Source organism: Triturus cristatus, chromosome 2_1 (assembly GCF_964204655.1).
Source record: "Triturus cristatus chromosome 2_1, aTriCri1.1, whole genome shotgun sequence".
Classification (NCBI taxonomy): Eukaryota; Metazoa; Chordata; class Amphibia; order Caudata; family Salamandridae; genus Triturus; species Triturus cristatus.
Genome location: NC_140581.1, coordinates 110828037 through 110900125, shown reverse-complemented (window position 1 = coordinate 110900125; position 72089 = coordinate 110828037).

Here is a 72089-nt window from a genome sequence, read left to right as displayed (position 1 = left end):
GAACCTGTTGGCCAGCACTCCTGCCACCCCCACCCATAGGGCTTATGTTGCCCATCACTACTGCCACCCCCACTCATAGGGACTAAGTTGCCCATCACTCCTGTCACCCCCACCCATAAGGGACCTGTTGCCCATCACTCCTGCCACCCCCACCCATAGGGCTTATGTTGCCCATCACTACTGCCACCCCCACTCATAGGGCTTATGTTGTCCATCACCCCTGCGACCCCCACCCATAGGATGGGTGATGTGCCACACATCCATCATACACCAACATTAGGTATGTCAGCAAAATACATCCCCCCTACCATCATGACAACAGTGTGTAGTCTGTGACAAATGCCCACAACAGTGATTATGACTTCGAACATACAATGTAACTACCATCACATGTGTGACCAAAAACTGAGTGTGGCCTACACAAGGCAAGCATCACTATAGCACTGTATCAATGTAAAACGAACACCCCCTCACTGTGTAGAACAAAAGTTAAGTGTGGGGTTCCAAACTTCAGCAAATGTTGAGCACTGTGGTGATGGGGTCCAAAACCCCACTCATCACAGTGACCAAAAGGTAAGTGTCATCATGGTCAAAGCTGCAAATGCCAAACAGCATGTGTGATTCCTGGTCCCAACACATGAATCACTTTTGGGGCAAAGTAGTGGTTGTGTCCCATACCCACAGAGATGTGGTGAGGCTAACAGTGCTGTGAAACCCTAACATACTCTCTGCCATGTGCAGACAAGCACCACCCATGGGGGCTGACAATGCATACAGTGTACAACGACACAAAAGCAGAAGTGACCATCACAAAGCATACACACATCTCGAAAATAGAGACACAAATCAAAACAACCTGTGTAGACTGTAGGTGTCAGGTCACAAACTCCCATTCCATGCCAGCAATGGGACCTAACAACCAGGATGAATGTGCAGAATGATTTGATATGACTCACAGGGACAGCAGGGTAAATCACAAAAACAACATCCAGACAATGGCCCACAACAGCAATACCAATGCACTGGTGCAGATGCACAAACACAAACAGGCAACCTAACACTGCACATCTGACACAACATGTGTGTGTCTCAGTATCCCCAGGCAACTACACAACACATGAGGGTGGTTGAACCACAGTGAGACAGATGTGGACACAGTGCCATACAAAAGTAACCATCAATGGGCCCCCCTTAGTGGGCAATCAGGCGTTGTGAGATGAGAGGGAGCACAACAGACACATGTGACACAAGCTGGAATGAACAGCAACTAACACAGCAAGAGACTGACACACAACAGCACTACCCCCAGGGACCAGACATTGGGGTGACACAAGCATGCATGATATGTCCACTGTGCTGACAAAGGTAGATGTCGTACAAACTGTCAAACCCAGACATGTGTCCTGTGCCACAAACGTACATCACACCTACACAAACACGAATCACTCAGCAAGGCCTGTCATCCATGGACAAATGGGAGCTAAGGGCCCATACATGCAAACATTTACATCAGTCCACCCTCAACACCACACACCCTGAACTGCACCAATGTGCATCTGTGAAGCCCACATGGACAGGTGACATTGCACATGCACCCATGACAAACACAGTAATGTTTGGAGGAACTAAGGTGCACAGACACATCACACAAGGACAGTTTACAACCCTGGTGAATGACAGACATACTGCACAGTATGCGGTACATGGCCATGACGTTAAAGCTCCCGTAACCTTCGGAATACCTGCCACAGTCCCAGGACAATGCAGAAGCCAAGGAGAACCACAAGGCACACATGCTGACACCTGCCAACATTGCAGCCCTGAACCGGACAAGTGGGAGCAGTCACACACACATACACATGTCTCAATCACTGAAAGGTACCACCTAGGGACAACTACATGATATTGCAAACAAACAAGTGCCTTGGGGACCCCTGACTGTGTCCCATCTGCGTCTGACCACATCATTACCACTCAGAACTGACAAATCCCAATAAAGAAACACCAATTAACAGTAGTGTGTCATGCACCCACACATCTGGTAGCCCATGTAAAAGTAGTGGGATGAACACAGTACAACTCAGCAAGCATCAACAACAGGAACATATCAAGGGAACACTGCCTGTGTATGAAAAGGGATGTGGACACACACACACATGCTCACACAACACACACCATGGGCCCCGGCAATGGCACGGAACAACACACTTACTTGAGGGGACTCAACTCCTGTGGAAGCTCAGCTGTGCCAAACATAGTCCCAGCAGGTATCAGTCGTGTCAGCAGAATACTTGGTCAGTCAGCCATCAGTTACCACACAATGAAGTGGAGATGCGCCCACAGTCAGGGAAATAGACAAATTGGACAACGGGGAGCACATCATATGTGCATGTGTGCAAGCCACAGATGTGACCATGCAAATGAAATGTTTACAGAGATGTTCACAAATTGTTAATCATGACACACCCAGTTAGCTGCAAAGGATGATATGGATAACGACCAGAATAGGATACATATCTCATGGACCACATGGAGTACCTCACATCAACACCTCAGTATTCGACATTGTAAATCCAGCATTACAACTGCAAGGTCGTGCTAACCATCATCAACATAATGTACAGCTAAATCAAATTCACAAGGATACAGAGAAATGCTTTATTCAGCAATTTTAAAATGCAAAGTCCTTTCAAAACAAAGGCCAATGGCCAGTCCATATCCAAATGACAAAAAGTTAACTTGAGTGACAACTGTCACACGTTGCTTGCCTGCACTGGTAAGGACAGGAGACATCCCCTCGGAGGGGCATACATGGGTCAGGCCAGGCACTGCAGGGCCAGGGTCAGGGCACAGCAGAAGGAGGCAGTGAATGGGTGGTGGATGCAGGAGAGTCACTGGCAACTGCAGTGAAGCTGACTGAAGTAGTGGGTGCAGTCACAACTGTGGGGCACAAGTCAGATGGGGTGGGTGCCGGCACAACTGCAGTGGGCAGGTCAGATGTAGTGGACTGGGTCCCCACTTCAGTGCCCAAGTCAGACGGGGTGGTCGTGGACTCCACTGCAGTACCTAACTCAATGGGAGCGGAATGGGGTTCAGGTGAGGTCGGCAGGACAGAAGGGGGGGACACGGTCCCCACATCAGTGTCACAAACTGTCTGACCGGGGGTGGTGAGGGTGGAAGAGCAAGTGTTAGGGGGGAGGGCCTCAGCATTTTGGGGATGGTGTATCTGTGGGTGGGGAAACCTGGGGCAGGGTGTGGCAGGGGAACCTGTGGAGTGGTGGCCTGGGGGATGGAGGACGGAGACTTTGTCGTGGAGCTGCGGGCGGGGGTGGGGTCTTGCTCTTCTGGCTCCGGGAAGACTTGCGGGTGGGGGCCTCAGTCTGACTGCGCCTGGGGGAGGGTGTCTGGGTGTGAGGGGCACTCCCCTCTGTGTGTGGGGAATTCCTCTTCCACTTGTGAGCTGGATCTGCTGGGTCGGTGGGGAAGAGGCCAAGGTCACAGAGGAAGAGCTTCTGTGGAGATGGGGTTGCAGGTGAGGCAAGGGAAGGGGGCTGGGAGGGAGAAGTATTGAAGGACTGCGGAGTGGTTGTGGATGACTGTGTGTGTGTCTGCAAACCATCCCCTGTGAGTGTGGTATCAGTCCCCTGCGCTTGCTTGTGTGCACGTCTAGCCCTTGGTTTGGGGGTTTGTGTGCTGCTCGTGTCTGTGGGTTTGTGAGAATGTGCTGGTGTGTGTGTGCTTGGGACAGGTAGGGTGCTAGGAATCGTGGGTGGTGCAGGGGTAGGAGGGGTGCGGGACTGTTGGAGGAGGGGCACTGCTGCCGTCAGGAAGGAGGCTACGGACTGATTGGTCCTCTGTAGGGCAGACATGCCCGATGAAATGCCCTCCACGAACAACACCAGTTGTGTCAACAGACTGGTGTGTGCATGGAGGACACTCAGCATTGATGTCTGCCCTACATGGATCTGTTGTAGCAAGTCCACAGACTCCTCACTCAGGGCAGCAGGGGACACAGGGGCAGGGGATGCGGTGCCTGGCACAAAGGAGACATGCTCCCGAACACGGGAGCGGAACATGGACCTCTGGGATGGGAGCTGATGGGAGGGTGGTGGTGGTGGGGGCGGTGGCGGGGTCAGCCTCACTAGCTGGGGTTTGGTGGCTACTGACACCCGCCTCCACAAGGGAGTCATCCTCCGAGCTTCTGTGGCCCTCAGCTGGGGTGGATGTTGCTGAGGACTCCGCAGTGTGGCTCCACTCGCCCTCCGTGCCACTGGGTCCCTTCTACTCCTCGCTTTCTGTCCCAGTCAGGCTCTGTGGCTGGTCCGTGGAGCTGTCCCCTCCTGTGGCCGTGGATGTATCTGGATAGAATTAGGAAAAAAGAGAACAACATCAGTCACCTGCACTGACTGCACACACCACAGTGAGTACATCACATCACAGGGCAAGCCCTGGCATCATCAGCTGAACACTGCTCAAAGTGCTCACACTATTTAGAATAAGCCAATGTCAGTCTCACCATCAACCATGGCACTCATATCCCTCCTGGACGTGCACCCATATGTCTGTTGCATTTTGGATGCTAATACCCCAATGTGCCAACATGCACCACCTACACATTTGTTGGACATGCAAGTGAACATGTAGGAGTATGTCACTATACACACATCACATCTCATGCCACTGACTCAGTACAGGTGTCAGGATGAAGGGATGGACAGAGTCTCATTTCACATGCTTGTGATGCATGCCAGCAACACACACTATGATGTTCTCATGTCCTGATAGTCAATGCCACAATGGGGTGCATGGAGCACATTTGAACACAATGCAGGATCACTCATAGCAAGTTAAATGCCATGGCACTGGCATGCCTGGAAAGTCAGTCAACACTGTCTCCTATCACAGGGGCAGGGCATCCAGACAACATCAGTATGCACTGTGTCACAATCATAGCTCATGGGTAAAGCAAACTCTGCAGCTGACAAGTGCACTTGCCCATCCCCTGCAAACAACATATCCCGGACCCAGAAGACCCCACATCATACAAAACAGACATATGAGTCTCTGCGAACACAACTCCCGGTACATTAGCCCATCACAGTCTGCTTTGGATGTAACACAGCTGCCTGAATTGCACAGTTGCATACACAATTGTGCACTGTCAAGTGATCACACACCTATATGTCACACAGGTTTTGTTTCTCATAGTCACATCTCAGATGTCCTGCTGACCCTCAAACTCATGAACACCACAGTTGTACTGAAAAGGAAGCCACACCACAATGACACAGAGGCAGACACCTGAAGGCACATGTCACTAAGCACAACCTGTAAGTTGATACACAGGAGTGGGATTAGAGAGTGTTTCTAAATGCCCTTGAGTAGGCATGACTGCCCCGGTCTACGTGAAACAGTGTTTAGCCCTGGACAGTAGTCAGGTGGCTAAGCAAGTGTGACACACTTGATATACATACTCCTGAGGCACACAAATTGGAGTTCCCTGCTGCATGTGATTGTTTGAAATACCCCAGCCACATATGGCGAGTCAGACCAGCAATTGTAACACATATCAAGGGCACACACAGATCACGTCAGATCTAAGGCATTGTGTAAACAATTGACCCACCCATGAAACCCACAACAGAGTCACAGTAACAGATGCTGTCCGAAAGCTGAAGCATAGCTGACTGCAGGGACACAGTGCCCTAGTGACACAAGCAACAGACTGTAGGGTCCACACCTGTGGATCAGATGAGGAGGGTTCATCACACAATTGAGGGACCTGAGTATTGGACTACAAGACCTACGTAATGTGGAAGTGTCACCAGGCCAAAAGACTGCAATTAGCATGTCAGACATAGTACACAGATTAGGCATGGACTTACCCCCTCCTTGCTGCTGTCTGGCCTTCAGCTGCCCATCCAGATCCGGGAATACCACCGCCAGGATCCTGAGCATGTGGGGGGTCAGGGTCCGGTGTCCGTCCCTCCTGCGAGGAGGCGACAGCTTCAGCTGGACCCTTGCGATCCTCTGCGTCCAGCCCAGAAGGTCCTGCCACCTCTTCTTGCAGTTGCAGATCCGGCTCTTGGAGACCTCCACCGATCGAACTGCCCGGGCGATGGTCAGTCATATCTCCTGCTTCTGGTGGGCATCAACCTGTGAGGATGACAAAGTTAAAAGTCCATTAGCACACATGGCCCATATTAGTGCTGCACACAGTTGGATATACATGTCGTCATCCCAAAGGAAAATGAGTTACACAGGTAGTGCACCCATGGAAAAGGACAAATGCCCTGCATGTCTGACATGTTAACAATGCCTGGGAAGTTTTAGCTTACACAAATGCACTTTAGCTGCAGAACCCCTTTTCATTACATGTACCTACACAGTTTAGGGGATGAAAGTACTCAGTGAGTATGCTTGCCACTGGTGTACACACTGCTAGTACTGCTAGTCAGACAACATGCACAATTAGGAAGGCAGTGGACTGCACACTCACCTGCTCCCCTGGTTTCCCATACAGCTTGCTGTACTGTGGAAGGAGCCCGTCCAGCAGTGCCTGGTTCTCCTCCTCAGTGAAGGCTGGGGCCCTCTCCAGAGTACGTGCCATAGCAGTAGCCAGAGGATGCAGAGACAGCAGTAGTGGTAGCAAGGATGTGGTCCAGTTGCATGTAATGCAGGCAAGTGAGCTCCCTGGGGGACAGCCAGCCTTATATCTGTGCTGCATAGGCAGAATCTGGGCCATGTGTCCCAAGTGATAGGTCCAATACGGTTGCATTTTATGAATCTGGCCAATCCATGGAAATGTACGACTCGTACACGTCTTCCGCATCGTTCAAATCTTCACCTTCATAAAACACAAGGAATTGCAACATTGTTGTAGGCATCCAACTGAATTTCCAGCACACTACTCGTACACGTTTTGAATCTGCATCCGTCTCCATGACAGTCCAGGGCCAATGGGTGCGCACGGCTCGGTCAACTGACTGTACAACGCATAGTTTGAAAATACACAGGCACCCGTCTGCATATGATTCAATGGCCAAGGCGTACGCCGGTCTCGGACCATGCCTGCGTGACGCGAAAGCATTATAGTCACCCGCATCGGTCCTCATTGCAGTCAATGGCTAAGCGTACGCACGGCTCAGTCCTGAACTGTGCTATGCGTATGCATAGTCACCCGCGTCGGACCTCATTGCAGTCAATGGCTAAGCGTACGCACGTCTCGGTCCTGAACTGTGCAATGCGTACGCATAGTAACCTGCGTCGGACCACATTGCAGTCAATATCTAAACGTACACACGGCTCGGTCCTGAACTGTGCAACGCATACACATAGTCACCCACGTCGGACCTCATTGCAGTCAATGGCTAAGTGTACGCACGGCTCGGTCCTGAACTGTGCAATGCGTACGCGTAGTCACCCGCGTCGGACCTCATTGCAGTCAATGGCTAAGCGTACTCACGGCTCGGTCCTGAACTGTGCAATGCTTACGCATAGTCACCTGCGTCGGACCTCATTGCAGTCAATGGCTAAGCGTACGCACGGCTCGGTCCTGAACTGTGCAATGCATACTCATAGTCACCCGCGTCAGACCTCATTGCAGTCAATGGCTAAGCGTACGCACGGCTCGGTCCTGAACTGTGCAATGCGTACGCATTGTCACCCGCGCCGGTCCTCATTGGTGTGACTATTTGACAGCTTCAACACACAATTACTTGCCAGGGACTCAGGTGCACACCTACCACACTACAGCATTGGCATGTAAGGCTGCATTCCCTGTGTGTTTAGGGGGGGCAACATTTGGTTTGTTGTGGGGCACTTTTGTGCAGCCACTCCCAGGCTGTGCACGTGTTCATGGGGACAGAATCCTTTGTGTGTTGTGCACATTACCACTGTGATGTGCACCTGTACAGTTATGGGCATGAGTCATGGACACAGTTTCAGTTTGGATATGTTTAGGAAATGTCACATACACCCTGTGTCCTGGGGGTGATGGTATGTACGTCACAGTGAGACCTATAGCCACAATTCTGATGTACACCCACAGTCTGTATGCTTGTTGTGTCTCAGATGTGGCTGATCAAATGTGCCCAATGGGAGACAGTCTCCACATCCATGTGGTTTGTGCATCAACATTGATGTTGTGTGTGTGTCTAAAAGACGTACATGTAGGGCCTGCAGAGACAACAGTGGCCACTACCTGTGGGACTCACGGTTGTTTTGTGGCATGTACATGATACGCCATGTCATGCCAGTGTCCATGTGGCAATACAGGGACCCTGGGTATCTACATGGCAAAGATCTGTGATGCCTGGGAGACATCAAGCCTCACTTGTCACTGTAGTGTGTGTTTGTAACGTCACAGCAGTCCCTAGGTAGTGTGACACAGCCCAATGATTGGCCATTGCACTACATGGGACTTATGTGGACATGTAGACTTGAAATGTGAGGTGATGGGCATGTAGGTGACATATGTGTCCATGCCCAACAGCACACACCTCAGTACATTGTGTATTTTCATGATGTATCATGTGATATGTCCATAGAACGTTCCCAGACCTTGAAACCGTGCAGGAACGCGACTGCATCCGATGGTACCGCTTCACCAGGCCACTGATTGAGGAGTTGGCGGAGCAGTTGGTGCCACATCTGCTACCTGGCCGGACATACCCTACAGCACTGACCCCAGAGGTGAAGGTGATGGCAGCCCTGCACTTCTTTGCTACTGGTACCCTCCAGTACACTGTGGTTACTGCACAGAAACACGGAACAACCCCAGGAGCGCACTGAAGGAATTCCACCTCCGCATAAGAGAAACCAAGCGGATCTTCAACTGAAGATCAAGATCGTCTACGACAACTTCAGCGAACAGATGCCGAACCCCTCCACCCCCTCCCCACTGCTGCCGATAAACCACATATCTTGACCTGGGATCCCGCCACCGTCGAACATATCACCGCGACCATGAAGATAACCCACTCAGGAGCCCCAACGGACCCCTGCCCACCCCACATTTTCACAGGGCCACCGCCGCCATCGCACCCGAACTAGGATGGACCCTCAACACCTCCTTCAGATCCGGCATCTTCCCAGATGACTGGAAGCGGGCGGGGCTTAAATACCTCCTCAAGTAAACACCTAGCTGACCGCCTTCATCAAAGAGAACTCCATCCTAGACGCCTCCCAGTCTGGATTCCGCAGCAACCACAGCACCGAGACCGCCCTCCTCGCCGTCACTGACGACATCCGCATGCAACTCGACCAGGGACACACTGCTGCCCTCATCCTCCTAGACCTCGCAGCCAGGCTTCACGATGCAGGGACTCAAGGAACTGCCCTCGACTGGATCCAATCCTTTCTCTCCGGCAGAACCCAGAGGATCAGACTCCCTCTATTCCTCTCCGAACCCACCAATATCAACTGCTTAGTACACCAAGGATCTTCGCTCAGCCCACATTCTTCAACATCTACATGGCCCCCCTCGCCGCCATCGTCAGACAGCATGGGCTGACGACACCCAGCTCATCCTCTCACTCACGAACAAACCCGAAGACACCAGACTCTGCTTCCAGGAAGGAATAAAGAACATGGCAACCTGGATGAAGGATAGCTACCTGAAGCTCAAATCAGAGAAGACCGAGGTCCTCATCCCCGGACCGTGCACCTCCACCTGGGACAACACCTGGTGGCCCCCTGCCCTTGGGAATCCACCCACCCCTACAGACCACGCACGAAACCTCGGCATCATCTTTGACTCCTCCCTCTCCATGAACCGCCTGATCAACACCGTTGCTTCCACTAGCTTCAACTGCCTGCGCATCCTCTGTAAGACCTTCAACTAGATTTCCCACGACTGCAGAAGGACCGTCACCCACGTGCTCATTATCAGCAGACTGGATTACGGCAACGCCCTATACACCAGAATCAACAGAACTCTTCTACACAAACTCCAAACCATCCAGCCGCATCCAGACTCATCCTCGGGACACCGCACCACGAACACATGACCCAACACCTACGAGACCTCCATTGGCTCCCTGTCGAGAGGAGGTCACCTTCAAACTCCTCACCCACACCTACAAATACCTCCACAACATCGGACACAAATACCTCAACAAGAGAGTATCCTTCCACACACCCAAGAGGAACCTTTGCTCTGCTGGCCTCGCCCTTGCAGAGGTCCCCCGCATCTGCAGAAACAGAACAGGTGGGAGAGCCTTCTCCTACATCGCTGCCAAGACTTGGAACGAGCTCCCTGTGAACATCAGACGCTCTTCTACCCTGCACACTTTCAGGAAGGACCTCAAGACCTGGCTCTTCGACTGATCCAGAGCTGCACCCCCCCAGCGCCTTGAGACCCTCACGGGTGAGTAGCACGCTATATAAACCCCCTGATTGATTGATTGATTGATTGATTGATTGATCTGAGAGCCTGTGATCTGTCTGAACCAGGAAGTGAGTCCCAAACAAGTAGGGCCTCAGCTTCTTCAGCGCCCAGACCACAGCAAAAGCTTCCCTTTCAATTGCACTCCACCTCTGTTCCCTGGGAAGTAGCCTCCTGCTAATGAAAGCTACAGGTTGGTCCAAGCCCTCGTTTAATTGTGAGTACTGCTCCCACACCATGCTCTGAAGCATCTGTCTACACCACAAACTCTTTGGAGAAATCAGGCACCTTGAGCATGGGAACCGCGCACAAGGCAGTTTTCAGGGCATCAAAAGCGGTCTGGCAGGCATCAGTCCAGATCACCTACTTGGGCTATTTCTTTGAAGTCAGTTCTGTCAAGGGGGAAACAATGGTGCCATACCCCTTCACAAACCAGCTGTAATACCCCGTGAGTCCTAAAAAGGATCTCACCTCTGTCTGGGTCATGGGGGGTTCCCAAGCCAGAATGGTATCAATTTTTGCCTGTAGGGGCACCACCTGGCCGCTCCCCACCTGGTGTCCTAAGTACACCACCGAACCCTGCCCTATCTGGCACTTACTTGCCTTGATAGTGAGGCCTGCCCTCTGCAGAGCCTTCAACACTTCGCAGAGGTGTTGCAAATGTTCCTCCCAACTAGAGGTTAACACAGCAATGTCATCCAGGTAGGCGGCACTGAATTCCTCCAACCTACACAGCACCTGGTTAACCAGTCTCTGGAAGGTGGCAGGGGCGTTCTTCAAGCCAAAGGGCATAACCCTGAATTGGTAGTGCCCCTCTGGTGTTAAGAACGCTGACCTCTCTTTGGCCCCCTCGGTCGAGGCAATCTGCCAGTACTCAGACGTCAAGCTAAATGTACTGAGGTACCGGGCAGCTCCCAGCCGATCCACGAGCTCATCAGCTCTGGGGATGAGGTGAGCATCAGTCTTAGTGACCGCATTGAGCCCACGGTAATCCACACAGAACCGGAGTTCTGGGGTGGCACTCAGCGCAGCAGCTTGTGGCACAAGGACCACTGGGCTCACCCAGGGGCTGCTGGATGGCTCAATTACCCCTAGCGCCAGCATCTTGGAAACCTCCTTGATGATGGCCCTGACCTTATCAGCTACCCTGTAAAATTTTTGTTTTACAGGCAGGCTGTCTCCAATGTCCACATCATGGACGCACCAGTGGCTGACTCCTAGGGTCAGACAGAACAGGGAGGCGAACTGACCCAACACCTGGCGACAGTCCCTCTGCTGTTCTGGGGTCAGGGTAGGTGAGAGGTTCACCCCATCCGCTGACCCATCCTTTTCTCTGGCTGACAGAAGGTCAGGAAGGGGTGCACTCTCCTCTTCCGCCCCTTCATCTGTAGCCAAGAGCATGGTCACATCAGACCTCTCAAAGTGCGGTTTGAGGCGGTTCACATGGAGGACCCTCAGAGGGTTCCTAGGAGACTGTAAGTCAACCAGGTAGGTCACTTCGCTCCTGCGCTCCACCACCTCATAAGGCACAGTCCATTTATCCTGGAGCATGCAAGGCTCCACTGGGGCCATCACCCACACTTTTTGCCCAGGTTGAAACTTGACCAGCGTGGCATTCTGGTCATACCACCGTTTCATTTCTTCCTGGCTGGCTTCCAGATTCGCCTGAGCGACTTGCCTGAAACTTCTAGTTTGATCCTGAAGGCCAGCATGTAGCTATATACATCCTGGGGGGGGGGGGTTACTAGGAGCCTTCTCCCAGCCCTTCTTCACCAAACTCAGTGGTCCTCTTACAGGGTGTCCATACAGGAGCTCAAACAGACTAAACCCTAGGGACTTCTGTGGCACCTCTCTGTAAGCAAACAATAGGCATGGTAAGAGGACGTCCCACTTACGCCTCACGGGTTGCTCGAGACCCATAATCATGCCCTTTAGGAGAAATTCCCCAGCAGTGCACGACCCATCACGGGGCTGTCACTGTCCAGAGAGGGATGGCTTCCGGGTACCTGGTGGCAGGCTCCACCAAGACCAGGATGAACCTGTTGCCCATGGCTGTCTTGGGATCCAGAGGCCCCAAAATGTCAATGCCCAACTTCTCAAAGGGAGTGCTGACTACAGGGAAAGGCCTTGCACTTTCTCCCACTCTTACCACTTGCCTGGCAAGTCTGACAGGTCCTGCAATGAGTATCAGAACGCTTGCGCATTTGAGGCCAGTAGAAGTGGGTGACAAGCCTCTCAAAGGTCTTGTCCTGCCCCAAATGTCCTGCTAACGGTACATCATGAGCCAACCCCTATAGGAAGGCTCTGAAGCGCTGGGGTACCACCAGCACACGGGCTGACCCAGGCTCAGTAACCTTAGGCTCGCTATATAGGAGATCATTCTCCCAGTAAATCAAATGTGACCTGGACTGATCACCTGCTGCCTGTTGCCGCAAACCTACAAGAGAAGGGCACTTTTTCTGCTCCTCACAGAATTCCATCCTGGAGGGCCCTCCCTCCTGCTTCCATTGGGTCAGCTCAGGTAGGTCCCCCAGTTCAACTATTTGCTCCCCCGTGTGCTCCAGGGCATCCCCCTCAATGTTTGCCTCCTCCTGGACCGTGGGAGCTTTTGGGGCCGGTTTATTGTGCCCCCTGCCTCCTCCCTTTAAGGCAGGCACCTGGTCCACTGTTTCAGGCTCCAGGTCCTCTTGAACACCCTTACTGACTGCCATAGACCGAGTGGTCACACAAGCCCACTCAGGCAGCCCCAACATCTCCAAATATGCCTGGCGCTCTACCTCCTTCCAGGGGTAACTCTCCAGGTCATTTCCCAGCAGACAGTCTACAGGTATGGACGGAGTTACAACGACCTTCAAGGAACCTGAGACCCCCCCCCCTCAAAGGGAACTAGTTCTTCCTTGCAGAGGCATACAGAGTTGTCTGCTGAAACTACAGGGTGAAGTACATTGGGAATTACCTCCTCCTCAGACACCCACTGACACCTGACAGATGTCACATTGGCTCCTGTGTCTCTCAGAGCCTCCACCCTCCTTCCATTGATGGTCACCCACTGCCTGTACTTCTTAGTGTTTTCAGGCAGAGAGGCTTTTTGGACCATCTCTCGATCTCCTAATGAGACCAGGGTCATAACTGCTTGCTCCTCACCATTCCAAGGACTCAATTCCTCCCCCAGCACTACACTCACTAAACCCGGTGTTGGAGCACCAGTGGGTACTGGTGGTTTCTTGGGGCACATAGGGTAATGTGACCCACCTCCTTACAAAAAAAACAAGTAGGAGGACCTTGGTGGTCCCGCTTGCCCTTAGGGGGCCAGGACCTCTTAGCCTTGGGGTACTGGGACTCCTTTATCTGGGAGCTACTTTGGGGCCCTTTAGAGAACTCCTTGTGGTTACCCTTGCCCTCCCCCACCTTCTGCTGGGGACCCTGTACACTTTTGGCAGTAGTACCCCCAATACCCTTGTGGACCCTGGTGCTGGTCCAGCGGTCCGCCTCCTCAGCAAGCTTACCGGGATTAGTCAGTTTATTGTCTAAAAGATGCTGGCACAGCTCTGGAACACACAGACTACTCAAGTGTTCCCAACTAATTAAATTGCAAAAGCCCTTAAAATCAGTTACCTTGCTACCCGTCATCCAACCATTCAGTGAAAGCGTGTACACATTCACACACTCCACCCAAGTACTGGATTCCAGTTTCTTGAAGTTCCTGAATTTCTGCCTGTACTACTCAGGAGTGAGCCCATACCTGAGGCATAAAGCCTCCTCCATGTTGGCGTAGGTCAGGGTTCCCGCTCTCTCTAAAGGTTGTAAAACATCCATCCCCGAAGTCTCGAAGTGTTTCCACAGGCCCGCCCCCAATGCTTCTTAGGCACCTCATTCATCCTGAGTGCGATCTCATATGCCCTGAACCATGCATAAATATCATCACCCCTTTGGTAATCTCGCACTAAGTCTTTGGGAATGTACACCTTATCCGCTGACACTGGCTGTGCGCTGCCTCCATTTGAACTGGACTCCACCTGTTTAGCCTTAATGTCCAGTTCCCTCATGCTTAACTCATGAGCTAAGAGAATCTTCAATCCAATTCAATTCATGAAGCTTTATTCGGTTCATAACATGTGATGACCATAAAAGCACACAGCAAAACACAGAAATACAAAGATACAGACTAAAAAGAAACACATTTAAAAAATCATACTTTTCCTATAATAAATAGCTTTACAAATAAAACTTGCAGTATAAAAACATATATCAGGGGAATTCATATTAAAAAGCAACCTCATTGCATAATCCGTATTAAAAATACCATATTTTAAAAACATGGGTTTTAAAAATGTAATCCTTACATTCAAGAACAGAGTGCAAATAAGCATAAAGTGCATACTGCTTTGTTTGGAGTGTCCGTCGCACGGGCAAGGGCCAACAGGGTATCTTTTTTGTTGGGGGAAGGCCACCAAGACATGCACCATTCCTAGCCTTAATCTGGTTAGGACAAATCTATGCGCTGGGCGGGTTACCATGTTCAGGTACTGCTGAAAACCCTCATTTTCAGTGAATTTATTATATAGTTCAACAGTAACAGAGGGACCAGACTCAACTAAACGTTTTTGGGTTCTAGACAACAAAAAGGATTTTTTCATATCATGTTTGACTAGAACTCGTGGGGAATAACAATCTAATATCAAGTTCAACCCAAAAATAGCCTGATAGCTCTCGACAACATACTTAAGCCAAGGGATTTTCATACAGTTATCTAATTTAAAACAGTCCTTGATAACAAGTTGGTTGAACTCAGTCTCTTCCTTAAGCCAAATTGCTTTGTAAAGTGACAGGGGTCTAAGGGAAACAAGGTCACTCAAATAGGCAGCCCCGACCTCTTTATGAATTAGCTCTGTTGAGGCAGAAGCGGGAAGACACATTAGTTTCTTGAGGAAGGTGTTTTCTTCCCTCTGAAGACAACCAACGTTAGAATAACCCCACAACCCTGCCCCATATAGGGCAATGGAGACACTTTTGGCCTTATATATCTCCATCATGTCTCTTATTCGTCTATCCCCTATTTTTGCGGCAAATTTAAATATGCCGTAGGAACTTTTGGCCATTTTAGTTCTTACATTTATTAAATCCTGGGCCCAGCTACCATCGTCCGAGAAAGTGACACCCAAATAGCAGAAATTTCTTACTTGCTGCACTTTCACTCCTTCTATAAAAAAGGCGTGGTTCTTACTGGGCTTAGGCCCGCAAATCATAATATGAGTTTTACTTTTATTTATCAATAGCTTCCTCTCCCCTATAAATTCGGAAAACCGATCCATCAGGCGCTGCAAACCAATAGGTGTCCGAGATAGGAGCACAGCATCATCCGCATAAAGCAGAACCGGCACACCTATCCCGGTAACCTGAGGAGCATCAGCCTTAACTGTTTTCAGGATGGTTTCCACCCCATTAATAAATAAAATAAACAACAAAGGGGCAAGGACACAGCCCTGTCTAATTCCCCGTTTCACACTAAAATTCGGGGTACACTCCCCATTGACCCCATATCGAACGCTTGCTTGCATCTTGTTATATAATCTAGCAAGGAAGAAAATAAATTCCTTAGGGGCGCCTAATTCTAACAAGACTGACCAGAGAAGCGGATGATTACCTAGATCAAAAGCGCTACTTAAATCGGCAAAGCAAAGATACAAATTGCCACGCATAGCCTTGGTATACTTGCCGATTAATAGTTCTAAGTTGAGGCACTGGTCCAAGGTTCCACGGCCCTTTCTAAAACCATATTGGGAGTTGGCAAGAATCCCATTCTCCTCTACCCACGCTTCCAATCTAAACAGCAACACCCTGCTCATAATCTTCACCGATGAATCCAACAGGCTAATCGGTCGATAATTACAAGCTAAAGCCTTATCCCCCTTTTTATAGATAGGGACAATAATTGAGTCTCCCCATGTGGGCGGAATCAAAGTGGTTACCGCTGCATTGAGGACCAAAGTAAGTATCGGTCCCCAAATCCGCGGTTCGGCCTTATAAACATCAATAGGGACTCCGTCGGGCCCCTGGGCCTTTCCCCCCTTGCTAGCCTTAATACTGCATTCCACCTCACCGAGGGAGATGTCTAGTGGAAGCATGGGCCAATGCCTATGCTCATTATCAGTCGAGACACTATCTTGAAAAATAGATGAGAAATGTGACACCCAGGCCTCACTTCCCACATGAGAAGAGAGTTGGGGAATTGTATCATCATGTAGGAAGGGGGAATTAATAGTAGACCAGAATAAGCGGCTGTCCAAAGTTTCTGCCGCCTGAGTTAAGTTATCCCAGGCTTCCTGCTGTAGTTCTTTTTTCCTTCTAGTTAGTGCCATTTTGTAATCATATCGTAAGAGTGTGACTAGATTCTTGTCCCTTGGGGTAAGGGCTAGCGCTTTTTTAAGTTGGGAAAAAAGGGCTGTACAAGCATGATCAAACGAACCCTTACCCTTACCTCTCATACCCGGCTTATTTCCCGTAAATATATTATTATTAATCAAATTGATATTAATAAAATTTGTCACAACGGAGATAGCTGAACACCCTGGTGTTAGAATGGTATTAATATCTTCCAAACTTTTAGATATGATTATAGGCACTACTACTGCAGATTTTTCCCCTTTCCACCTAAGCCTAGTTCCGTTAGCTCTATGCGGTTCAATATTAGCTATGGTTCTTGGCGCTTTCTGTTCTCTGCAATTCCATGACTCAATTCGCATGGTAATGCAATTGTGATCACTCATGCTGGAAACATCCTTTATCATGATCGAACACTGGAGCATTAGACTAGATGAAACCAGAATATGATCAATGCTAGAACTAGCGTTCCTCCCAGTAAATGTAGGGATAAAATAACCACTAGCCTCTACATCAGACCTCACCAGCTCTAAATCATTGGTTGCCATTATACTATTAATGGCCTCCCCATAGGTGTTATGTGGGAAATGAGGCGTATTTTCGCCACTATTGTTTTGTACCCCACAAGCCCTAGAGGAGGACAAACTGCATATTGTAGAATTAAAATCACCTAACCAAATAAAAGTAAGAATGCATTTTGCTTCTGCTACAAGCTTCATGAGGGCACTGTCAAGCTCAGCTATTACTTTGTGCCGGGAATTGTTAAAAATATTATTATAGAAATTTATTAAAAGCACTTCAGAACCTTCTGTTAGTCGCACCCAGAGAATTTGGGAATGGGTACCAACTGTTAGATGTTTAACAACCGTCAACTTAAGGTCTACTGATATAAGAAAAAGCAGTCCCCCCTTTGCTCTTCCATGTCTAGACTCAGTAGCATCCAAGCTATAACATATATAACCATCAAAGCAAGGTTGAGCAGTACACCAGGATTCTTGAAGACAAAGAATATCATGTGATCTAATCAGGACCTCCCATCCCGGATTGTTTCCCTTAGAGGCCCAACCGGCTATATTCCAGCTAGCAATAGAGATACCCCTATGTGAGCAGTTATTAAGCTCATCTTGAACAGTATTGGGGATGTCTCCATCGCAGCATAGATCAATCACAGGCACGCCCAAGCTGCTAGCTACATCATTATTGATTCCAAATTACCCCCAATAACATTTGCTACTACTGATCCACTGTTAATAGTTCCCAGGTTATCATTAAACTGGGGATCCTCATGAGCTAACTTAAACCCATCAGAATGTTTAGACAGACCGCTAGGAATAACGGTCGCCTGAGACCTGAATGTCTTCTGATGTCAGTCATTCTGATCTAAGGAGCTCAGGGATTGGTATCTATTCTGAACAGGGATTTCAAAAACTAACCCGTAATTGGGGGATAATAATCTATTTCTGTTTATGGTATGATTAGGAGGGGGGACTCTATCCCTGTTACTAGCATGGGGCGGCTTACTAAGATGGTTGTAAAAATAACCCAAAGGTCGTACAGTTATGTCAGTCTCATTCTGTGATATAGAGGCTGCTCTTAGCAGGACCGTCGCAACATGTTGAGGGTGTTGAAAATTAACAATAACACACTCCCCCCTACATGACTTCCTTGTGTTTCCTATCCAGCTAACCCTTCTTGTAGTTATAATTTGATCAAAGAACTTTACCGGAACCCACAATGCTTATTTAGCCAGAAGGTTGTTTTATTTTTTAGTGAGTCCTGCGACTCTAAAGAGGTTCTAGTCTGGCCAAGATCTAAGCAGGGGACATTGGATAGGACAGCAACATAAGGTGCACACTCAGGTGGGAGGTCTACAGATCGGTTGTTGTTGGGTGCAGCTTCCCTAACTGATATAGCAGTCATAACAGGCTCCTGCACAGTAGTGCTTGTATTATAAGCCTGTAGTTCACTCCGACTTGCCGGTGCAGGTACTACTTGGACCTGCTTTGTCTGACCACCTGCTCGTGTGGCTACTTGCACAGAACAGGCGCTTTTATTAGTCGGTTTTATGGCAGGTTCAGCTCTACTACCATCCTTCACTGAAGGCCCATGGTGTTCCATCTTAGTCATAAGCCTATCTAGGGCACTCCCCAATCTAGACACTTCGGCTGTAAGTTCGTCTATTTTGGTGGTTAATGGCTTAACAATCAGCTCAAATTTACTCTCGATATTACCAACTAGTAGATTAAATTGCTCGGTATTAATGGTAACTGAATTGTCCTTAGCCAAGGTCCCATTTTCACAAACAAAGTTCTTGGATGCAGGTTCGGCTTTTCTTCTAGTAGAATTTCCTCCCCGTTTGTTAGTTACTTTTCTGCATGCCCTCACTGCACGCGGGGCCAACGGGCATTGCTGTGGGACAAGCTCCGGTACTACCAATAGATCTTCAATCAAGGCAGAAACCGCTGGGGGATCAGAAACTGCTACAGGTAGAACTTCGGAATCACAATGGGTGACCACGGACTCAACAGTGTCAGTTATTTCTTCTTCACGGGGTCCCAAGGACAGGGGCAGAGCAGGCAAATTATCTCGCCCTAAGGATTTTCTGCGGTCACTGTTTATTTTGCTTACAACTTTGACCAGATAGTTATCCATGGTTGACTTTTGTTTGGTCATAGTGGCATTAATTGGATTACACAACTACTGCGCAACAACAGGCTATGTGTTGCAGGGCTGTTAAACTGATATACGCCAATCCCCTGAAACTGGAGGCACACACAGCTCACAGGAACTATCAAACAATCACAAAGAGCTTACTGGATTCTGGGAGCGACGACCAAAGGGGATGGCCCAGCCCGGCCTCAATCGGTCCTCTGAGGGCCACAGAGGGCCCGCCCTTTGCCCGGGCTTAGCCCGGCGCCGCACGCGCGCGTCCTCGCCGGACGAGGGACCGAGCCCGCAATCCCGCGCCTCCTGGCGCGGGATTGTGACGCGTCCTGCCCCTAGGAATGCTGGGGGTTGTGGTCCGGTGGAGCAAAGCCCAGCCCCAGTAGAGAAGGAAACACCAAACAGCCAGCTGAGGACAAACAGCACACCGAGGGACTCAGCACCGAGCCCGCCTTTAAGCGCCTCCTGGCGCGGGATTGTGAGGCGTCCTGCCCCTTGGAATGCTGGGGGTTGTGGTCCGGTGGAGCAAAGCCCAGCCCCGGTAGAGCAGGAAACACCAAACAGCCAGCTGAGGACAAACAGCACACCGAGGGACTCAGCACCGAGCCCGCCTTTAAGCGCCTCCTGGCGCGGGATTGTGAGGCGTCCTGCCCCTAGGAATGCTGGGGGTTGTGGTCTGGTGGAGCAAAGCCCAGCCCCGGTAGAGCAGGAAACACCAAACAGCCAGCTGAGGACAAACAGCACACCGAGGGACTCAGCACCGAGCCCGCCTTTAAGCGCCTCCTGGCGCGGGATTGTGAGGTGTCCTGCCCCTAGGAATGCTGGGGGTTGTGGTCGGGTGGAGCAAAGCCCAGCCCCGGTAGAGCAGGAAACACCAAACAGCCAGCTGAGGACAAACAGCACACCGAGGGACTCAGCACCGAGCCCGCCTTTAAGCGCCTCCTGGCGCGGGATTGTGAGGCGTCCTGCCCCTAGGAATGCTGGGGGTTGAGGTCGGGTGGAGCAAAGTCCAGCCCTGGTAGAGCAGGAAACAGCATAAAGCCTCCTCCATGTTGGCGTAGGTCAGGGTTCCCGCTCTCTCTAAAGGTTGTAAAACATCCATCCCCGAAGTCTCAAAGTGTTTCCACAGGCCCGCCCCCAATGCTTCTTAGGCACCTCATTCATCCTGAGTGCGATCTCATATGCCCTGAACCATGCATAAATATCATCACCCCTTTGGTAATCTCGCACTAAGTCTTTGGGAATGTACACCTTATCCGCTGACACTGGCTGTGCGCTGCCTCCATTTGAACTGGACTCCACCTGTTTAGCCTTAATGTCCAGTTCCCTCATGCTTAACTCATGAGCTAAGAGAATCTTCTTCTCTTCCAAGGTGAGAGCGTTCTTGCTCTCCTCTGTTCACTTTTCACTTTCAATGAGCAGATTTTTCTCTTCTGCTTGAGCCTTAAGTTTTAAAACCTACAACTCATGCTCTCTGACCCTTTGGTTTCTCTCCAGCTCCTCTGGGGAAAAGCTCCTCCCTGAACGGTTACTACCAACCCCTGAGGCTCGTCCTCCCACCGACAAATCCTGTGGACCAAATCCATTCCCTGGGCCATCCTCATCCACCTCAGCATCATCTGTCTCCTGAGTCTCTTTGGCTTCCCACCAGGCCCTCAAGCCGTTTGCAGCTCCTCCTTCTTGGCACTACTTTTCATGGGACATCCCAAAGCTCTGCAGAATTGTCTCAATTGATCAACTTTGTAGGTAAGCAATGTCTCAATGTCGAATTCCAATTCTGCAGACTCACTGGCTACTTGACTCCTTTGAGATATGATGTGTGGCTTAAAGGTCGCTCAAAAATAGAACCAAAAATCGAAAACACAATATGTGTTTGCGTCGTGGTCTGCGCTAAAACTAGTGATGTACACTAGTCACTGTGAGTCAATTGCAAATACAAGTTCAAATCCCCAACCGCTGACCACCAATGTTAGAACTGGGGGTCTCTAGTTGGCTGAGGTAGGTACCTTAGTCCAAATATGGACCCTTGCTTCTAGTCAGGGAAAGGAGGGACACACTCTCAGATAACCCCTGCTCACCCCCCGGTAGCTTGGCACGAGCAGCCAGGCTTATCTCCAAGGCAATATGTAAAGTATTTGTTACCACAGTCCCAGTAACACAGTGATAACCACCACAAATGGACACCACACTGGTTTTATAAAAACAGCGGTATCTTTATCAATAGGGATACAATGAGACCAATCGATAAAAATCCAACATATGCATATTCGTAATATTTCACTTTGCCGGTTATTAGGCCAACAATCACTTGTAGGTTCTTGCGGTATTAATGAGCAATTCACGATGATCTAATGCAGTCCTAATGCAATGAACACTCTTCCCCCGCAGCTCCGTAGCTCCCTGCCATCGTCATTGCCTTTGAACCTCTGCCTCCTCCCTCGAGGGGTTTGAGGCTGCTGCATGCTTGGCTCCTGCCCGCGAACATGACTGTGCCTCTGTGCCACTGGTAATTCTGCTCCCGCTGTAATTTCTCTTGCATTATTTGTATTGTTGCTCCGTTTTTGTTGCTGCTGCAGCTTTTTTCTTTCCTGCCCCCCTCTACCTTGTGTGTACCCCGGGTTCCTCCTTGTGCCCTCGGGTTACTCCCTTGCCCACCGCTGCTGCCCCTGCGGCCCCTCCCCCCTGCTCACGCTTGTTCCTGCCCCCCAGCTTTGTCCCTCCCCCTCTCCTACTTAATGGTGGCTGCTGCGTGGTCGCACGCGGCGGTCACTCCGCTGGCGTGCCGAAGGCACGCCTAAGGCAAGCCCATCTGTGCCCGTCCGTGACCCAACTGCAGACAGCTCCAGGAACCCTGGATCTCCAGGACCCTGTCGATATGACTTTGCCACCCTACATGCACTCAACCCCGTAAGACTCACCGACTGCTAAGGATTCTCACTGAACACCACCCATGGACAGTTCTCCTGCAGATAATGCCGAAAATCCTTCACCATCGACAACGCCCCCTCAACCGCCGAAGACCCCCCTGATGCACGCACCACCAAAGCCCTGACATGCATCCTCCTCAACGTACGCTCCCAACACAGACACGCCATAGAGATCTGGGACCTGATCGACACCCTCTCGCCTGACGTAGCCTTCTTCACGTAAACCTGGACCAACGCCGCCTCCGGCCCCGACATAGCAATCCCTGACGGCTACAAGATCCAGAGAAATGACCGCTCCCACCACCCAGAAGGAGGACTCGCCATCGCACACAAGATCTCCCTCCAACTCTCCACCTCCAGCACGAGTGACCCCCACTCCAACACAGAACACCTCCACTTCCAGATCCAGACCAGCCCCAGGACCTCGCTACGCGGCACCCTCGCCTACAGACCCCTGGGTCCTTGCACTCAGTCCGCATCTACCATTGCCGCTGGATCTCCTGCTGCGCCGACAAGCTCGCACCCCTCCACCACCCCGCCAAACAATGCCCCCTGAAGGCCCCCTGGTTCACCACAGAACTACAAGAAGCCAGGTACTCCTGCAGACACCTCGAGAAAGCCTGGCGAAACCAGAAAACCACAGAAGCCCTGAACAACCACAGGAGTGCCCTGAAGGAATACCACCAGCACATAATGGACACCAAACGGACCTTCATCAGGAACCAAATCCACACCAACGCAACCAATGCCAAATAACTGTTCAACGTCATACATCACTTTGACAAACCCCCCAGCAAAGCCACGAACGTCACACCATCCCAGGAACTCTGCAACAAGCTCAGCTCCTACTTCCATCTGAAGATCAAGACTCTCTACGACAACTTCAGCGAACAGCTGCTGGACCACAGCCCCCCCCACCGCCACTGACAAGCCAACCGTCATGACCTGGAACACCGCCTCCGTCAAACACATCACAGCGACCATGAAGAAAGTCTACTCGGGAGCCCCCACGGACCCCTGCCCACTGTACATCTACCACAGGGCCACCGCTGCCATTGCACCCGAACTAGGGCGGACCAGCAACGCTTCCTTCAAATCCGGCACCTTCCCAGATGACTGGAAGTGGGCGGAGGTGAAACCCCTCCTCAAGAATCCCAGGGCCGACTCTATCGACCTGAAAAACTACCGGCCAATCTCTCTCATCCCCTTCACTGCCAAAGTCACTGAGAGACTCGTGAACCCCCAGCTGACCGCCTTCATCGAAGAAAACTCCATCCTAGATGCCTCCCAGTCGGGATTTCGTGGCAACCACAGTACTGGGAACGTCCTCCTTGCCGCCACTGATGACATCATCATGCTACTCGACCAGGGACACACTGCGGCCCCCATACTACTAGACCTCTCCGCAGCCTTTGACACCGTCTCACATCACACTCTCGCAGCCAGACTTCACAACGCTGGGATACAAGGAACCGCCCTCAACTGGATCCAATCCTTTCTCTCCGGCAGAACCCAGAGTACTGCCTCTTGTTCTCCGAACCCACAGACATCAACTGCGGAGTACACCAAGGATCATGGCTCAGTCTCATGCCTTTCAACATCTACATGGCCCCCCTCACCACCATCATCAGACAGCATGGGCTCTGCATAGTATCCTACGCCGACGACACCCAGCTCATCCTCTCCCTCACGAAGAACCCCGAAGACACCAGATTCTGCTTCCAGGAAGGAATGAAGGACGTTGCAGCCTAGATGAAGGATAGCTGCCTGAAGCTCAACTCGGAGAAGACAGAGGTCCTCATCCTCGGACCTTCCACCTCCACCTGGGACAACACCTGGTGGCCCTCCGCAGCCCACCCACCCCTACAGACCACGCACGGAACATTGGCATCATCCTCGACTCATCCCTCGCCATGACCTGCCAGATAAACTCTGTTGCCTCCACCAGTTTCAACTACCTTTGCACCCTCCGCAAGACCTTTCAAATGGATTCCCACGAATGCAGGAGGACTGTCACCCACACGCTCATCACCAGCAGGCTGGACTACGGCAACGCCCTCTACGCCGAAATCAAAAGAAGTCTTCTACACAAGCTACAAACCATTCAGAACACCGCAGCCAGACTCGTCCTCGGAACACCACGACACAAGCACATGACCCTACGAGACGAGTCAACAAAAGAGGTGAGAAGCTGTTGAAGACCAAGAGCAGTTCTTGCAATAAGAACCACATTGTCTGCGTATGATGAAGTTGAGTGTGAGCCCGCTCGTGGTTTACCCTTACTGGCTGCTTCACATACTGTTGGTCCCAGGTGATTCATATAAAGCATAAAGAACCAGGAGGCAAGAATACACCCTTGTCTCACTCCCAACTTGACCTTAGAAGCAGGGAAACAGCTTCCATTTGAGCCATATCTAATGACTGCTGTAAAAACTGCATGCATATCATGCAGAAATTAAATTATATCTTTATCAATCCCCATACCAAGCATAATGCCCCATAGGTTACTCCTGTTGGCTCTGTCAAAGGCAGATGTTAAATCCATAGATGCCATATAAAGGGAGCCCTCCATAGCCCCAATATTCTTGCTCAGGAGCAGATGTAACTTCAGGCATTGATCGAAAGTGCCACGCTCTGTCTTAAAATCTTACCGGAGATCCGACAAGTGGGTTTTGTCCTTAGCCCATGATGCAAGTCTTGAAAGAATAACCCACCCCATGACCTTAACCACAAACACAATCAGTGATATGGACCTATAACATCAGGGATCATTCTTCTGACCTTTAAAAACCAGGACAACAGACATAGTCCACAAGAAGGCGGTGCCCACTTTACATGCAGCATTTAAAATGTTTGCAAGGCATTCAGACCAGGTCGAGGAGTCAGTTTTAAATAAATCTGCAGGTACCCCACCTGGACCCGGAGCTTTATCTCTAGATAGGGAATCAATCACCTGACGGACTTCCTCCAGCTTGAATTCCTTTTTTGCCTTTTTCAGTGCTATCAGACTTCCACTGTCCTTACTCTCTTTTTCTCCTGTCCCACATATACTTTCGAAATGTGTCACCCAGGAAGTGGGGCTATATGACATTCCACAGATCCATTATCATGGGAGCACAAAACTTGCAGATTTACAACCTCCCAACATTAAGAACTATTTCTTAGTGAGCTGGCCTGCGTAAATTGGTCCCAAGCTTCCCAAATAAGTCTGTTTTTCCATTCTTTTAACTGATAATTTACCTCTCTGGCAGCACAGCTTCACCTCAGCTCAAGATCTAGGATATTTCTTTAGGGCTCTAATTAAGGCCCGGTGGGCCCTAGAGCACATTGGGGTCGATTCCGATCCGGGTCGGACAGCTCTCCGAGAGCTGTTCGTAGCCTTACCTTGCGACCGACTCGTACCCGGATCCGGTCCATCCAGGCGATGAAGTACGATGTGCATAACTGACAAAAATCCGACCGACATGTAGGCTGTGATTCAAGCTCCATTCTCCGTCTGAGCCGTAGCTCCGAACGCCGAACGAGTCACCCGGAAGCCGTATCCATAGCAGTTTCCGACCGGACAAGTACGATGCGCAAATCATACGCGCCGGACGGGTCGCCACGTACGGTATGGCACGTCACAGCATCCGGAAAAGAAGCATATCAGGTATGATTCGCGCCAGAACCCAATCCACAGCTACGAGACGGACCAGCTTGCAACGGGTACGAGACGGAGCAACAAGCAGCGTGTACGAGACGAACACATCATGAATCCCATCGCGCAGGTCATACCAGTACTGTGCATCTATGACCGGATCAGGAACCAACGCGGATGGCGCAGACGGTAAGTCAGACTCCCACTACACAAACAAACAACACATACCCGCAAAATGTCACACACACACAGGGGATCCATATCCTGGCCACTAGCAACAGGCCACCATAGGGGTTGCATGGCCAGCACCACTACCACCCCCACTCATAGGGCTTATGTTGCCCATCACTCCTGCCACCCCCACCCATAGTGGACCTGTTGCCCATCACTCCTGCCACCCCCACCCATACGGGACTTGTTCCCCATCACTCCTGCCACCCCCACCCATAGGGCTTATGTTGCCCATCACTACTGCCACCCCCACCCATAGGGACTATGTTGCCCATCACTACTGCCACCCCCACCCACAGGGGACCTGTTGCCCATCACTCCTGCCACCCCCACCCATAGGGCTTATGTTGCCCATCACTACTGCCACCCCCACTCATAGGGCTTATGTTGCCGATCACTACTACCACCCCCACTCATAGGGCTTATGTTGCCCATCACTCCTGCCACCCCCACCCATAGGGGACCTGTTGCCCATCACTCCTGCCACCCCCACCCATAGGGAACCTGTTGGCCAGCACTCCTGCCACCCCCACCCATAGGGCTTATGTTGCCCATCACTACTGCCACCCCCACTCATAGGGACTAAGTTGCCCATCACTCCTGTCACCCCCACCCATAAGGGACCTGTTGCCCATCACTCCTGCCACCCCCACCCATAGGGCTTATGTTGCCCATCACTACTGCCACCCCCACTCATAGGGCTTATGTTGTCCATCACCCCTGCGACCCCCACCCATAGGATGGGTGATGTGCCACACATCCATCATACACCAACATTAGGTATGTCAGCAAAATACATCCCCCCTACCATCATGACAACAGTGTGTAGTCTGTGACAAATGCCCACAACAGTGATTATGACTTCGAACATACAATGTAACTACCATCACATGTGTGACCAAAAACTGAGTGTGGCCTACACAAGGCAAGCATCACTATAGCACTGTATCAATGTAAAACGAACACCCCCTCACTGTGTAGAACAAAAGTTAAGTGTGGGGTTCCAAACTTCAGCAAATGTTGAGCACTGTGGTGATGGGGTCCAAAACCCCACTCATCACAGTGACCAAAAGGTAAGTGTCATCATGGTCAAAGCTGCAAATGCCAAACAGCATGTGTGATTCCTGGTCCCAACACATGAATCACTTTTGGGGCAAAGTAGTGGTTGTGTCCCATACCCACAGAGATGTGGTGAGGCTAACAGTGCTGTGAAACCCTAACATACTCTCTGCCATGTGCAGACAAGCACCACCCATGGGGGCTGACAATGCATACAGTGTACAACGACACAAAAGCAGAAGTGACCATCACAAAGCATACACACATCTCGAAAATAGAGACACAAATCAAAACAACCTGTGTAGACTGTAGGTGTCAGGTCACAAACTCCCATTCCATGCCAGCAATGGGACCTAACAACCAGGATGAATGTGCAGAATGATTTGATATGACTCACAGGGACAGCAGGGTAAATCACAAAAACAACATCCAGACAATGGCCCACAACAGCAATACCAATGCACTGGTGCAGATGCACAAACACAAACAGGCAACCTAACACTGCACATCTGACACAACATGTGTGTGTCTCAGTATCCCCAGGCAACTACACAACACATGAGGGTGGTTGAACCACAGTGAGACAGATGTGGACACAGTGCCATACAAAAGTAACCATCAATGGGCCCCCCTTAGTGGGCAATCAGGCGTTGTGAGATGAGAGGGAGCACAACAGACACATGTGACACAAGCTGGAATGAACAGCAACTAACACAGCAAGAGACTGACACACAACAGCACTACCCCCAGGGACCAGACATTGGGGTGACACAAGCATGCATGATATGTCCACTGTGCTGACAAAGGTAGATGTCGTACAAACTGTCAAACCCAGACATGTGTCCTGTGCCACAAACGTACATCACACCTACACAAACACGAATCACTCAGCAAGGCCTGTCATCCATGGACAAATGGGAGCTAGGGGCCCATACATGCAAACATTTACATCAGTCCACCCTCAACACCACACACCCTGAACTGCACCAATGTGCATCTGTGAAGCCCACATGGACAGGTGACATTGCACATGCACCCATGACAAACACAGTAATGTTTGGAGGAACTAAGGTGCACAGACACATCACACAAGGACAGTTTACAACCCTGGTGAATGACAGACATACTGCACAGTATGCGGTACATGGCCATGACGTTAAAGCTCCCGTAACCTTCGGAATACCTGCCACAGTCCCAGGACAATGCAGAAGCCAAGGAGAACCACAAGGCACACATGCTGACACCTGCCAACATTGCAGCCCTGAACCGGACAAGTGGGAGCAGTCACACACACATACACATGTCTCAATCACTGAAAGGTACCACCTAGGGACAACTACATGATATTGCAAACAAACAAGTGCCTTGGGGACCCCTGACTGTGTCCCATCTGCGTCTGACCACATCATTACCACTCAGAACTGACAAATTCCAATAAAGAAACACCAATTAACAGTAGTGTGTCATGCACCCACACATCTGGTAGCCCATGTAAAAGTAGTGGGATGAACACAGTACAACTCAGCAAGCATCAACAACAGGAACATATCAAGGGAACACTGCCTGTGTATGAAAAGGGATGTGGACACACACACACATGCTCACACAACACACACCATGGGCACCGGCAATGGCACGGAACAACACACTTACTTGAGGGGACTCAACTCCTGTGGAAGCTCAGCTGTGCCAAACATAGTCCCAGCAGGTATCAGTCGTGTCAGCAGAATACTTGGTCAGTCAGCCATCAGTTACCACACAATGAAGTGGAGATGCGCCCACAGTCAGGGAAATAGACAAATTGGACAACGGGGAGCACATCATATGTGCATGTGTGCAAGCCACAGATGTGACCATGCAAATGAAATGTTTACAGAGATGTTCACAAATTGTTAATCATGACACACCCAGTTAGCTGCAAAGGATGATATGGATAACGACCAGAATAGGATACATATCTCATGGACCACATGGAGTACCTCACATCAACACCTCAGTATTCGACATTGTAAATCCAGCATTACAACTGCAAGGTCGTGCTAACCATCATCAACATAATGTACAGCTAAATCAAATTCACAAGGATACAGAGAAATGCTTTATTCAGCAATTTTAAAATGCAAAGTCCTTTCAAAACAAAGGCCAATGGCCAGTCCATATCCAAATGACAAAAAGTTAACTTGAGTGACAACTGTCACACGTTGCTTGCCTGCACTGGTAAGGACAGGAGACATCCCCTCGGAGGGGCATACATGGGTCAGGCCAGGCACTGCAGGGACAGGATCAGGGCACAGCAGAAGGAGGCAGTGAATGGGTGGTGGATGCAGGAGAGTCACTGGCAACTGCAGTGAAGCTGACTGAAGTAGTGGGTGCAGTCACAACTGTGGGGCACAAGTCAGATGGGGTGGGTGCCGGCACAACTGCAGTGGGCAGGTCGGATGTAGTGGACTGGGTCCCCACTTCAGTGCCCAAGTCAGACGGGGTGGTCGTGGACTCCACTGCAGTACCTAACTCAATGGGAGCGGAATGGGGTTCAGGTGAGGTCGGCAGGACAGAAGGGGGGGACACGGTCCCCACATCAGTGTCACAAACTGTCTGACCGGGGGTGGTGAGGGTGGAAGAGCAAGTGTTAGGGGGGAGGGCCTCAGCATTTTGGGGATGGTGTATCTGTGGGTGGGGAAACCTGGGGCAGGGTGTGGCAGGGGAACCTGTGGAGTGGTGGCCTGGGGGATGGAGGACGGAGACTTTGTCGTGGAGCTGCGGGCGGGGGTGGGGTCTTGCTCTTCTGGCTCCGGGAAGACTTGCGGGTGGGGGCCTCAGTCTGACTGCGCCTGGGGGAGGGTGTCTGGGTGTGAGGGGCACTCCCCTCTGTGTGTGGGGAATTCCTCTTCCACTTGTGAGCTGGATCTGCTGGGTCGGTGGGGAAGAGGCCAAGGTCACAGAGGAAGAGCTTCTGTGGAGATGGGGTTGCAGGTGAGGCAAGGGAAGGGGGCTGGGAGGGAGAAGTATTGAAGGACTGCGGAGTGGTTGTGGATGACTGTGTGTGTGTCTGCAAACCATCCCCTGTGAGTGTGGTATCAGTCCCCTGCGCTTGCTTGTGTGCACGTCTAGCCCTTGGTTTGGGGGTTTGTGTGCTGCCCGTGTCTGTGGGTTTGTGAGAATGTGCTGGTGTGTGTGTGCTTGGGACAGGTAGGGTGCTAGGAATCGTGGGTGGTGCAGGGGTAGGAGGGGTGCGGGACTGTTGGAGGAGGGGCACTGCTGCCGTCAGGAAGGAGGCTACGGACTGATTGGTCCTCTGTAGGGCAGACATGCCCGATGAAATGCCCTCCATGAACAACACCAGTTGTGTCAACAGACTGGTGTGTGCATGGAGGACACTCAGCATTGATGTCTGCCCTACATGGATCTGTCGAAGCAAGTCCACAGACTCCTCACTCAGGGCAGCAGGGGACACAGGGGCAGGGGATGCGGTGCCTGGCACAAAGGAGACATGCTCCCGAACACGGGAGCGGAACATGGACCTCTGGGATGGGAGCTGATGGGAGGGTGGTGGTGGTGGGGGCGGTGGCGGGGTCAGCCTCACTAGCTGGGGTTTGGTGGCTACTGACACCCGCCTCCACAAGGGAGTCATCCTCCGAGCTTCTGTGGCCCTCAGCTGGGGTGGATGTTGCTGAGGACTCCGCAGTGTGGCTCCACTCGCCCTCCGTGCCACTGGGTCCCTTCTACTCCTCGCTTTCTGTCCCAGTCAGGCTCTGTGGCTGGTCCGTGGAGCTGTCCCCTCCTGTGGCCGTGGATGTATCTGGATAGAATTAGGAAAAAAGAGAACAACATCAGTCACCTGCACTGACTGCACACACCACAGTGAGTACATCACATCACAGGGCAAGCCCTGGCATCATCAGCTGAACACTGCTCAAAGTGCTCACACTATTTAGAATAAGCCAATGTCAGTCTCACCATCAACCATGGCACTCATATCCCTCCTGGACGTGCACCCATATGTCTGTTGCATTTTGGATGCTAATACCCCAATGTGCCAACATGCACCACCTACACATTTGTTGGACATGCAAGTGAACATGTAGGAGTATGTCACTATACACACATCACATCTCATGCCACTGACTCAGTACAGGTGTCAGGATGAAGGGATGGACAGAGTCTCATTTCACATGCTTGTGATGCATGCCAGCAACACACACTATGATGTTCTCATGTCCTGATAGTCAATGCCACAATGGGGTGCATGGAGCACATTTGAACACAATGCAGGATCACTCATAGCAAGTTAAATGCCATGGCACTGGCATGCCTGGAAAGTCAGTCAACACTGTCTCCTATCACAGGGGCAGGGCATCCAGACAACATCAGTATGCACTGTGTCACAATCATAGCTCATGGGTAAAGCAAACTCTGCAGCTGACAAGTGCACTTGCCCATCCCCTGGAAACAACATATCCCGGACCCAGAAGACCCCACATCATACAAAACAGACATATGAGTCTCTGCGAACACAACTCCCGGTACATTAGCCCATCACAGTCTGCTTTGGATGTAACACAGCTGCCTGAATTGCACAGTTGCATACACAATTGTGCACTGTCAAGTGATCACACACCTATATGTCACACAGGTTTTGTTTCTCATAGTCACATCTCAGATGTCCTGCTGACCCTCAAACTCATGAACACCACAGTTGTACTGAAAAGGAAGCCACACCACAATGACACAGAGGCAGACACCTGAAGGCACATGTCACTAAGCACAACCTGTAAGTTGATACACAGGAGTGGGATTAGAGAGTGTTTCTAAATGCCCTTGAGTAGGCATGACTGCCCCGGTCTACGTGAAACAGTGTTTAGCCCTGGACAGTAGTCAGGTGGCTAAGCAAGTGTGACACACTTGATATACATACTCCTGAGGCACACAAATTGGAGTTCCCTGCTGCATGTGATTGTTTGAAATACCCCAGCCACATATGGCGAGTCAGACCAGCAATTGTAACACATATCAAGGGCACACACAGATCACGTCAGATCTAAGGCATTGTGTAAACAATTGACCCACCCATGAAACCCACAACAGAGTCACAGTAACAGATGCTGTCCGAAAGCTGAAGCATAGCTGACTGCAGGGACACAGTGTCCTAGTGACACAAGCAACAGACTGTAGGGTCCACACCTGTGGATCAGATGAGGAGGGTTCATCACACAATTGAGGGACCTGAGTATTGGACTACAAGACCTACGTAATGTGGAAGTGTCACCAGGCCAAAAGACTGCAATTAGCATGTCAGACATAGTACACAGATTAGGCATGGACTTACCCCCTCCTTGCTGCTGTCTGGCCTTCAGCTGCCCATCCAGATCCGGGAATACCACCGCCAGGATCCTGAGCATGTGGGGGGTCAGGGTCCGGTGTCCGTCCCTCCTGCGAGGAGGCGACAGCTTCAGCTGGACCCTTGCGATCCTCTGGGTCCAGCCCAGAAGGTCCTGCCACCTCTTCTTGCAGTTGCAGATCCGGCTCTTGGAGACCTCCACCGATCGAACTGCCCGGGCGATGGTCAGTCATATCTCCTGCTTCTGGTGGGCATCAACCTGTGAGGATGACAAAGTTAAAAGTCCATTAGCACACATGGCCCATATTAGTGCTGCACACAGTTGGATATACATGTCGTCATCCCAAAGGAAAATGAGTTACACAGGTAGTGCACCCATGGAAAAGGACAAATGCCCTGCATGTCTGACATGTCAACAATGCCTGCGAAGTTTTAGCTTACACAAATGCACTTTAGCTGCAGAACCCCTTTTCATTACATGTACCTACACAGTTTAGGGGATGAAAGTACTCAGTGAGTATGCTTGCCACTGGTGTACACACTGCTAGTACTGCTAGTCAGACAACATGCACAATTAGGAAGGCAGTGGACTGCACACTCACCTGCTCCCCTGGTTTCCCATACAGCTTGCTGTACTGTGGAAGGAGCCCGTCCAGCAGTGCCTGGTTCTCCTCCTCAGTGAAGGCTGGGGCCCTCTCCAGAGTACGTGCCATAGCAGTAGCCAGAGGATGCAGAGACAGCAGTAGTGGTAGCAAGGATGTGGTCCAGTTGCATGTAATGCAGGCAAGTGAGCTCCCTGGGGGACAGCCAGCCTTATATCTGTGCTGCATAGGCAGAATCTGGGCCATGTGTCCCAAGTGATAGGTCCAATACGGTTGCATTTTATGAATCTGGCCAATCCATGGAAATGTACGACTCGTACACGTCTTCCGCATCGTTCAAATCTTCACCTTCATAAAACACAAGGAATTGCAACATTGTTGTAGGCATCCAACTGAATTTCCAGCACACTACTCGTACACGTTTTGAATCTGCATCCGTCTCCATGACAGTCCAGGGCCAATGGGTGCGCACGGCTCGGTCAACTGACTGTACAACGCATAGTTTGAAAATACACAGGCACCCGTCTGCATATGATTCAATGGCCAAGGCGTACGCCGGTCTCGGACCATGCCTGCCTGACGCGAAAGCATTATAGTCACCCGCATCGGTCCTCATTGCAGTCAATGGCTAAGCGTACGCACGGCTCAGTCCTGAACTGTGCTATGCGTATGCATAGTCACCCGCGTCGGACCTCATTGCAGTCAATGGCTAAGCGTACGCACGTCTCGGTCCTGAACTGTGCAATGCGTACGCATAGTAACCTGCGTCGGACCACATTGCAGTCAATATCTAAACGTACACACGGCTCGGTCCTGAACTGTGCAACGCGTACACATAGTCACCCACGTCGGACCTCATTGCAGTCAATGGCTAAGTGTACGCACGGCTCGGTCCTGAACTGTGCAATGCGTACGCGTAGTCACCCGCGTCGGACCTCATTGCAGTCAATGGCTAAGCGTACTCACGGCTCGGTCCTGAACTGTGCAATGCTTACGCATAGTCACCTGCGTCGGACCTCATTGCAGTCAATGGCTAAGCGTACGCACGGCTCGGTCCTGAACTGTGCAATGCATACTCATAGTCACCCGCGTCAGACCTCATTGCAGTCAATGGCTAAGCGTACGCACGGCTCGGTCCTGAACTGTGCAATGCGTACGCATTGTCACCCGCGCCGGTCCTCATTGGTGTGACTATTTGACAGCTTCAACACACAATTACTTGCCAGGGACTCAGGTGCACACCTACCACACTACAGCATTGGCATGTAAGGCTGCATTCCCTGTGTGTTTGGGGGGGGCAACATTTGGTTTGTTGTGGGGCACTTTTGTGCAGCCACTCCCAGGCTGTGCACGTGTTCATGGGGACAGAATCCTTTGTGTGTTGTGCACATTACCACTGTGATGTGCACCTGTACAGTTATGGGCATGAGTCATGGACACAGTTTCAGTTTGGATATGTTTAGGAAATGTCACATACACCCTGAGTCCTGGGGGTGATGGTATGTACGTCACAGTGAGACCTATAGCCACAATTCTGATGTACACCCACAGTCTGTATGCTTGTTGTGTCTCAGATGTGGCTGATCAAATGTGCCCAATGGGAGACAGTCTCCACATCCATGTGGTTTGTGCATCAACATTGATGTTGTGTGTGTGTCTAAAAGACGTACATGTAGGGCCTGCAGAGACAACAGTGGCCACTATCTGTGGGACTCACGGTTGTTTTGTGGCATGTACATGATACGCCATGTCATGCCAGTGTCCATGTGGCAATACAGGGACCCTGGGTATCTACATGGCAAAGATCTGTGATGCCTGGGAGACATCAAGCCTCACTTGTCACTGTAGTGTGTGTTTGTAACGTCACAGCAGTCCCTAGGTAGTGTGACACAGCCCAATGATTGGCCATTGCACTACATGGGACTTATGTGGACATGTAGACTTGAAATGTGAGGTGATGGGCATGTAGGTGACATATGTGTCCATGCCCAACAGCACACACCTCAGTACATTGTGTATTTTCATGATGTATCATGTGATATGTCCATAGACCGTTCCCAGACCTTGAAACCGTGCAGGAACGCGACTGCATCCGATGGTACCGCTTCACCAGGCCACTGATTGAGGAGTTGGCGGAGCAGTTGGTGCCACATCTGCTACCTGGCCGGACATACCCTACAGCACTGACCCCAGAGGTGAAGGTGATGGCAGCCCTGCACTTCTTTGCTACTGGTACCCTCCAGTACACTGTGGTTACTGCTGGTGGTATGTCGCAACTATGTTCAGTCGTGTGCTACGCGATGTCTTGGAGGGGATGTTGCATTTCCTTGACCTGTGCATCAAGTTTTCTAGCCCAGGTCAACTCACTGAAATAAAGGATGCTTTTTATACACTGCGGAGGATGCAGAACGTCATCGGATCTATTGATGGTACACATGTGGCCCTGATACCACCACAGGCATATGAGCAGGCATACTGGAACAGGAAACATTTCCACTCCGTCAGTGCTCTGGTGGTATGTCTTGCAGACATGTGTATCACACATGTGTGTGTGCACGTTTCCCCGGTTCTGCGCACAATGCCTACATCATGAGGAGTAGTCGCATTGCAATGCTGATGTCACAGATGCCAGACCAGCGTGCCTGGCTTGTCGGTGTGTACTGACTGTTTACCATTTTGTGTGTTTGGGAATGTTGTTTTCTACCCTCTTTCCAACCTCTGCTAATTGTTCAATTGTTTGTGTGTAGGTGACTCCGGATACCCCAGCATGCCGTGGTTGCTGACACCCCTCAGGAACCCTGTGACACCAGCCGAGATGCACTACAATGAGGCACATGGTCGGAGCAGGAGGGTGATTGAGCGGACATTTGGTCTCCTGAAAAGCCGCTTCCGCTGCCTGGACAAGACCGGAGGGGCCCTCCCATATGAGCCTGCAAAGGTGTGCAAAAGTATCCTTGAATGCTGCATGCTACACAACATGGCAGTGCGCACGAAGTTGCCTCTCATCCAGGATGACGATGACCTACCTCCGCCACCTGTGGAGGAACCAGGCCTGGGCCACGATGCCAGTGATGATGATGATGAGGGTGACGTCCGCACACAGCTCATCAACAACTTCTTCACCTGAATGTGAGTTTACAGGGTTGGTATGTCAATGTATGGAGTTAGCCTGAAATGTGTTGAGGCTGCTCTGTTGCTGTTTGAGTGTGTCTGTGTGCCACTTGACTGGATCCGTGCAGTGATGTGTCCTTTCAAGTGGTCTGTACTCCACAATAGTGTCAAACTGCTAACTTGTTTCTGTGTAGGTTTCTTTTGACATGTTTTTTGCATGTGTATTGCATTTCTCTCCTGTTCTGCTGTGCTTTTGACTGTGTCTTGTGTCTGTCCTTCCCAGGGTACTTTGTCTGTTTTTTGGTCAACACTGACCCACAACACCAAGAATCCAACACCAGTGTCGAAGTTGTCAATTTCCTTCAAGTGATGTGCCACACACCCCTGGACTTCAATTCTCCGACACTTTGTGACCGTGTGTCCACTGTCACGTACAATTACCGTGCAACTATTGTGGAATAAACATGTTGATGATGTGTAATGAACCTGTGCTACGCTTTGTTAGGTGCGTTGTCTGTCTTCCTACATCTGACTGACATTTGCTTACCTCACCTGTGGGCTTGTTACCACTGACTGTGGATAGGTGTTGTCACCATGCATACCAATGTATTTCAGGTCAACATCATTGTGTGGGATGAGTTACATGGACATGAGGAGTATGTGTTGTGGTGCCATAGTGGTGTGTCTCCCTCACATGTGTCACATCACCATGACTCACATAACGGTGGTCACATTGTTGTAGTATTTGGCATGCACTGTGTTGTTTAGCAGATCAACATCTCCATGACAAGTTGGAATCACAACAGAGGCAAGTATGGTGTACTGGTGAGGTTATTTACAAACATGTGTGAGAATAGTGCACAGAATGGTGGGTGCTGTACACTGGGTTTTGATTCCAAAGTTCACAGTAGAGTTGGAAGTGTTGGTAGCTGAAATGTCCAGAGTAAAGTCCACAGTCTTCTGCTACATTGGACCAACATGAACCCTCCATGTCATGCAGGTGAGTTGTGTCAGATACGACAAGGTGAATGGGTTGCGCACAAAGAACATTGTCCAGAACAGGTTTAGAGGCCCTGGGGGATGTGCAGGGACATCTGCGTCTCACTTGTCCTTCTATGCACGACCCCTCTTCTTCTTCGGGGGGGAAGCTCAGGTGCAGGCGTCTGCGGTGCAGGGGACTCTCCGCCAGAGTAATCCTCCCTCCCTGTGGCACTGGAAGATGGTGTGGCAACAGATGTTGTGGCCACACAGGGAGTTGTGGACATGTTTGTACTGATCTGGCGGAGGCATAGGAGTATGTCCCGATGCACCGGAGTAAGTGCATCCGACTTTGCCTCCATGCAGGCATGGTGGGCAGCTTGCTCCTGTTGAATGTCCTTGAGGATCCCCACTACTTGGCCAAATTCTCCGGTGCTATCCTGCTACGCATCTATGATGCGTGCCAGTTGGGGGTCATCATGCAGTCCAGACCCCTCTGCAAGGTGCACCCTTTGCCTACCACCCCTCCCAGCACCCCTATCCACACGGGCAGGACCTGCGGCGGCACGTACAGGTGACACTGGGACCCCTTGGGTGCTGTTGCTGGTGGTGTTGTCCGTAGCTTCCGGGGGGTTCTGTGTCCCTGTGCTGTCGGTGTTCTGTGGCCTGAGAGCTGAGGGTCCACCAGAGTCTGGGACAGGTACTCCTCTTCATTTGGTGCTGTGTCCCCAGCACCACCTGTGTTTGGAAGAGACACACAATGTAAGTTATGTTTCTACAGGCATCAATGGTTCACATACATGACATTTTCTACTGTACGTCCGGATGCGTGCCTGTACACTGCTTTGTCCAAGATTGTCACGGACAGAGATTGATATTGTTGTGGCACATTGCCCAGCCAAAATGAAACATTTCAATGCACATGTCGAAGTGTGTGCATGCCCAGCTCATGTATAGATTTGTCTGTACATGACCATTACTACTCAAGGGCCATCACGTTGCTTACACAGGTGTGTCATCCCTGTAAACATTTGAGCTTTAACAAGGACATACGTTCAATTCCACTGAGGATATGTTGTAAGATTGGGGCATGTGTGGTAGCAGATTTTGCTAGTCTTTGTGTGCAACATTGATGTATTGGTACAACATGGTCACAGTCCAGGATGTCTATGATCATTTTGGAGTAAGTTTTTTTTTACTGTGTTCCTAGTTCCCATCTCATTTCCTACAAGTGATGATGTCACCATTGTTAATGAGTCTGGTGCTGAGTTTTGTACGTGCATATGTGATTTGACTTGTCAATGTTCTCCATGGTGACATGGATTGGGCAAGGTAGCACTCTGGCTTTTCAATGCTCATGACAGTGAGGGCCGGTGGTGTGTGTGTGTGGCAGTTTGGCTGCTGTGAGTAGCATATCTCCTCCAATGCAGTCCAGGTTAGACCTTGTGTCTACAGTGTCTATGTCAGTGAGTGCTGTGTTGTGTGAAGGATGCATATCTTGCAGCACGATGTAGGAGTGGAATGCAGCTCACAACAGCACCGAGTGTGAAGGAGACCATGCTATGGTGTCAGCTATATTGGTGTGTCCATTCCATTCACTGTCAGATGTCCCCTGTCAATGATGTATATGTGAGTTCCTGTGTGTTTTGTGCAATGTACCATATATGGATCGCCACACTTGTCATCTGCAAGTATGGTCAGAGCTGTCAGTCCTCCTTCCCACCCGGCCAGACATCCCACCATGAAACGTGCTTCCATTGGAGGGCGTGCAAGTTGTCTTTCAGGATGTCAGTCAGTGGTGTCTGATTTGCGCACAACCCCTACCAGGGCCTTGTGCTCCCCACAGCAGGACTCAGTGTCAGCCATCTTGTCATTCATTTTCCACTCCCTATGATGTGGGCATGGTTCAGAGAGGTCTTGATGGGCCACTTTGGAGGGGGAGCATTATCTGTGACTACAAACCCCATCATGCTTTTGGATACACTCACTTCACCTGCATCCCCACAATTCCTTCCTGTCAGTCAGCTGCACTGTGAGGTAGTGTGTTTGTGGTGGCAAACTGTCTGACAGTGTTTATTTGGCTTTGTGCCACTGCCTTGCTCTATTTGTTTGTAGGTTGGTGCATGTCATGACACAGTTACAAGTCACTATGAGATGGCAGGTATTGTGTTTGTCTGACTAGCATACACATCTTGGGATGATTATCTATTGGTTACTGTGGCCTTGCTAACGGTGCATGGTTTTACTGTCCCCTTGCCACACAATATTGAGGATGTTGGTTGTGTACTCACCAGGCTCTGGTATGTCTGCTAGACCATGGACGCTCTCTGGTGGTAGGATGTCCCGCACCTTCTCCTCCCAGGACCTGAAGTATACTGGTTTGGCAGGAGGGCCACCGCCAGTGCGCTGACTCAAGGCGTGATCTTTTTTGAAGAGTTTCTTGACCCTCCTGCGCACGTCATACCACCTGTTCTGGATATCGTCCTTTGTGCGCAATGTTGGTGCTTGTGCGTTCACCTTGTCCACAATCCTCGCCCACATCTTTGTTTTCTGTGACATGGGGGCCCTTTGGACCAATGTACCAAACAAATGTGGCTCTACTCTGATGATCCTGTCTACCAGCACTTCTAACTCACTATCTGTGAACTTTGGATTCTTCTTTGGGGGCATGGTGATGGGTGATGGGTGGTGGTGGTAAGTGATGTGTGTGTGAGGGTGCAAGTGAGGGTAGGTTAGTGTCGGTTTTGCTAGCTGTATGTGTGGGTGCTTTTGGTGAGATGCTAATGGTGTGAAAGTTGTGTGATGGGTGAGTTGTGAGTGTGTCTGTGGTTGCTGTGTTATGGTGTTTTCTGCTGGCTGTTGTCTTCTATTTGCAAAGGATCATGGTAGTGATTAATGTCCTTTATATAGGTGCAGTTGTGGGTGTGTCTTTGTTCCAAGTTTTTTGGGGGATATTTATTGGCCTTGTCATTGCTTGTTTGGTCCTTTTTTTGTATTTTTTCTAGGCATGAAGGAGACGTTCGTCTGACTGAGATGGACGCTGATGTTTGCTTGTGCGGGCGGTCTGGCTTTACACGCATTGCATCGTACTGCGCGGATCGGACATCGCGGGTACGTGTCGGTCGGGTTCATTCCTGGTACATGTCGGTCGGTGCAAATCGCGTCGGTTTTCCGGGCGAATCACTGGTTTCCCTACGGCTCGGTCGTACAGCTTGTATTCCGTATGTGTCGGTTGTGATTCACACGTGTTGCATCGTACTGCACGGGTCGAACGGCGCCGGTCCGTGTCGGTCGGTCTCCGTTCCGGGTCCGTGACAGTCGGTACGTTTTGTGGCCGGAATCGTAATCGGCCCCTTACTGTTGAGCCACATACATATGATCCCACACTTATTCAGTTGAAGGATTGTTAACAGCTGAGTAGTCTGGCTACAAACCCTGTTATAAGAAGTCCAGTTTAGAAACGGCATTTAAACAAATATCAAAATCCTGGCCATAAGCATTTAGCAGGTTAGGTAAGAAGGATTCAGGATCATCTTTTTCCGCTTTAATCTACGACCTTAATCAGTGGACTTCACATGGTTATTTGTGAGCCTACCTCCCCCTTACTAGGATTCCTAGCCCCACAATCTCAAACCACAGATTACTGTAAGGACTTGTGGGCACTCTGCTGACACCATATAACCTCAAAGAGTATTATGAACTCCACCAAGTAAGCAGAAACAAAGATATACTCAATAATAATTGAGCACACTCGATCTGTAAAAGCTGGTACACTTCTCAAATAAGGGCCATCCTTGGTCGGAGACATAGAAAACACAAGATTATCATCAGCTTTTCCCCCTACATCCGTACTCTCCAAATGCTGAGAATGATTGATACTGGAATCATCATCTGTTTATCTAATTTAACAGAATTTGATGCACAAATCTATATTAATATCCAGACAAGTATCAAAAGCAGCAGTAGATGTCGCTTTCCCATACAGCATTTTGAAAATGCATTCTAAGGGGTTAAGTGTTCCAGGAATCAGAAATATAACATTTAAGTGGCAAAATATTTGACGCATTACGAATCTACATCTACCCAGGTTGGATTTGCAACTTAACTCTCAAGATTTAAGGGTTAGGATCTCACCTTTAGCTCTCGCGGACACTGCAGGGATCACAGGGCAGAAGAAATAAATAAAACCATCCAGGAAAAAGCTGGTTGTTGTTTCCCATGTTTCCTGTAACCCAGTGATAATGAAGTTCTTAATAAAACTAAGCCAAGTAGAATCCTTTTTTCTTACTCCTCAAGCTGGCTACATTCCAGTTTAGGAGCGCCAAAGATTTAGCGCATATATTTAGGAAAGAGTTACTAGCCTTTTTTTACTTCATGCAGCGTATCAGTGGGTAGATTCAGTCAATCTTTACAGGCAAGTGTACTTAGAGTTTCAAATCTGTTTGATGTTTGAGAGGGATGGGGGTTGACTGCTCCCATAACATTATGCCCTTGCTTCTGTCCTAATGGTGTATTAAGGTTGGAATTGACCTTTGGGGGGTAGAAATACCTTAGGAGGTAAGTCTGTATTGATGATAGTAATGGGCTCTACCTAGCTGCGTCATAAGATGGCATGCTAAATCTGGGTGGTCAAAATTGTTACTCCAGGCTCCACCCATTCAGTCCTTCTAACCATGTTGATATCAGAACATCAGTGTCTCCCACCCTGACCCAAGTATTGCACCAATGCACTGCTTTATGTCTGAGCTGGAGGGTGGATCCCATAACCCCTGCTTTTAGTGGTAGAATCTTGACTAAGATGGCGATTAACAGGGCTGATTCAGGGGGCAGATCTAAACTTTTCTTTACAGACAACACTCTGGAAGAGAACAGGGCAGGTTGACTCACCCCCCACCACTCTCTCTGACCATTTCTGATTTAAATGTTCATGATCACAACCAATCTCAGGTGCGTCCACTCGACAACGCCTAGCTAACTCGGATGTTTCTGTAGTAAATAAGGACTTATCTACTGCAAATGCAGTCCTCTGGTCCTTTCTAATTGCTGTTTCTTGTGAACTTCCAGCTTTCCCTGTGGTCCAGTTTCCTGGGGCAGCTTAAAGCCCTTCTTTGGGTTCTCTGTCACAAGAACAATTTGTAGTACTACTACTCTTACCCATTACATTTGTGTCATGAGAAAAAGGGTAGCTCAGGTTACCCATTACTGTTTCTATCTTAGTGATCCTGCTTTCAAAAGTATTCAATGTAATTTTAATTAAAACTTCAACTTTACAATAAAACTCATTCAACAATGATTCAATCAACAACTTAAGGGGTTTAATTAAGTCTTTGTTAGTATCTACACCATCGGCTCTATCGTGAACCTCCTTCTGAACACAGGCCCCTTCTGTAGCCATCTTTCAGAACCTCAGTTTTCTTATTAACCCCAGGACTTTTTTCTTCCTTTTTCTGTGCAGTTTGATATACCACTGCTACCATCATCAAAAGGGAGCACGTATCCTCGGCATTAGGTGGTGCTATACCAGGCGCGACTGTGAGACAGCTCTATTGCTCTAGCTGAGTGATCAGGTCCTATCCCAAGCTCTTCTTTCACTGAGAGGATTACTTCATTCATGGCCCCCAATGCCGGATGGAGAAAAGAGATTATAGATGGGCCCTTGCGAGGTCCCTTTGAGCTGACAGAGTCAGAGGATGAAAGGTTTTTACGCTTACCCATGATTGCTGCTTGGTCAAAAAAAGAGACACGGCCCTGCATCTTCCAGCCTCCCACAGACACAGACAGTCCCAGCCTTGGCCTGGTCCTCTCCTGGGAAGAAACTGGGTTCAAGCAGCACACGTCCCATTCTGCAGGGTTTGGGGATGTATTATGTAGCGCCAACACGCTGTCTCCACCCTTCCTGGCGCCTCCTGATAGCAAGGGATTATGGCCAAGTTAGTCCATTCAGCTGCAGCTTCAGTGGTATCCAACCTGAGAATCCAGTCATCGTTCCTCTTAAGACAAAACCTGTAATTCCCTCTCTTACTCTGAGGGTCTATGGTCTGACAACGACACCATCTAAGATTCTGGCAACAATTCTTCTCCGGACATCACCAGTAATTCCTTCTCTATCTCTGAGGGTCTCCAGTCCGACGACGACTCCGTCTGCCTTGCTTGGGAACTCCACCATTCTGAGGACACCCTGCCCTTCCACCGCCTGACAACATCATCCAAAATCCACAGTGACAGCTGATGATTTTCCCAGCTCCTGAGGAGGGCACTTTGTCTGAACTCCACATCCCGGGCACAGGCCTCAGCTGTGGCGTATTGAAAAAAATGATGGGGCAATACTGCAGAATGTGATGAGAGGTCAAATTTTTATCCCATATCTCACAGATATTCATTAGTCTTGGGCTTAATGGGGGGCTGCTTGAAGTGCTGGGGGGCTTCTAATTCACAGGGACTGCAGGGGCCTCCGCTGCGCCCCTGCCTTGGTGCTAACGCTTCTGTGGGAGATGCGCTAATCCGCTCAATAATTGAGATGGCAAAGATCTCTAATCTACATCAGCACTCTTTTTTGGGGACCTGAACTTACTTTTCATTGTCAGACATTGACCTAGACTAAGGGAGAGAAAAACACACAATTGGAATTGAGGAGGAAGAGAAAGATGAGAAAACTGTGACAAAGGGAAGAGGCAGTGTTAGACTTGTGGGTCTCTAGCTGGCACGGGTATGCGCTTGTGACAAATAGCAACCCTCGCCTCTAGTCAGGGTAAGGGGGTACACTCCTAAAATAACCCCTGCTCACCCCCTTGGTAGCTTGGTACGAGCAGACAGGCTTATCTCAGAGGCAGTGTGTAAAGCATTTGTGAACACATACAGTAATCAAGTGACAACACAACAAATGGACACCACACAGATTTTATATCAAAAATAAGTATTCTTTATATAGATTTACCACAAGACCATTAAACGACAAAAATACACAATACTGTTACTTTAGATGGTAGAATTTTGCTTAGTTCTCTTTAGTTCTTAAATGCGACACTCTGACTCAATGTACCTTTTAGATGCGACATGCAGGGCAACGAAAGTGTTGTAACGATGTTGATGCGATGAAGTTTTTGGTGCAAAGAAATAAAGACGTGAAGATCTTCCAGATGCGGTACGCTTCTCCGATGTTGCAAGTAGACTCGACTTGATGCTTCAACTGCAGCGGCGACACCCTTTACGCGATGCGACGACAGCAGCCTTGGCAGCGACACTCTTCTCCGACGTTTGCGAGACACTTCTGCTCGATGCGATGATGCAGCGGCGACACCCCTTTATGCGATGCGACGACAGCAGCTCCGACGGCGGCACGCTTCTCCGTGGATGCGAGGCGCTTTTCTTGATGCGGTGCAATGCGACAACTACGATGGCTGCGATGGCGACACGCTTCTTCCTCGATGCGAGACTCTTATCTTGATGCGGTGCAATGCGTCAGCTACGATGGCTGCGATGGCGACACGCTTCTTTGGCGTTGCGAGACACTTCCTGGATGATGCGAGACGCTTCTGCTTGATGCGATTCTGCAGCGGCGACACACTTTACGAGATGCGACGACAACAGCTCTTGAGTCGTGCTTCCAGCGCCTTGCGACACGCAGTCCCTCAAAAAGCCCCAACAACAGCAGCAGGCACTTCCAAAGAACTCTGGGGAGCTGGGGGGTGAAGTCTGTTGTTCCTGAGACTTCAGCAGGAGGCAATCTCTTTTCCAAGCCCTTGGAGAAAAGTACACACAAAGTTCCTTTCTCCTCTCTTTGGCAGTAAGGCAACCACTGCAGGCGAATCCCCCAGGTTCAGGGATAATTTCCTCCTCAGCTTCTTCTGGTTCCTCCCTCAGCAGAGGTTCTGCTTGTTTTCCCAAAGTGATCTAAATTCTTGGGATCAGGGTCCCAATACTTATGGATTTGGATTTGGATTTGGATTTCTAAAGCGCGTAGCTACCCTTGGGCGTCCCAGCGCTGATACAGCCTATTACTCCAAGTGGGGAGGGGAGAAAGGGGCTTATAATGGGAAAAGCCAAGTTTTGAGCTGCCTACGAAAGGCAAGCAAATTGTGTTCTCTTCTCAGGGGGAGTGGCAGAGAGTTCCATAATTTAGAGGCATTATAGGAGAACAGTCGCCCCCCTGAACGGGCCTTTTTTATTCTAGGGACTTCTACCAAAGAAAGGGCGTCTGATCTGAGATGTCTATTAGACAGATGGGGTTTGTGAGAAGTTGGCCTGATGTATGATGTCACTAGTTCTAGTGCACACCTTATATCAGTCCAAATACCCTTATGGTGATTGGTTGTAAAGTCAACCTTATAGACCAGCTATCCTAGTGGTAGCATGGACAAGAGCAGTCTTAGGCTAAACTCTGAATGGCATGTGAAGCCAGCTGTGATACCATATATAATCCCTTGAATACCAAATGAAAGGACACCACAACAGGTATATATATAAAATAAAGTGTATTTATTCTAGTCAAACCCTCAGCACTCTTTATGAGATTAGAGGTAAGTACAACACAGTCTTATTTAAGCATACATTAAGTCACACAGGTAAGTAATACAGTTAGGCCCTAGGGGCCACGCAAACCATATACTAAGTAAGTGGTATAAGGACCACTGTCACGGAAATAGAATAGGCCTAGGCATAGGGAATCACTGGGGCTACACTACACTAGCGTTAGTTAGGAAGTGGGAGGCCCACGGGATTCGTGTGCAGAGTGGAAAAACTCACGCGTAATGCGTAAAAGTCACTAGCAATAGTACAGTTTAGAAAACAATAGATTTAGGACACTTCCGGAGTAGCTAGGAAGTCGAGACTGGAAAACTAGACACTAGGATAGTCACTATCCTGATGAGCACCGGAGTACCCAAGTTACCTAGCCCACAGGCTGCGGGTGCATAGGGGTGAAGTTGCGTCGGTTTTCGTCGTCGACTCCTATGGATGCCTGAAGAAAGATGCTGACAGGCAGTCAGTGAAGAGTGTCCGGTGGATCCCAAGGCTGGGATCAAGAAGAGAGGAGACCTGCAAGCAGAAGGGACAGAGTCAAGGTCACTTAGCCAGTGACCACGTGGAACCAGGAAGGAACCAGGCGATGTCGTGAAGATTGCAGGTGAAGGTGAAGCTTGTCGCTGCAGCCAGGAGGACCAGGAAGCGTCGAGGACGACCAGGACCAGGAGGCGAGCTGTCCCACGAAGGCTCTTGCTGTCGGCGGCGTCGAAGTTGGACTAGGACTCACCAAGCCTTGGCAAGCGGAACCCACGAAGAACGGAGGACTTGCTTCTGGTGCAGACCAGGAAGGTCTGGGGTGCTTCTTCTTTGCAGAGAAGCGGGAGCCAGTCTGGAGGAGCCAAACCAGCGCAGAAGATTTCAGGGTGCGTCGTCACAAAGGCCACTAGCCAGCGGGCAAGCAACCGGACAGACGCGGCAAGCAGGAAAATGCAGAAGGGCCCCACGCAGGACTCGTGGAGTGTGGGGGGCTGATCTTCGGTGCAGATGGTGCTTGGGGTTGGGGCTTCTCAATCCCCGGTGCACGACTTCGAGGGTGCCTCAGAAGCTGCGCTTGAAGTTACTAGCCACTTTTCCCAGGTAGCCGGTCCCACGTCGCTCGTCGCCTCCACGGATCTCAGCTCTGCTGTGGATGTGGATCAGGGTCGGAGAAGTCTGGAAGTCAAGGCTCTGGTCGGGCTCTGCAGTCGGTTCCTCGTAGAACGTGGGCAAAGCAAAGGGTAGTCTCTTGATGGTGCCTGTTTGCACAGGGTGGCCACTCCTTGGCCACAAGGGAGATTCTTCAGTCTTCTTCTTTCGTCGAATGTCGAAGGTCCAGAGTTTCTGTTCAAGTTTGCAGGTTCAGGATAATCTAAAGTCTTGAGGCCCAACTCCCACTCTTATACTAATCTGGGGGGCTGGGATACCTGCTAGGTCACGCCTTATGGGTGGGACCTGGGAGGGGGTGGTTACACCCACTTCCCTTTGTCCAGTTTCGCGCCAGAGCTGGGGCTGGAGTGCCCCAGCGCCGGTTTGAACTGGACTATGCAAGGAACACCTTGTGTGCCCCAGGCATGTCTCATTCCTTTCAGCCCACCCTGCCCCAATACACTAAAGGCTGTCTGGGGAGGTGCTAGCACCTCCCCAAGCAGGAAACCTATTGTCCAAGCCTCCCTTGCCGGGATCACTCCCAGCAGCAGGAGGTCAGACTTGTGTCTGTGGCAGCAGCATCCTTTTTGTGATGCTGAGGCTTTGGTTAGAATTAAACAGCAAAGTAGGATTTTAACATGTCTCTCCCTCTAGAAGGGAGGAATAATATCCTCATCACCAGAAATGGTATGGGGGTATTATTCCAAAGTGTTAGACACCTTACACGACATGTTTTGATAAAGCCAAACCATAGTTACCATAACCGTTTAAGATTATAAGGCACTTTAAGAGTATATGGTAGGCTATATCATAGAACAGCTATAAGGACATGGTTCCGAAAGCTGCAGACAGGCTCAGCTCATGCTAGAGCACCATCTCACATGTTACCAAGCACTCTGCCTCCAGGATTGTTAAGGCCTGCCATAGGAGTGGCTGATAGGTACACATGTGTCTATATATAAGGTAGATATAGGTATACTATATCTAAGCAAGGGGTGGTTACACGACCTTGCCCCAGCTGAGTGATCAGCCAGTTGTGTCTGATTGGAAGGCCAGACCAGGGGTGGCATAATACATGCTGCAGCCCCTGGGAGGCCTAGGGTACACCTATGCCCTGGGTACCTAGGGTACACTGTACAGGGTCCAATAAGGTGATCCTTACCAATTGGTTATGTACCTAGGGTACATGGAGTCCATTTTAAAGAGAGAGCAGACAGCCTGAGACCCTGAATGGCAGGATCTCAGGCCAACTAAGTCGAAAAACCAGCTAGACACTAGGCAAAAGGTTGGGGGTAACCATAGTCAGATATCCACCTTCCTACAGGGTTTGACAAGGGATCTCAAGATTGGAGGACCTCTACCTTGTAATATTTTGTGGGTGATACAAAGGGTCTTAAAAGAGATCCTTTCCCTAATCGGGAGCCAATGCAGGCTTTTGAGGGAAGGTTTGGCCGAGCATCTCAGCTTGGTCCCGGTTAACATTCTAGCAGCTGCGTTTTGAGCACGTTGCAATCTGCTGATGACCGATAAAGGGGCTCCAAGGTAAAGAGCATTACCAAAGTCCAGTCTGGAGTTCACCAGCCCTTGCATGAGCAGTTTCCTGGATTGGAAGGGGATAAGATGGAGGATCTTCCGTGCTGTCTTCCGTGCTGTCTGGATTAGGCCGAAACAGATGCCTGTCGCTTTTCTAGCCTGTACTTTAAAGTTAAGCTCTTGGTCCAACCAAATGCCCAGACTCTTGACTTCCGGTTTGGGTGTGAGGGGTGATCCCATGCAGAAAGGCCAAGAGAGGGCTAGGGGGCGTATGTGTGTATTTCCTAGAAGGAGGATCTCAGATTTTTCTCCGTTTAATTTTAGGCGTGACTCACACATCCAATGGTAGATGCTTTCTAGGCATGCTGCCAGGTTGTCCAGGCTTTTACTTGACTGATTGATGGATACCACCAATTGAGTGTCATCCGCGTACATGACAGTTTTTATGCCGAATGGGGCGGTGATGTCCTCTAACGGGGACATATATACATTAAAAAGAGTGGGGCTAAGGGAAGATCCCTGGGGAACCCCACACTGTAGCGGGATCGCTCTGGATGTGACTGTGCCATCTGACACCTGGTAGGTTCTGCTATCCAGGAAGGATTTGATCCAGGAAAGGGCGGTCCCAGACACTCCTGTCAGTTTGAGCCGGTGGATCAGTATGTCATGATCCACTGTGTCGAAGGCGGCGCTGAGATCAAGGAGGATCCCTGCCACTGATCCTCCTGCGTCTATGATGGTTCTTGCCTCCTCGACCACGGCTAATAGTGCAGTGTCTGTTCCCTGCCCTGGTCTGAACCCAGTTTGGGATTGGTGTAAGAGGTTATTAGTTTCAAGAAACAGGGATAGTTGCTGGTTGACACTTCGCTCGTCCACTTTACTAAAGGCCGGGAGGAGAGAGATGGGTCTAAATTTGGAAAGGTCAGATGGATCGAGATGAGGTTTTTTAAGGAGTGCTCTAACTATAGCTCTTTTCCAGTTGACTGGGACAATGCCTGATGCAAGGGAAGCATTAATCAGGTGGGAAAGGGACGGAGCTAAGGTGGAGGCGACCAGCTTGAGTTTGCTCATCGGGGCCGGGTCTGAGGGGCACCCGCTTTTTACATATTGTATGGTTGAAAGAAAGTGTACCGTGGTGACCTTGGTGAATGCCTGAAGGCAGGGGGCATCTGGGCCTGGGGGGGAGGTATCAGGAAGTTGAGACGTGGAGGACGGGGGGAGGGAATTCAGAATTTTGTTGATTTTTGTCGCGAAGAACTCAGCAAGCTGGTTGCATCTCGTGCCTAGTGGGTCTGGTAAGGGTGGGGGGTCGGGGATTTTGGAGAGGAGGCGGACGATACGATAGGTTTCTTTGGCGGAGTTTGCTGCGGTCTGTATTTTCCCCTCGAAGAAGGTAGCCTGAGTTTATTTTATACAGGTTTTGTAATGTTTTATGGCAGACCTATAGTCAGCTTTGCTGTCAGTCGTCCAATCCTTTCTCCAGAGGCGCTCGAGTTTTTTGCACTTTTTTCTAAGAAGGCGTAGCTCTAGGGTGAACCAAGGAGATTTGAAAGTCCTCTTCTTGCTAGGCAGATTTTTAACAGGCAAGATGGTATCGAGGGATAGATTAATCCAGTCGTGTAGTTGGGTGTCCGCTCTGGAGGGATCTGAGTCAATCACTGGTTCGGTGGCAGCCAGTACTTGGGCCCATGAGGTAGGGTCCAGTTTGTGCCACGGGCGAGATGGAACTTGGGGGGGTGGTTTCTTCGGGGTATCCACCGAAAGTTGAAGTTTAAAAGAAATTAGAAAGTGATCTGACCAAGGGATGGGTATAGGAGTGTTCACTGTTAGTCTCGTAAGGTTCGTGAATATCGGGTCTAACAAGTGGCCTTTCTCGTGCGTGGGCTCAGAATTTTTTAAGTGACGATTAAGGGAGGCTAAGTCATCTTTGAGATCCATAGCTGTATTGTCTGTAGGATCATCGAAGTGAAGGTTTAGGTCCCCTAGGACCGTGAAGTTAGGGGTTTGACACGCAAGGGCAGAGATGGATTCCACGAGGGAATTACAGAAACATCGCCGTTTACCTGGTGGACGGTAGATAAGTATCCCTGAGAGGGTAGTAGAGGGGGGCAAGTGGATGGAGAACTGGGCATTTTCACAGTCAGGGATTGGGCTGTCCTTAAGATGGCAGGATAATTGGTCGCGGTAGATAATTGCGATCCCCCCTCCCATTCCGGAGGGCCTGTCCATGTGTTTTATACGGTAGCCCGGGGGGAGTGTTTGAATGATATATGGGTCCGAGTTTGGATTAATCCATGTTTCGGTGAGAAAGAGAATGTCGATCTCAGACTCCTGGAGCAACATATGTAATTCGACTTGGTGTTTCGGGAGGGATCTGCAATTAAGCAGAGCCATATTCAGAGAACGTTGCTTCGGGGGAAACTGAGGAGTGAGTGTGTAGGAACAGCTTGTACATCCTGAGTGGCCATCAGAAATGGAGATACTGTTGTAGCAGGAAGGGACGGGGGATTTCTTGAGTGAAAGTAAGGTTTCCCTAGGGTATCTCAGAGTTACCGGGGGTGATGAGGAAGGGGTCCGCGGCACGAGGCACGGTCTGGTGCGGACGGGCGCAGACGGGCTTGCCTTAGGCACGCCTTCGGCGCGCAAACGGCGCTCCCGCTGCGCTCGTCCGCTGCGCTTCCGGTAGTAGCACATGGTATAGGCACGGGGCGTGGTCTCAGAGGGGAGTGTCCAATGAGCTCGCCGGAATGGCGTTTAGGGATGTCGGTGCCCTGGTAGCTGTTTGTTGGGGTAAGTGATTTTAAAAGTGATTTAAAAGCACAAAGCAAGTGACAATACTCACTTCACACAAAGTATAATTTTTTAAAAGCAAGCAAGATTCGCGCTCCCGGCTTTCCGCCTCAGGAGGTAGGCTGTATCTGGTGCTTATACCCCCAAATCCTTTGTCCTCTGAGGGCAGAGGGGCCTTTGCCCAGTCCAAACCAGTTCCTGAGCACTCTGTTTACCAGACTTCTCCTTTCCTTTCACAGTGTAGGGCAGAGACATCAGCAACTCCCCAGGAGGTGAAGCCAGCACAGCTCTATTCAGGTCCCAAGTGCAACTCCTCCCACCCATCTAGATGCAGATCTCTCTATTCACCACTGGGACACCTCACCCTGTCTCCTGGAATTCCCCAGTCCTGTCACTCAAAGAAACCAGACAAAGGAATACACAGCCTAGCAGAGGCAGGTTTGAATGGTTAGACAAGAAAATGCCTACTTTCTAAAAGTGGCATTTTCAAACACAGAATCTTAAAACCATCTTCACTGAAAGATGTATTTTATTATCCCGAGTTCAGGCATACTAAATTCCAATTTCTACCATGTTCTCTGAGTCAGTTAGGATTATAAAATGTAATAACCAAACTGCCCATTCTGGCCTATGGAGAACAGGTAACCTTGCAATAGTGAAAAACGAAAATGGCTGTAATTCACTATTAGAACATGCCACACACACAAGTGCATGTCCTGCCTTATCCTTACAATGCACCCTGCCCTTGGGCCTACCATAGGGGTGTCTGATATGAAGAAAAGGGAAGGTTTAGGGACTGGCAAGTGGGTGCACTTGCCCAGTCAGCATGACATTACCAGACTGCACGCAGGCTCTGCAATGGCAGACCTTAGACACATTTTTACAGGCTGCTTCTGTGGGTGGCACAACCAGTGCTGCAAGCCCAACAGCAGCATTTGGATTTACAAGCCCTGGGCACTCCTGGTGCACTGTACTAGGGTCTGACAGGTAAACCAAACCAACCAATCATGGAATCACAAATCATACATCAATTTACAATGGGGAGAGCATTTTAGCACTGATCAGCAGTGGTAAAGTGCCCAGAGTCATAAAACAGCCAACAACAGGTCAGAAAAAATATAGGAGGAAGGCAAAAGGTTCGGGGATGACCCTGCAAAAAGGGCCAAGTCCAACAGGCAGGGATTACAAATGACCTGCAAGAGGGACAGGGACCATCTGTTGGTGGATGAAAGAGGCACGAGGTGGAATACAGATTAGGTGGTCTTGGTATTTGCATCTCAGATATTTGACAGCGCAGGCCGCGAGCTTCTGAGAAAACCTTTGCGGCCAGGAACTTCTTTGTTTACAAATTAAGCACTAAACAGACACCATGGCAACCAAGAAAAGACTTGAAAAAGTAATGAAAACTTTAGATACTTCTAGTAAATGCAGTTTTTTTAAACAATGTATACTACTTTATTTTGGGCATAGGTTATTACTGACACAAATAGAAACCATGAAAATCAAGAAATTTTCACTCTACTGTACGGAACTGGTGACATGGAGTAAGTTATTTTGCGTTCGATCTCAACTGTGCTTACAAGTAGTCATGTCTGATCTTGAACTATCGATACTGAATAAGGCAAATAAGAATATTGTAATACAAGAATGTCATGGACAAAATATCGCTGAGTCCTACACTGTTTTATATTTACGAGGTGCCCTTGACAAAATTGATCCGTTCATTTGGCTTTGCCCCAGGGGCGGATGCAGATGACACATACATTGTTGTGTCCATCTCGAGCGATGTTGATGAGGCTGCATACCGCTCGTATAGCTGTATTGGAGCCGTTGAAGAATGGATGAGCAACGGATGAGCAACAATAGCCTTATGTTGAACTCGGTCAAACCAAAGTCCTCCTCTTTGGCTAAGACTCTGTTTTCTGGGATCAATCCTGGTGGCATCACACGCTTGGCTCCCTTCCCACTCCAGGATTCCGTTAGGAATCTGGGAATGATCTTTAACCCCAGTATATCCTTCAATGCACAGATTAACAAACTCTCCTCCTCCTGCTTTTTCCTGTTGTGTATGATCAGGAAGATTCTCTCTTTCATCCCGTATGAACTTTAAAAATCAGTTGTCATTGCCTTAGTGCTGTCAAGGCTAGACTATTGCAATTCCCTATATCTAGGCATTCACCAACGCTCTCGGAAGAATCTCCAATGTCTACAGAATGCAGCTGCTTTTAAGGAAAATTCCTAAATTCAAGCCAGTGTCGGAAGCATTAGGCGAGCTCCATTGGCTCTCTGTGAAGAAAAGACTTACTTCAAGTCCTTATGTCTGGCACATAAGACTCGGTATGGGGATGGCCCAGCATACTTGAAAAAGCATCCTTGATGTATCTCCAGAAGAACTTTGTGCTCGACCAATGCCAGGATACTTAATATCTGTAAAATCAGAAGAAAGAAGTGGGGAGGGGCTTCATCTACAACACAGCTCAACTTTGAAATAACCTACCTGATCATCTTAGAGACAGGTCTAACCAATTTAGTTTCAGGGAACATCTTAAAACCTAGTTATTCTCCTGCCCAATGTAAATGGCTGCGAGTCCTCCAATAAACCTGACCGTTCTCCTGCTCGTTGCGACTGGTCATAGGTCCTTCTGGTAGTAATCCTTAGCTCGGGTTGCTCTCTATCTCAGTGTAGCAGGGATCAGCGCCCTAGGAATTCGCATGCTATACAAACAAATCAATATCAAGTTCATGCTGTTACATTGTAGCAGATGGGAGGAAGGTAGAGGGGTGAAAAGACTGCACAATAATGCTACAAAGGGAAACTAAGAGAGATGGGGGAGGGGCATGCTGTTACATTGTAGCAGATGGGAGGAAGGTAGAGGGGTGAAAAGACTGCACAATAATGCTACAAAGGGAAACTAAGAGAGATGGGGGAAGGGCATGCTGTTACATTGCAGCTGATGGGAGGAAGGTAGAGGGGTGAAATGACTGCACAATAATGCTACAAAGGGAAACTATGAAAGATGGGGGAGGGCCATGCTGGTACAGGGTAGCAGATGGGAAAATAGGAAGAGGTGGAGATAATACTACAAAGGGAAAATACTTCAAAGGTAAAACAGATGCAGAACGCCAACTAGCAGACGTTTGTGGCCCCTCCCAGTCTCAAAACACACATCATCACAAATGGCATGTGTCTGCTGGGATCTCCTCTTCATGTATCTATTCTATATCTATGTTTTACATTCGTTACACAAATAGATACCTTTGTTTTGTTGGAAACAGCAGTGCCAATATTCCATGCCCCTCTCATTTCCACACCCTGTGTGGTTTTGCAACAGACTGCAGAATGCTAGTAGATTTTGCCTTCCAGTGTTCACCCTCCCAAGCTGCCCTGCCTTCACCTGCAGTGTATTCCCTGCAGGGGGCCCTGCTCGAAGCAAAAACAAAGACGTCTGAAGGAAGAAAGGTAAATCACCAGAGAGCCATGCATCTTTAATGTGCACACACCGGAGATGTGTGTTTAATGTTCAGTAACGCCTCAGTCCTGGAGGCTGCAAACCATCCGAGCACCAGGCTGGTGCTCCCCCTCCCTAGCAGGGGAGTTACTCCACGATAAAAACACATTCAGCTTCAAGGGGTTAGCAGAAACAAACTAGGTTTGGATTCGATGTCAATGAATCTTCCCAAAAATGTTCTCCGACAGCTGTGAGCGGGTCGAAGGTCCCCTCTGCAGAGCAGTGGCCGATGGAAACCTTAAGGAGCTCCCCGGCAAGGTACACTAGGGTATGCTAAGGGGGCTCCTGTCATATCTCCAGTGCAACATGCACTAGCACCCACATTAATTGCACCCCCATGGAAAAGGCCTCCCAGCACAGAAGAAACTGTACAGAGACCCAGAATTTGCCCTTAGACACCTGAGATAACCCCCAGGGTGCTGAGAAGTTGCAGGCTGAGGCCTCTCCCAGGAGCTGCACATGAAGAGGTGCTTTAGACACCTGAGATAACCCCCAGGGTGCTGAGAAGTTGCAGGCTGAGGCCTCTCCCAGGAGCTCCACATGAAGAGGTGCTTTAGACACCTGAGATAACCCCCAGGGTGCTGAGAAGTTGCAGGCAGAGGCCTCTCCCAGGAGCTGCACATGAAGAGGTGCTTTAGACACCTGAGATAACCCCCAGGGTGCTGAGAAGTTGCAGGCTGAGGCCTCTCCCAGGAGCTCCACATGAAGAGGTGCTTTAGACACCTGAGATAACCCCCAGGGTGCTGAGAAGTTGCAGGCTGAGGCCTCTCCCAGGAGCTGCACATGAAGAGGTGCTTTAGACACCTGAGATAACCCCCAGGGTGCTGAGAAGTTGCAGGCTGAGGCCTCTCCCAGGAGCTCCACATGAAGAGGTGCTTTAGACACCTGAGATAACCCCCAGGGTGCTGAGAAGTTGCAGGCTGAGGCCTCTCCCAGGAGCTGCACATGAAGAGGTGCTTTAGACACCTGAGATAACCCCCAGGGTGCTGAGAAGTTGCAGGCTGAGGCCTCTCCCAGGAGCTGCACATGAAGAGGTGCTTTAGACACCTGAGATAACCCCCAGGGTGCTGAGAAGTTGCAGGCTGAGGCCTCTCCCAGGAGCTCCACATGAAGAGGTGCTTTAGACACCTGAGATAACCCCCAGGGTGCTGAGAAGTTGCAGGCTGAGGCCTCTCCCAGGAGCTCCACATGAAGAGGTGCTTTAGACACCTGAGATAACCCCCAGGGTGCTGAGAAGTTGCAGGCTGAGGCCTCTCCCAAGAGCTGCACATGAAGAGGTGCGGAATATTCAGACTTTAGCTTCAGACAGCAGAGCTGTCCCAAGGGTCCCCCTGATCCTGGAGACAGGAGAGGGTGTTACACACAATGTGACGTCTTGACTTTCAAACAGCAGCACTATCTCTCACTTATCAGCACTGACTTTAAGAAGAAGAGCTTAAGCCTGGAAGCACAGAACTACCATTAGTATTAATCAGGAACCCTACGGCCCACATTTACTAATCCTCTGCACTAAAGTGAAGCAACACGAGGTGAAGCAAAGGTATTTACCATCGAGAGCAAATTATATTCAGTGCTAAGAAGATGCTCTTTTCTGAGAGCAAAAAGAGCTTTCACCTGCTTTGCATTACTTTGCATCAAGGGGACATTACTGAGGTGCATCGGTGCAAACACCCATTGACACCAAGCTGGATCGGCTAAGATGCCAGCATGGGCTTTGCATCCAAAAGTAAGACCACCTTGAAGCAGGTGTTAACAAGGGGAAATGTGTTCATGCCTCAAGGCTCACACACATCGCATGTGTGCACACATACAATACCTGGGGCTCTTTTGAGCTTTGTCAGGGAATAAAATGTTCTACTGGAAAGGTGTGCGTCTGGTACAAAACCTATGCTGGAAAAATGCTCGCCTCTGCGCCATGGTGTGGCAACCTTATTAGAGCGACAGTGCAGGAGATGACACAGCAGGCCAATTTCAGTAGCGATGGCTCGGGCATGTTTTTCCCATTGACCAACTTAGCATAAGAAATGTGATTACTGTGTTACAATGCATGAAAAATAAGTAAATCTGACGCTATGTTTCTCAAGTTACATTAACAAATTAGCCCAGTGCCCTGAAACCGGAGTTATTACTCAGCAGACAACATACATTGTCAGACTTTCGATAGGAGACTACCCCTTAGGCTACCGATATGGGCAATACAGCTAATCTTCTGGGTGCACTGCACTTAATGCATGAGTCGGAAACCTGACATAAAGGACATGAATGACCCAGGATCACCAAGGAAACCAGTGACGAGCTCTAAATATACATTTTAATTTGTGTTTTACAGTAATATGTATACACTGCATTCTCACAGTTTTGTGGTGAAAAAAGATGCCAGTACACTGGTTTTACTCTGTAGTTAGCAGCCAGTGCCAGTGGCGGCTCCTCTGCTATGGCGGAGAAGCGTTGCCCCACTGCTCAAACGGAAAAATAAAATAATAATAACATATCGTTATAATCATTTTATTTTTCCTATTGCAGTCAGTGGTGCGGTGGTGCACGGGCTGGCCAGAGCAGGGGAGCAGTGGTTTGCACTCCCTAAGTGCGCATGAAATGTTTGGCCGGCTCTCGTGGACTGACCTAATAGTTCATGAGCACTTTGCATGTTTCCACCAGGCTGCATTACACAGCCTGGTGAGGAACATGCACAGGCTCCCTGTTCCCGTCTGAGTGCCGAACCACTCACAATGCTGCATTGCGGCATTGTGATTGACTCAGGGGAGCCCGTGTTCCCGTGTGCTTCCTGCTGCCAGTCGGTACAGGAAGATGAAGAGGATGAGGAAGGAGGATGGATTCGGAGAAGAGGCGGTGGCTGGCCATTAAAGGTAAGTCCTTTTTTTATCACATTCCTTTCTCACCCCATAGCCCCCCACCACCCCCTTCCAGTAGAATCTGCTATTGGCCAGTGCTCTGTAGCAATTTAACATTAAAATCCAGTGTCAGCCGCAAGGTCCCGAGGGTAGTGGGGCACATAGAAAAATTTTAAACCAAATTCACCTTTTCTCGAGTGCGACGTCCTCCTTGATCCTTCTCTCCCCAAACAGGCAGCAAGCGAGCTCCCGACTCCATGCAGCATGAGAGCAGCGCTAGGATAGGTGGGAGCGGCCACTATCAGCCTCTATTAGCGCTCACAAGAGCACTGGAGGATTCTGCTTCTTCTAACCCAGCTGCCTTAAGACAGCTGGGTTAGAGAGGTTTAAAATGTGCATGCCTGGCTGTCCATCGCAAGACAGATAGACAAAGTGACATGCGCATTTCAAAGTCGAGGCCACACAGCTCCCTGCTGCCACTCAGCAGCAATGGCCCTGCCCCCATCCTGTCGCTCAGTTCAGGATGAGTCAGTTGTTGAAAATTAAAATGGTAAAAATAAACTTTATTGCCATTTTATTTTTAAGCTCTGACCTGGGGTTTTTGTTTGTGGGGCGACGCTTCTCCACTGAAACGGATGAGCTGCTCCTGTTTAAATCTGCAGGCAGTGGATGAGATTACCCCCACTCACATCAGCTAGACTCTGTTAAAGTGTGACAAGCCAAAGAGTCTTCCAAGCAACTGCCACCACTAAGAATGGCAAACCATTCAGTGGTGGCAATTGCCACTGCTACTCCCATGCACTGTTGTTCTCTCTCTCCACATTGTTGTTTGTATCACATTCTGCCTACTGTCTCACCCTCTTGCCTCCTGTGTCCTGTTCTCTATCACTTGCCTGGACCTCAGTGTGCCCCTCTGATCTTTCTGCCCCGTCCAGAGTCCAGTATCGGTGTGCAGCAGAAAGGAGTCCTGCACATCCATTGTGTGGTGCCGCTCACCAGGAGTTGTGGCTTCCAGGTTATCTTGCTCCTATGGCTGTGTACTCCCCCTGATGTGCATCACATCCTGCACTGTCTGCTCCTTTCTCCCTGACCACCCGTGTGGGCCCTCATCATTACTACTGCCATGTTGTAGTTGTTCTGCAATGGCAAGGAAGGCCATGCTGGTGTTACAGCCAGATGTGCACCTGTTCAGTGAGGAAAGGACCGATGTAATGACACTTGTGAGATGCTCATTGCATCTTGCAGTATCCCTTCTATATTGATACCTCCAGGTGGGACACTGCTTCAGGCCATCATGAGGCGCGCAGTGTTTCTGGACCTAGTACGTTTAAGCAGGGCCGGCATTAGCGCTGGTGGCGCCCAGTGCGACAATTTTAGTTGCTGCCCCCCCATTGACCACCTCCACCATGCATTATCTTACTAGCACCCTTTAACACTGACCAAGTCTCCATAACCACTCTCTCTCAGATGCATTGAATTAGTTATATAGCGCCACTCATACCAGTAAAGGATGTCAGAGCACTTTGCATCGCACACATTACACAGAGACAATCAAACATACTTGTGTAAATCAGCTTATAGGACATGTTACAAAAGTCAAAGGACTAAAAAAGTAGGAGTCACATGTCATCCATACTGGTAGGCCGTATAGTTTAGGAGTGCTTGGTGTGGAGAAGTACAAACTCAGAGTTGAAAAAGAAACAGCATAGTTGTGAGTTTTCTTGAATAAAAAGAATCGATTCCTACCCAAATTAACACTTTTTGCAACATTAATCTATGATTTAATGTATACTTTGCAGTGTGTATGCAGGTCTATGATGAAAGTTAATACCTCGCTGTTCTATATTAGGACTTTAAGTTATAAATTGCAAGTAACAAAAGAATGTCTATTTACATTATATGCACCGGTAATCTACATGGTACACGTTCTTTGCAGCAGGCATATTAGCCCTCTGCACTACCTTCACATAAGTGAAAATATCAACTATACAAAACTCCAACCTCTCTCCAGAAAGAACATTAATCACAGGAGTTAACTTGTAATTGCAGTAGGAAAGGAACGCTGCAGCAGGTGCTTAAAAAACATAATAAACTTGCAAACACGGCGCCCCCAGGAAGCCAGCACCCGGTGCGGAGGCACCGGTCGCACCGCCCTAGAGCCGGCCCTGCGTCTAGGGACATTGAGCCCAACTACACCAGGTATGAATCCGCGCTCAGTGAATCTGCCGCAGGCAGAGCAGACGCAGACACTGCCCCTACCATCCCGCCTCAACCCCACCCTGCCCTTCAACCGCTGATCCCACACCCCAACCCCACTGCCCTCCTGCTGATACTTTCCACCTGATCTAAGCATGTAGAGAGTATCTGTGGTTTTCTTCCTTTAACTGGGAAAACCTACATGGAAAGGACTTGGCATTCCCAGGTATGTGTGAGTGTGTGGCTATTCCTCATTCCGGAGAGTCAGAACTTGTAATTCGTGGATTTTGGTTCAGGGTTTCTCTTTGCCCGCTCTAGGTTTCTCAGCGTTTTTCATACTATTCTTCTGGTGACACCTTTAGACTCTGTCCACTTCCACCGCCTTTACACTGACTTTTTTTCCTCCTCCTCCGAGCTGCTTTCTGCCCCCCTCTGAGCCACACACTGACCTTGTACTTGCCAACATTTTATGACCAAAAAGAGGAAGAATATTTTAGGTTTTAAAATCACTAATTAGAATAATGATCATGTGACCTTATTCCGTGAGTGATGTCACTACATAGAATGAAATCACAAGTCACTGATGACGAAACTGCCCCAGTCCCAGCACTCACAGCAGGGCACAGTAGCTGGCAACAGGTTAATTCATGGAAACAGTTTAAGACACGTGGGCACTACTCAAACACCTGTCTGAGATCACAACCACATCAGGGGCTCACCTGCACAGCGAGAAATCACCACTCTCTCTCTCAAAGCACGGATTTTCCAAAGGCGCGCTGTGAGCCCAGACTCATCTTCATTCACCCGTCCTCACTTTTTCTCCCTCCATTAGATTCCACTCTCCACTTACTTTCCATCTCCTTCTCCTCATGTCCTTTCTCTTCCCATCCTTCAGTATCTCAGCAGTGGCGGCTGCCAACATTAATAAATGGTGAGACACGGTATTAATGCTGCTAGCCACCGGGCCCTCTTCCTGCGCCGATCCTGGGGGTGACGGGGAGCAGGTAAAGAAGAGAAGGACTTACTTCCAGGTGCAGCGTGAATCCAACCTATCCTGGAGCTGCTCTCATGCTTTTTTCAGCATAAGAGCAGCTCCAGGATTGGTTGGGGCAGGTTAATCCAGCGCTGATTTGGAGGCTGAAGGCCTGTGCCAACAATCCCCCGGCTGTTTTACACTGCTGGAATTGCTGACTCTGTTGGATATGCCGTCTGCAGACAGCCGGCCATTCTGGCATGCACTCAGCCCTGAGATACATCTTGCAAGCTGCAGCAATCTGCCCTGCCCCCACCCTAACACTCCGGCAGCGCGGGCCAGCGGCACACAGAATAATGAAATGGTAATGACCATTTTATTATTCTATGTTTACTGCTGCGCTAGCAGGTGGTGCACCGCTCTTCCGCCCACAAGAGAAACCGCCACTGTATCTCAGAGCATGATGAGCAGAACAGTGGACGTTTGTGCTGCCACCTTTTCATATGTGCAGGTTGCCGCTTGCATCGATCCAGCATTTGGCACCCTCAGCCAGCCCTGTTTCTTTAACCTACAGAATTTAGCATTATGAGATTTGTCGTTTTGACATTAAAATTGTAAGTATGGGTCTAAAGGTTGCAGCTCGCAAACTGCTGTGAAATCAAAATCCACCAACAGCGTCAGTTTCTGATAATAGTTGTAGAAGGGAATATTGAGTCCCTGGTTCTCGACAAGGCAGAATATTGTTACAGCAATATTGAGGGACTACATATAGTTGCTGAGAGGGAGGCAAGGACTGACTATTCTTAGGCCCCACTTCGGCGTTCTTTCAAGATAAATATATCACCAGGATATGTATGTATGGAGTTGGGTATAGAATATGTATAGAAACATACCATTCAATATATTGTCCATCGATATTGTTGTTATGATATTCTGTCCCATTGAGATTTGTGAATGGATATTCCCACCCTACACCCTTATGACTTAGGGCCACATAGCAGTCACTGGTGAATCGAACAAAACTGTGCAGGCCCATCAGATGGACAGGAAAAATAGGGCTGTGCACACATTCGGTACATAGCTCACATGCACTTCAGAACATCAGCACTGCTGTTTTTTCAGACAGGTGAGATGTTTAGGATGTGGCTTCTTCAACCCATCAACACACCTGAACACGTCAACACACCTGAACACGTCAACACACCTGAACACGTCAACACACCTGAACACGTCAACACACCTGAACATGTCAACACACCTGGACACGTCAACACACCTGAACACGTCAACACACTGAACACGTCAACACACCTGAACACGTCAACACACCTGAACACGTCAACACACCTGAACATGTCAACACACCTGGACACGTCAACACACCTGAACACGTCAACACACTGAACACGTCAACACACCTGAACACGTCAACACACCTGAACACGTTCTCTTCTCACCACCAACTGCTGGCACCATTGGTGGCAGTCTCTTGGGCATGGTGGGATCAGGCTTCAAAAGACAAATGCCCTATCTAAGGTTTGCAAAGAATTGTTCAAAAACCTTTTTTTTACAGCATATGCTTCCCAGGAGCAAGGAGAGGCAAGGATGAGCCACTGAAGAGTGAACGACCATCCCCTCACTGCCTTTACATCTTGGCGGAAACTTCTAGTTTCTCATTACAGAAAACCCTTTGAAAGTAACTGCAAGCATTGGGAATTGTGTTTATTTAATTTACTGCAGAAGGGCAGTGACCAGCAGTAGGCTGCCCCCTACATTGGCAGGTCTGGAAGGTGTGTGTTCTCTAATTCCTTTGGAGACTGCAGTGCTCTCCAATCCTTCTTTATCCTGCAGTGCTTTCTGACCTCCTCTTTAACTTGTGCTGCTCCCTCCCCCACAATGCAGTGTTCTCCCCTCCACCATCTCAGACCAGGCACTGCCTGCTCCCTTTGGACCCTGTGCTGCTCTTTGCCTATACTGCAGCAATCTAGAGTCTGCCCCTCAGAACTGAGATACAGTAAAAGAACTGAACTGGCCAGGAAAAGAGTACTGGATCAGGTGGGATCCACAACCAGGATTAGTTCCCAGGTTTGTAGGTTTCCCAATTGTGAATGTCCTAAAGCAAGCTAATCGTGATACACACATGTACAGGTGAATGCACACACTTGCATTACTTTTTATTTGACACTGCAGTCGGTACCACTGTTGAGTGATGGTGCAAATAGTTGTGGTAAATATTTAAATTACCTGTACTATTTTTTATGCGGTAAAGTCTAGTAAGAATAACTCAGTCAAAATAAGAGGCAGAATCCGTGGTATTAGAGGTTCTGAAAAGGACTTTATTCCTTACAAAGGAATTATGGTTCGAACCAGGCAATCATATTCCATCACCACGAAGGTTCAGGAAGGGATAGGTGTGGAAATTTAGCTTGCAAACTGAACATTATCTGCGCCATCTTGCCCCTCCCCAGCACCACGCACAGCGAATGCACGGCCGCCATTTTAGGCACCCCACTCATTGTCAATCGCCAGCGCGGTCCCCTTGGCGCTACAAGCATCCCCCCGCGCGCCGGCCACCCCCGCTCTCTCATACAGGCCATAAACCCTCTCCTTCTGCGCGACCCTGCTACGGAACCACTTCCAACCGACAACCCATACATGGTCATGCCTCTCCTTTGATAACCCCCTTCCTCTGCGCCCCATTGTCTGAACTGGTCCCAGGCCATCACCTAGCCCTGCGGATGCAGTTTACTGCCCCTACTGTAAGGGAAACACCCCACATCAAAGGGATTACAGTAGATCAAAGCCCCTACCCCCTGAGACCCGGCCGGTTGCACACACCCCCGGGAATTAGCGGAATTCCCTGCTGCGCGATAGCCATCTCCCACTGCGGGTAGGGTGGGAACCTCTACTGTAACCATGTGTGGGATCAGATCTGAGCCGGGGGCTTCAGGGGATGTTCTTTCAGGCATCAAGGGAATCTCAAGAATATACTATGTATAATAAAGCAATAAACCAGTGTATAAGAGACCAGGTCTCAGAGATGCAGTTAGAGCACCTCGTGACGATACCTTGCTGTCTGATCTGATGTGTTCTGCTCCGACGGAATAAAACTTTGTTTCCTGCCTTCCAGTCTCCGGCGCCTGCCTCTTTTATTGGTAAATTATCGAGTGGTATGAGAGGCGATTACCGCCGGGCAAATACTTGAAAGATTATCGACTGAAACTGCCGCTACCATTTAACAATTGGCGTCCCAAACGTGGGGCCCATCAGCGACACGTGGATCCAGTGGGAGAGGTCCCGACGACAGAGTGAACGACTGCAACGATCGGGAGAGCTCCTGCCCAATAGACCCTCGTCTGGCAGCCGATCATCCGAACTTCACTGGTTCCGAGCAGACCTCTCTCGAGTGATCTACGGTCCTGACTGGGAACCATCAGGAGTGCCGCGGCAAATACGGAGAATAGAGGACGATCGGGCGCTGGAGGCGGAAGACGAGAAACTGTCCACGCGGTCCGGGTAAGGTCGTGAAATACGACAAAAGTGCGAAATAATTGATTGATTGTTTGAATACTAGTATTGCTCATTGATTGTTCTCTTTGAGATATTCGCTGTCTACAAACGGGGAGGAGTAGAAATACTCTCTCTCTCTCTCCCTTTGCAGATAGTGAAGGGTAGGTAACGCAGACTTTTGTCCCCGTTGAAACCCGTCGTGCCTATCTTTATCTCCCCATTGATTGATTGTCCGAACATTGATTGTTTTGAAGAATAGTGCTTTTTGAGATATTCTCTGTTTGCAAATACCGTAGAATAGGAATATTCTGTCTAGTCTTTGCAAATAGTGAAGGGTAGGTAACGCAGACTTTTGTCCCCGTTGAAACCCGTCGTGCCTATCTTTATCTCCCCATTGATTGATTGATTGATTGTCCGAACACTAGTTGTTCGATATTGGTTCTTTGGAGGTATTCTCTGCTTACAAATAACGAGGAATAGAGATATTCTGTCTAGTCTTTGCAAGCAGTGAAAAGATAGGTAGTGCTGACTTTTGTCCCCGTTGAAACCCGTCATGCCTATCTTCTCCCCACTGATTGGTAGTTGGTTCTGCCCGGACCGCTTATTAGAGGTGAACCACCCGGCTCCACTGGAAGGCACCCCTAATAAGGACATGTTCACTAAATATGGACTAGTCGCCGTAGCTTATAGCAAGCTGTGGCATAAATATACCAAGAAGGACCCCGAAAGTCAGTGGCCACTGATGGGATCCTTCGACGACCGCAAGATAGAAGCGCTAGAAGTAGCTCTGCGTAACAATAAGACGACGCCTACTATGCTTGACAGTATTGGCATGTGGCGCAAAGAAGCGACACAACGGAAAAAGAGGGAAGAAGTAAAAGCAGAAAAGGAATTACGAAAGGCAGCTCACCTTGCCGCTAAAAAGTTAGAAGAAGACATAAAGGAGAGAAGGGAAACTAAACTAAGACAGGAGCCCGAAACCTCAGGCCAGTACGCTGTTAGGACCCCTTCTTTGCTCTACCCTGAGTTGTCCTCCAAGCAGCGAACGAATGACGAATTACTGTTAGGTCCCCCGATCATTTACATGCCCCCTCCGTATGCACCCTCCCAATCAGTAGTGCAACACCCACAACCCCCGAACACGAGCGAAAGCAGTACAGGGGCCTCGGCCCTCACGGCCTCCGCGCCGGCTGAGCCTCTTGTACTGAACCCGATGTCGACTACAACGCTAGATGACCATGAGATGGGAAAGAAAGAGTCCACCAGAATGAATCGATTAACTAAGGATGAAAGATCAGGAATCGATAGGATAGTAGGGACGCTGGTGGAGCGAAAAGAAAGTGAGGAGTATATAACAGACGTGTATAGCTCGTATGCCGACAGCCGCAGACGACACTTCGTCGTACGGCTCTGTTATCACGCCCTGAATGCATATGAGGACAGATACCACGATAAAGGTCCCGAAGGCTTAGCGGCCCTATATAGGAAGGTAGACATTGGGGAAGAAGGAGAGGGCGATGTAACGAACCTCTTCACTCGTACACTCGAGGTCTACCGACACCTTAAAGAACATGGACAGACCACCAAAACAGAAACCCCCATAGCAACTAAGCCCCAGGGAGGAAGGGCCGATGCCATGATGCCCATTAAAGAAGCTGCCCCCTACTGGGTCCCCCCACGGGGTCAGGGAACACACGACGACATCAACCACCAAGATGCGAAGGGAAGGGTTGTATATAACTGGGTCTACCAGCCGTGGGACCGGCAAGATATTTTGACCTTTAGAAAGACTCTACCCGACTTGAGAAAGAACCCGACTGCCTTCTACACTGAATTGGGTACGGCCTTAGGCTCAACGATAATGACGTTAGCAGATATCGACTTGTTCTTTGGGCTATGCCTGCCGGCTGATGTGTGGAAACAAATCCGGAAAGTTGACCACGCTGAGCCGTTCGGATATACCTGGATACAACTCGATACCATAGATAAACAGCGAGAACCAGGACAGAAGCCCCCGAAAGCCATCTTAGAGCTCCCAGACAAGATTGTACAAAAGCTGAAGACTCTAATCCCAGAAAGAAAGGTAGACTGGTCGATAGTGACGGCTTGCCGCCAGAAACCCAAGGAGGATGTGTCTGAATACTTCTCCCGATTCGAGACTGTGTTTTCCGATTACAGTGGCCAAGACATGACCACCGCAACCGGACACCACCTCTTTGTCCAGAATTATGTAAAGGGTCTGTCTCAAGAAGTTTCCCAGAAGCTACAGACCAGCGAGAGCAGTTGGGCAGCCTCCAAACCCGCAGCGATTCTCCAGATGGCCCAATACTACGAAAACCAGAAGAACGAGAACGATAGGGCGTCAGAGAAGAAGAAAAAGGAATTAAAGGAGAGGGTGATGATAGCACAGTTGCAAGGGGTGACCATAGGAAGGGAACCCCCAAAAGAGAATTACCAACCAACCGCCCCTAGAAAGCTACCCCCTAGAGACCATACACCTACACCCTACAACGGACGGAGAGACTTAGATGGGAATCAATGTGCGTTCTGTAGAGGGTTCGGACACTGGAAATCCCAGTGCCCGGTCCTTTTGGAACTGAACAAAAATAGGGACCCCAATAGACACAACCGGAAGTTTGTTGATACCCACCATCAACGTCACCACACTTGATTAGGATCACGTGCAATCGAGCAACGCCATTTTTTTTCGAATACGCTAACCAGATCACTGATACGTACAACGCTCCAGCAAAATAGTATGGTCAAACATTTTTAATAAATTATAAGTATAACAACATTCCGGCAAACTGAACAGGTTAGAACATGTTTTAAGCAACTATTTACATGACAGTCTGCTGCGACCTGCATCCCAAAGCATACGTCCACGTGACACCGTCCTCGCCTCTCCTTCCTCGAAGTTGCAACATTGGCCTGTTTTGGGCGGTCCTTTTTAGTTGATTTTGGGCTATAAAAGCCATGCAAAAATCCCTTGACATCAGTGGCGGGCGATTGTGCGAATAGGCCGGAGGCTATACGAAGCGCCGGAGGGCTGGTGCCCTGGCGGGGGGAGGCGCCGCGGACGGACCTCCCCCACCTCCCCAGGTGGAGGCTTGCCAGGCACCCCAACCGCCTTTAACTCGCCGACCAGCTAAGCTGCACCCAGCCATCTTTTTCATCGGCCTGCTGAATTTCACCCTGGCACGCTGTGCGGATCTTCCCAGTCACTTCTTCCTTCAATAATGGAGGGTGCCCTGGCGGGGGGGAGGCGACGCGGACGGGCCTCCCCCACCTCCCCAGGTGGAGGCTCGCCAGCAGATGAGGGCACCCCAACAGCATCTTTCACACGTCAGCCAGCTGAGTTGCGCCCTGCCACTTCATTCGCCGTTCGGCTGAGCCGGCGCCCCTGCACGCGACCGCCAGGCAGCCACCCAGGCACAGGGTTCACCGAGACTGCCGCTAGCACCCGACGCAGGGAGTGGGCCCCCGCAGCCAAGTAAGTAGGGGCCCACTCCGATGGTGATACCATCCGAACTGCTGTTGTCGCTGCTACTGGAACCACTCCGGTGGCCATACCATCTGAACTGCCGCTGTAGCTGCTGTTGGCCCCTCTCCGATAGCCGTACCGAAGAGCTGCTGCTACTGCTGCCATTGAACTCCGGCGGTTGACCTCTCCGGTTCCAGGCCTGGCCCACCGTGAGACAATTCTGGACTCGAAAGCTTGTTTGCTAGGGCATGGGCCCCACCCTTGACAGAACGCTCCCCTCAGCCTTGCAGAATTGGTTGGAGTCATTTGACGTTCGACTCCTGCGGACTTCCGGTAAGGACAAAACCACCGCCATTGCTCTTTTGCCCCCCGAGCGGCAGCCACCTTGCCTCCGCTTAATACAGTGAGACAGTAAAGCGTCGGCGGAAGAACCCGCCTGCTGCCCCGCCCTAAGAACAAACCGTGGCATTGCTACAAGGTTGCAGTGACGCCATGCTGACGCAAAGTTGACGCTAACGAAAGTTCTCGAACTACCGAAAGGAATTCTGGTTCAACTGCTAATTCATGGAAAGACTTAGACTGTGCACTGACCCGACCCCGCCCCAAGATGGCGCTGATGTAGGAGTGGCCTACAACTCCTTGTGGCGTTCCAGTCACGTGACATTTGTGTTAAAAAAGAGAGAGATATATATATATGTATGCGATGCTTACACACATGATGGCGGGAAAAAGGGGGGAACCGATTTTTATGTTAATCCAGTGTTGCTCATGTTGCTCGACGCCTCTCACACCGTGGCCGGTCTATGGCGGCTGTAGGCCCGTACTTCCATACTGACATTGTTTTAAATAAAGGGCTTCTTAAAAAAAAAAAAAAAAAAGGGAATTACGAAATCAGTGTCATGACTAATCATCTGGGTTGTTGAAGTTTTTTCTTTTAAATAAATGATTGTTACTCCTAAGCGAAAGCATACAGATAATACAGACACAATTTGCCAAAAATCTTTTTGTTTAACGGAGTTTGTACCCATCACGCCTGCCCTTTTTCCAAGAATTGTCAAATCAATAATGAACTATAACTTAAGGTATATGTCGCATGCAAGGTATGGTATCCTGCGCCATAATACACGACCAATTGAGAAATACATGCACGACCAGGGAACGCGAATTTAGGAGATGAATGAACTAGAGCATCTTTGCCTCGAACTAAAGAATAATAGGTCCGTGGTATTACCCACCCCTGCGGCTAGCCTGGTACATGGTAGGTAGAACCTTTCGTGTCTGCGCGCGCTGGGGTATTTTGAATACTGCACCTCCCCTCCCCTCTTATTTCCCCTCTATAGGTCACGACGAAGTTCCGACTGAAGAGTGGAGTGGACATGGACTGCACCAAGTTCAATATCAGGGAAAACATAGACAAACGTTGTGAGATAGTGCATAAAATTACAGACCACCATTGGGAACACGAAAAACTGCATGAAATGATTGTGCTTGTGTACTACGATTATACGATATGAATGTGTATGGATTTCATGTTCGGATCACTTGAAGAGAGCGTCATTGTATGATTGAAGTGCGCGTCCACCGATCAAAGGGAGGAGAATAAAGGGTCAGACAACCCATAAGATGAACTACAAAATACTGAAGGTACGCAGCATGCATAGGAATAGAGGACAGGAAAGGAGAGGTCCCCGTGCTCGACGCAGCCCCGAGCCTTCGTCTTGATGCATGTACTGTCACACCCTATCCGGCATTTGTGTGTACGTGATCACCGAATTTATGTCTTTTCCCCGCTTGTGTTTTCTTACCTGGAACAGACCCATGCTACTCCATGTTGTGTGTGCACCAAGTGGCCTATTATCCTACCCATCTCTCTCTCTCTCTCTCGTTTTGTGTCGTATGTATGCCAAAATAGCCTACTTGATGCACACGTCTCTCTCTCTCTCTCTCTCTCTCTCTCTCTCTCTCTCTCTCTCTCTCTCTCTCTCTCTCTCTCCCCCTCCCTCGCAAAAGGCTCTCTCTTGCCCTCTTTTCTTCTTGAATAAATTAACGACATACACCCCTTTGGTAAGTGTATAATTGGCCTGAACACAGTGGTGTTCGAACAAATTGACAGAAACAAAAACGACCATACTTTACCACGTTACTACCTCTCCTTTTTACAAACATTAAGCCTAATCGGCTGAGAAGGAAAGGACAGGTAAGACGGCTGATGTCTCCCAATCTGACCCTCAACACGGGGACTATATGTCAGTGGTTTTTGTTCTTAAAGGACACCATCTCCACCACCCAGAATTACTCCTGACCAATTAGCCCGAAATAGAATGTCTAAAGCACCCTGTTCTCCCAGAGATAACTCCAGCCCTATACTAAGCCGTCTCAGAGTATCCCGAACGAAACAACTGATGGCCCTGTTTTAAACTGATAAAGGGTCACCTACTAAAAGGATACTCATGAACGCATGACAGTAGCACCTCGCACTTACGGGTACTACCAAACCTTGTATTATAAGGCGCAGAAACCGACACCTAGAAGGCCAGACGATGGACAGGGACACCCACAGAACCCTGCACCACAGCAGTAATTAATAGATTAGTAACACGCACATTAACATCAGAGTTAATAGGCACCAATCATGTAGTAACAGATAAAAGCATTTCCGCAACTACTCGGTGGTTGGGAGAGAGAATGAAGTATGTAAATGTCTTCCCTGCCAAGATCTCTAAGACTTTCGTTTCTTGTAACCTATTCAAGGATAACCTGCAGCCATCGGAAGAGAGGGGTCGGACGTGACGCACAGCCTGACTGCGGATCATAAAACATCTATGACATCGACCAAGGGGGAGGCGACGAAGCAACAAGAGTGTGAGATGAGACACCATTATCAGAACGATGAGCGCGAAGGGCTACATCGAGGCCCCTGCTCACTGACCAGCGTGCCTGAAGTCTCAACCCGTCGGGCCCGATTGATGGGCCCAGTGCTGAAAAGATTCTGCCCCCCCCCCTTGGTCCGCATTTTTGATCCGATCCCATGCCACCCCATTCTCTCTTCCTCTTTCATTTGGACTATGACTTTGACCTACTACCGAGGAACAAAAGGCCGGCACCCTGTCTCAAAGGTACCTGTGGTGAACTGTGTTAAGGAACAGGACTGTGATCAAAGAACAGTGAGTGGTCGCACCCTGCCACGTGAAGAAATCGGATTTGAGCTGGACCTTAGTTCTACCGCCGGTGCTCAACAGTGCCAACGAAAGAAGAACAACAATGAGAGCTTACCAGTGATAGCTCTTTATGAAACAAGGACACTGGAAAGAAGAACCCATGTCAAAGTTGAAAATCCTCTCCCAACCACCTTATTATATTAACTATCTTCTTATAAAGTTTTCATGATGTTGCATCAATCACTTCCGACTGTTCACTGGGAAGTTAAGAAAATGCAACTTTTTATAGTAACACTCATACAACACCAGCCATGTACACGACTATACTGCAACTTTGAATGCACTTCCTCCTCGCCTACTTTATCAAACTGTATGAGACAATGTACAAATATGTCAGATTACTCCTGCCTACCCTAACGACTCTGTATCTTTAAAATGTGTGACGAACATTGACGATACTGTAACTGAAAGGCTAACAAAGGTGAATATTGGCCGGACAAGCTGGCGAGATATGTTAAAAGGGAGGACTGTGGAAATTTAGCTTGCAAACTGAACATTATCTGCGCCATCTTGCCCCTCCCCAGCACCACGCACAGCGAATGCACGGCCACCATTTTAGGCACCCCACTCATTGTCAATCGCCAGCGCGGTCCCCTTGGCGCTACAAGCATCCCCCCGCGCGCCGGCCACCCCCGCTCTCTCATACAGGCCATAAACCCTCTCCTTCTGCGCGACCCTGCTACGGAACCACTGCCAACCGACAACCCATACATGGTCATGCCTCTCCTTTGATAACCCCCTTCCTCTGCGCCCCATTGTCTGAACTGGTCCCAGGCCATCACCTAGCCCTGCGGATGCAGTTTACTGCCCCTACTGTAAGGGAAACACCCCACATCAAAGGGATTACAGTAGATCAAAGCCCCTACCCCCTGAGACCCGGCCGGTTGCACACACCCCCGGGAATTAGCGGAATTCCCTGCTGCGCGATAGCCATCTCCCACTGCGGGTAGGGTGGGAACCTCTACTGTAACCATGTGTGGGATCAGATCTGAGCCGGGGGCTTCAGGGGATGTTCTTTCAGGCATCAAGGGAATCTCAAGAATATACTATGTATAATAAAGCAA